The sequence below is a fragment of the Amblyomma americanum genome, chromosome 1 (genome assembly GCF_052857255.1).
Source record: "Amblyomma americanum isolate KBUSLIRL-KWMA chromosome 1, ASM5285725v1, whole genome shotgun sequence".
NCBI lineage: Eukaryota > Metazoa > Arthropoda > Arachnida > Ixodida > Ixodidae > Amblyomma > Amblyomma americanum.
This window is the reverse complement of record NC_135497.1, coordinates 513,519,202-513,591,079: the sequence shown is the minus strand read 5'-3', so window position 1 is coordinate 513,591,079 and position 71,878 is coordinate 513,519,202. Positions and strand designations below refer to the sequence as shown.

Here is a 71,878-nt window from a genome sequence, read left to right as displayed (position 1 = left end):
CCGTCATGGAGTCCTGCGTCTGGTGAGCAAGCGCCATGGCGTCCCCCAAGGCTAGAACGCGTGGGCCCGCCGGCGACACGTCCGAGGTCCCGATGACGGACTCGAGGTTCTCCGAGGTAGTGATGAGCGCCGCCGTCAGGCACCTCACCGTGTCCCGCAGATCAGCGATCTCGGCCTGCATCCGCCGAATGCTGCTGGACGATCTAGCCCTGGATGACGCTCGTCTCCGTGAGTGTAGCGTGAGCGGCTTGCCGTTGCTCATCGTCACCGCAGAACGCAAGCCGTCGCTCGTTCACGGTGTCTGTGGCCTCCATGGGGAGATGCCGCAGCGCCGCGAAGCCTTAGGCCCAGCGTCCGAAGGAGCGGAGAGCTAAAAAACACGTCCGCTCGCTTCGAGCGCCCGCCGAAGAAGCCGAAAATGAAATGAAAATTGGTTTTAAGGAAAGGAAATTAAGCCTGTCGCACTTAACTCGGCAGACAACCGAATCGCACCGTAAGGGAAGGAAAAATAAACATGGTTTTAAGGAATGGAAATGACGCCGGTCTCACAGGTGGTCGAAATTATTCCGGAGCCCTCCACTACGGCACCTCCCTCTTCCTTTCTTCTTTCACTCCCTCCTTTATCCCTTCCCTTGCGGCGCGGTTCAGGTGTCCAACGATATGTGAGACAGATACTGCGCCATTTCCTTTCCCCCAAAACCAATGATTATTATTAGGCGTCCTTTAAATTCCTTTCCTTAAAACCAGATTTCATTTCATTTTTCTTTTCTCACGGCCCGGTGCGGGTGTCCACCGATATATGTGATGCAGGCGTCCTTTCCTTTCCTTAAAGGGAAGGTTAAGTGATTTTAAAAATTATTTCCGAGCGGTATTCTATAGATTTGTGCCCTGTGAATTCAAATATGATATTTAAATCGCCATAAAGCAATGAAATGGACATTTGTATTCAAGAAATAAGCAGCAATCGCAGCAGGCTATTTCAAACGGGCAGTCTCCGCTCGTGATTGGTCGAAAGCTTACTGCATCGTTGCCATCTCCGCTGTTGTCGTTTCACGTACTGAGAGAGGCGGCTGGTTTTCGCGGCTGTACAGTTTATATATCGACAGATAGTCGTGGTTATGGAATCTCTGTGCTCTCCGAAAGATCTTTACGCTTCTCCGTATATGTTCGAGCCCCCAACTTCCACGCAGAAGCGTCAAACGCTGGAAAATGACAGCTCGGACTCGACTGCAGCCGCATTGAGGTGGCAACTTTTTCTCGCGTGGGAAGCACTGACTGGTACGTATTTCTTTCTGGTAAGCGTACACGGGCGTGTAAATGAACAAACGAAAGCAAAATAATATATTACGCATTGTTGAATAGCTTGGAGTGCGTCATTGTCACCACGGGCGTAGCCAGGGGAGGGGGGCTTATGAGACTTCAGCCCCCCCCCCCCCCACCCCGAAATTTTTTCGAACTGTCACGCACCGCTGGTCAAAAGAACCACCGGCGCCGGAAGTCATTCTGGATTTTGTCACCTGCAGTGTCTTTTTCAGAGTAGAAAAGACATTTTGGCGCGAACATTGCTAACTCGGGTTGGATTTCGTGGCAACGCCCATGCACCTGGAGTCATGTAACGCAATGGGCCCTATACTAGCACAAACTTTCAAGGGCCTATCGATGGCTCACTGTTGCGACTAAAATTTCGGTGCAATTACTCGCAATACATGACCGGTGACAGCTGCTGCGTAGTACACTGGAACCAATGACAGCGACATTGATTTTTTTCTCTGGCCGTTGCATATGTACAAAAATGTAAAGGTTCTTGAACGACAAACATTCATTAAAATATTTGTCCTCTACTTGCTAATTTCATGGCCTTTACGTTTTTCATATCAGCGGCATAACTGCTTTGCTGGTTCCGGACAGATATAGTTCTAGACTTCGTGTGATATTTTGTTTACTTATTGAATACGCAAAAACATGGAAGCATTGGTATATGTTATGTCTGCCACGAGTGAACCATAAGGGGATAGTTGGTATGACATGATTACAAGACATAAAACTGAGCAGGGGACAAGACACAGAAGAGAAGGAAACAGGACGCTCTCGTCCTGTTTCCTTCTCTCCTGTGTCTTGTCCCCTGCTAAGTTTTATGTTTTGTAATCATGTCTGCCACATTTTTTAAGCGATACAAATACATTCCTTTATTTTAAAAATACTTATTTCACTTGTCTATACAGTGTGTAGCGTTATCTAATACACAATGGCATTGTCAGTGGCAATGGAAATGCAGTTATTATTGTTGCGTTTGATCCTTCCACAAATTCTGAGGAGGCCGCGCTGCAACATGACCCCCCCCCCAACCAAAATTTCTGGCTACGCCACTGATTGTCACGGATCCCCGGAGAACGCTCGGGCCGAAAGATTGAACTAGGCGACAGGTGCACCTACACAGACGCACATTTAATACACCCTACGTGACACAAACACTAGCACACAAAACTAACAAAACTAGCACAAAGACCATCAATACACACGACCCGGAGACACTGCTACCAGGGTCTGCTACTAGCGTTCTACTGTTAGCGGTCGGCGTTCGTGCTCACGGTTCGGTGCTGATGCAGCGTTGCATGGGTCCAGTGGCCGGCGTCGAGGTGGCGTTCGAAGTGCTCAGGCTGGCGTCGTTGGCGGCGTCGTACGAGCTCCCGATCCAAGCTCTCGTGGAGGTGATTCGTTTGCGCCCTCTCCTCTTGCTTTCTTCTTTTGACGAAAGCTGCTCTTGGAGGCAGCGACGCGCGTCTGTGCACGAACGTCGAAGGAACGACGCCAGACTTGAGCCAAGCAGATTTCACTGTGATGCCCATTGCCCGTGTCAGTGACAGGTTCCGGTGGTAATCCGTGTCATGAAAGTGATCTGAGCAAAGCATACTGTTCCTTGAGGGCAAGAAGTTCTTCCTTTTGACAGCTGCAATCCACCGTTTAGCAAGCGCCTTGTCTTTAGGGAAGTGGTGATATGCAACATCGTCACGGCCACTTATATTCCTGCAGCCATACGCCACGCAGAAAAACGGCATGCTGAGCGCTAAGCTTTCCTACCCTGCTTCGGCCACATGTAAGCAAACTTATCAAATACACTCGAATACACATGCAAAAAACATGCGGGCGATGTCTTCTCAGCGGCGCTGGTCGGCTGGTCGCACCGTAAGCACAGGGAGGAAATGGGCTGGGCTCACCGCAAGGCAACGATGCCGTGGTTTCCGGTCGCTTCCACTTGGCTCTCCCGACTAAACTTTACTGGGAACTTTTGACCTGCCCTGTACACCTGTCGTCAGTATATCTCAGGCCAGAGGGTTTATTTTAGACGTGTAGTGGATGGATCATTCGAGACAAATAAATAAGAAATGTGCAAATAAACGAAACAGTGAGGCCAGTCTGAAGGCTCAGATTCTAGACTGCTACTGTCCATTGCGGAAGAGAAGAAAGACAGTTGTAACAGAGGAAAGGGAATAGCATATACAACCACATACCGAAAGCGGGTAATCCAACTAGCGAGGCCCGCGATGCACAAGAAATTCAGAAGTGTCCGCGTTACTTGGAGAGTTTTCTATCTCTCCGTCCAAGCGCCAAGTACAAGGTGCTCCGAAAGATCCCTGTTTTCGGAACTCTCCATGGAAGTGGCCAACGTGTGTCGCGCGCTTGGCTTGCCGGCTTTAACAATCTGTTTCGCGCTCTTCTTGGTTCTAGGGTACTGAAAGCAGAAAGTGTGGAAAGCCTTTATATTGACGATGCCTTTGTGTTTTTAGTCAATGATCCTTAGTCATAGGGCATACAGTGCAAGAGAAATTACACTCTAGAGAGCGCCACGATCGGGGTAATGCGGGGATGGCAAGTAATGACCCTCATTGCCTCTCGATTAACAGCTTCTAGACGATCCCATTGAGCCCTCGTCAAATGCTGGAATTGGGCTTGGTAAACGAGGCGCGGTTGCACAACCGCCCGCACCAACTGTCGTGCAACATGAGAGCGGGCTCCACCTGTTTTAGGAGCAATGCGTCTATTCAGACCCAACGCCTGAATTGCGTGCTTTTTAGCTCGAGAAAGCCAAGCAATACCTGTTCCTGACTCGTGTATTGTCAAGCCCAATATTTTTACGGTCGAACTTTCTTGAATTGGAGTTCCGGATAGATGGAGACGAATTGGTGTTGCAGGCAGTTTACGGCGCCTCCAGCGGTTGGCGACTGACACGAACGTGGTTTTGCTCACTGAAAGCTGCACACCATTTGAAGAAGCAAAAGTCGGCGTAATATCTGTGGCTGATTTCAGGCCTGTTGCTTGAGTCATCAGGTCGTTGTGAGTACTCTACACCGTTATGTCATCAGCATACAATAAGAACTTAATCTCAGAGACATCATGTAAGGGCCAAGCAAGGGGTATAAAAGCAATATTAAATAACCTTGGCGATAACACCGATCCCTGGGGAAAGCAGCGAAGAGCCACAAATGATCCGACGGCCTCACCATTGAGGCGTATGGCAAAGTGTCGGCCTTCAAGGAAGGATTTAACGTAATTGCGCACTATAACAGGGAAATGCAGCATGTCAAGCGATTCCAGGATGGCAGCATGACTGATATTATCGCACGCCTTTTCAACGTCCATGGCCAGTACAGTACGTATACATTGTGGCAGCGAGTTGAGGCCAGAACCGCTGACGCCAAGACAGTCAGTTCATCTTCTGTACCTATGGACGTACGAAAGCCAATTTGGGCGGGATGGTAGAAACCATGGTGCTCAAGCCACCACGACAGTCATGTGGCAAGCATTTTTTCGGTAAGCTTGCATAATGTTGGCGTAAGCGATATAGGCCGGAAATTTCCGAGGTCTGTCGGCGGCTTTCACGGCTTTGGTATGGGGATCACAATAGCCGATTTCCAGGTTTCTGGCACGACGCCTTCTATCCATACCTTGTTAATGGTGGCGAGGAGTTCAGGTAGTACGGCGGAACTTCAGTTCTTGCAAACCTCGTACGGAATGGAGTCCGGACCGGGCGCAGTCTTCCGACGGGCCTCGTATATTGCTGCAAGCAACTCGGGCATTGAAAATGGGCTTGCAATTCCCTCGGCGTCGGCTGTAAATGGGAGCTTATCGACACATGCTGGAATGGCAGCCAAGGGGGCTCCTATGACCCTTGGAGGCAACCGATCATACTTGGGGAAAAACTTCACCGCTGCCTCTCCTGGTGAAATCTTCCGGAGCTAAGTTAGCTGCGAAGCATGCTGTGGCCGCTGCATCAGGACGACGGGAGTCATGTTCCACTGCACGGAACGTTCGTCAGAGAGCAGCATTCGATGACTTTGTCGAGAACTGCTCACACCACGCATGCCACTGCCGTCGCGAGAGATCGCGTTCATCTTTTGTAAAACAGCGAGAACAACGTCGGACAAGAAAAGGAAGGACACGGGACGAGCGCTGACTCTGAACTAAGGTTTTATTAGCACCACCCGGTGCTTATAAAAGATGAAAAATACACAGAGTACATCACGTGTTACGCTATAAGAGATAAAACATGAGGCAGAGAAGCACGCGACGCTCAAAGGCCACAAAGAAAAGCTATCTCTTTGTCATTGAGAGTGACTGACGGTTTGCTAACACACTTTGGCTCTTGACTGATATAGAATGCTTCCATTACTTCTCGCGTGGTCTGATCACAGTACGTGCACAGCCCCTTTGTGCTACGCCACATGGCTGTGCATTTTTTCTTCTTTTTTCATTACTTCACACTTTTTACGGTGGCTCACCAAGTGTGAAAGTTCCTTGTTATTGTCGAGATTATTTCTGTGCTCTTGCAACCTTTTATTTGAGCACTGTCCTGTCTGCCCAATGTACCGGGCTCCGCAGGAGAGTGGAATCTGGTACACAACCCCTTTGCGACAAGCGACGATCTTGTCTCTGTGCGCGGTGCCACAACATTTCGTTTTTTCCATACGGTCCCTTCTCCCTTTCTATTGCCGGACATAACTGTTTTAGTTTGATGGGAGCTGATACAGCTACATTAACTTCATAACGACTTGCCACATTTTTCAGCCCATGGGTGATGCGATGTCGGTAAGGAAGAACAGCAACTGATAGCACTGGGCCGCGGTCTGCGGCGTCCTGTATTACTCCATTGGCCAATCACAGCAGTAAACGATACCAACATTTTTAATGTTTGAATATACATTACTTGCACTGACGTCATATCCGGTGACTGTGGGATGCCAGTCGGCCATGCTGCTGAACCACCGACAAACCGCCTCTAGCTTACCGCCGCCTCTGTCAGCTCGCATCGTGTTGGTTCTCGTCCATCCGTAGCTGCAGCATGGTTTTGTGTGCCACCCTTGGTTGTTCCTTGGACCCTGGAGGGACGCGGCTTCGGGTGTGCGCGGGACGAAAGCATTTTTAGTGTTATTAAGAGACACGGGTATGGTGGACATTATTTGACAAGTGTGTGAGTTCGTGAGTGTGCTTGATTTCACCGTTCACCCTTTCTTTTTCTCTTTCCCTTATTTTTTCACCATCCTCTTCTCTGACCTTCTCCTCTTCTTTCACCCTCATATGGAGTAGCATGCTAAGCCGACAACCAGGAAGACCTCTCCTGTTTCATTAAAGTTCTCCTCCTCCTCCTCGGCTGTTCCAACCGTAGCGACAGCTCCAGGCGAAAGAAGCCGATTAACACGAACTTCTTCCGCATTCGTAAGATAATCGTAGGCATGCAAATGTGAGCGCTCCAAAACTCTCAGTACGAATCGGCGCGGGCTGTGGCTGGCTCTTCAAGCGCGACGATTTGGACCCCAACAACCCTAGTTTACTTGTGTGTGGAGCGCAATTTGTGACAGGTAAGGGGCTTGTACTGTGAGCAAAATGTTTGCGAAAACGTGAGAAGGAAGAAATACACCCTGAAGTGAATGTTGCTGTTTTGATTGACGCCATCCGATTTGTTTGACAACACAAAAACAGACTGGGTCCCGCGTCGCTGCATCTTGGCTACAGCACGAGGCGTGGAAGCCGGTTCGGATCCCCACGACCGCAGCGGGCAACGACGACAGAGAAAAAGGCGTGCCGAGTCCGAGCTTTTCGTCTCGCAGGAACATCGCAGACAGGCTTCTCACTCACCTGCTGGAGGAATCCTTGTGTGCCTTGAAGGCTGTGTGATTTTAAGGCTCTCATTTCTTCCGACTTCGCAATGCTGGAAGAGTGCACGATATCCCCGTGGGTCACTTCAGGGAACACACCAACGCCCATCACCATGTCGACTCCCGGTTGCAGCGTGTACGGGCCCATATCGTCGCAAACTTTCACTTAGTCTGCGTAGCGTACGCGCGCCGATCGAATAATTTCATAGTAGTAGCCTGCACTGAATGGCTCATTCCTCTGTGGAGTAGGCATCACGCTCGAAAGGATAAGAAAATAATCCAAAGCGTTCTAGGAGCGGTCAGGCACCACAGGGAGGACGGGCGGGGACGGCCGCATGGCAGCATGGCCGCCAGCGCTTGATGGGGTCGGAAGCGACGCCACGTGCAAGCCAATATTAACAAGCCAGGTATCAAAATTCTAGAGCTTGTAATTGTTTTCTTGTGATCAGCTTCTTGTTTAGGTAGCAAGAAAATAACCAAAAACGCACTACTTTCTATCGTGGCGCGGCGGTACTGAATATGGGCGTTGCTTCTCTGCAGACTCGAAGGGAAGCTGAAATGCTTTTTGAGAATTCGATGAGATTTAAGGGCTCGAATGTATGAAGTTTGTAGGTAAAAGCAAGCTAAGATTTTCTGCGCTAGCATTTAAACGGTGACGTAATCGCCGATTAGTGTCGCGACGATCGAGGTTTTTCTCACCACACCAGAGCAGTGCGGAGAAGTTAGACAATGACGTCATTTTTTGGGAGGTTTCACATTTCCGCTGCGGCGCTGCCTTCGCCCACATCCTACCGTTCTTCGTCCGATGTCGCCGAATAGTGCTTTGTGGGCTTTGCCTTCGGTGGCACTCGTTTTCTTCCTAAAAGCAGACTTTACTGCGTAGGGAATGTGCCCTCGCTGTAGAATATGTCATCATCGGGCCCCTACTCGCCACTGTGTGTTGCGGGGAAGCCTGAACGCCGCCGCGGCATTATTCGTCTATTACGAGTGCATTTCAAATGCTAGCACAAAAAGACTTCGCATGCTTTACCACTTAATTTCACACGTTCGATACCTTTAAACTCGTGGAATGCTAAAACCTCTTCAGTTGCCCTTTAAGTTGAATCCGACTGTAGAACCCCTAGACGTCTTGCTCCTTCGCGGATTCGGAGATCTGCTCCGGATCGCCGACTGGAGTATACCGTTTGTGGTTAGCGTGCTCTGCTGAGGTTCAGAAGGTCAGTGTTCGAATCATGAAGCAGAAGTTTCTTTTTTACTCGTCTTAAATATATATATTTTTAATATACCCTTAAAGCTCAGCTTTTTTTTTTCAAGCCCCCTTTTTCTCTCCCAGCAACATATAGGGCCGCCCAGTAAGACAGGGCCACCCTGTATAACAAGGACCATTCTATTAACACAGGACCATACTCTTTCATACATGTCGTCTTTTTCGGTATGCCCAATCTTGTATAAATGAAAATTTAAAACTGGTTTTGTGGAAAGAAAATGGCGCAGTAATTGTCTCACACCTCGGTGGACATGCGAACGCGCCGTAAGGGAGGGAGGAAGGCAGGAGTGAAAGAAGAGAGAGAGAAAGGGATGCCATAGTGGAGGGCTCCGGAATAATTTCTACCACCTGGGGATCTTTAACGTGCACTGACATCGCACAGCACACGGGCGCCTTAGCGTTTGGCCTCCATCGTAAAAGCGCACGTGTGCTGTGCGATGTGAGAGCACGTTAAGGATCCCCAGGTGGTCGATATTATTCCGGATCCCTCCACTACGGCACCTAATACTAGATTTTTCACTAACGGTTGCGTGCCGTAACTGAAAGTGCCCCTTTTCCCTGCAGCAGCTTAAAAACTCTGTAAACTCCGCACAATTCCGTAAACAATCCCTTTACGAGAAATTTTACCTCTAAAATTCCCTAAAGCAGAAATTCCCCGAATGGAAACACCACAGACTCTGCGAAACTGGCGAAAGGAACTGAGCCGGCGTCTGTGTAGATGATCAATCAGTGATTTTATATAGAATTCAAAAATTCTAACGTGGCCTGTTTTCGGTAGATGTGCAAGATTTGTTTTACTTTGTACCTCAAGACCAGCTTTTGTTGGCTGTAAAGCAATGCACAGAAGCAAACGGCGAAGTGTGTTTTCAGAATTCTTCAGGACTGTCGGTTGAAAATTTTATCACTCTATTGCAGTTTTACCTAAGTGCTACTCTTATACATTTTGACAACCTGCCTTTTTTGCAGCGCAATTAATGGTCTGTGCATGGCCCCTATCCTTTGCAATATAATTTTAACAAAGGTTGATCAATCTTTCGATAAGTTTTTTATGGGGGAGGGGTGGTTTTAAAGGTTTTTAGGTATGTGGACGATTGTTTAATGATTTTAAAAAAGCAGACGTCCTTCACCTCCACCTCTACAGTAGGTGAAGTTTTAAATGCTTTTGATAAACATAGACTTGGGCTCACTTTTACGCATGAACTAGCCGACACTGATGTTTTACAGTTTTTAGATTTAAAACTAACCTTCCTTGGAAGACACGTTTGCGGGGGCCATTACCCGCGTGCAAAAAAAAAAAGATATTTTGGCTTACGATTCTATGCACTCCAAGCAAAAAGAGCGATAGCGTCGCATTGCCTGCAGTCTTCTCTCATGAAATCGTGCCCGCATCAGTTGCAACATAGCTTTCAGAATCATCTGAGCCGACTTTTGGTGGCTGGGTTCCCCTGCTGTGTTTGTTGCTGTTTCCGAGACCCTCCTTCAAAAACTTAAACACGGAACACGAAGAAATACCGGAGAAGATCGTTTCAGGACACAGAAGCCGCTAGTTGTGCCTTAGGTACACAATACCTCGCACAACTTGAAGAAAGTGGCCAATAGGTATGAAATGAGTGTCATTTTTTCGGCTCCTAACAAGCTGGAAAAGTTGTGCCCCCGAATCAGCAACTCAAGGAAGCGGGGTTGCCAGATAAAGCACGATACTCCGTTTACGAAGTGTTCCGTAGGAGTGGTCTACGCTATCGCCTTAACTTGTGGGAAGTTTTATGTCGACCAGACTGGCGTTTGGGGGACCATGCCCGAAATTTATCAGACTTGAAAGATAAGTACGCACATTTGGTTGCGCACGTAATGAGCTGCGACGGGTGCAATGCACGGTTGAATGAGACGAAGATTCTTGGCAAGAGCACAGATAAGATTGCACGTGTTAGTCTGGAGGCTTTCCACATAAAGAAATTTGTCTGTAGGTGTGTCAGTAGTCCTTCTTTATCTCGTTTTGCCTCCGAGTTTAAATTTTTAGATTCAGTTATCATGTAACTGTTATTTTTCTGCTGTGATTTTTGTCTGCCTGCCTGTTTCTGCGAAACGATTTTGCCTTTGTTCACCTTATCCTCCTTGTCACCCTTCTCTCCCATTGAAGCTTCACCATATATAAGCTGCATCCTGGCTTCAATAAAATTCCGTTGTGAGTTAGCGCTTGTGTCTCGTCTCCGTTCTTGCCTTGTGGTTCGCATGGTTTTGGCGCTAGTTTTTCTGTGTAAAGCATCCCGGCTTTCTTCGTGATAACCAGTATGGAAAGGAGCACCCGAGGTTGACGCAGTCTCCGTAAGGGAGAAAACGATCTCTGGACTGCGGTAAACTGCGTAGGCAGAAAAGCGCGATGGGCATCATCAGGGACATTGGCGAACGTAGTACGTACGTACATATGTGGTCTATTAAAAGGAAGGGTCAAGATGGCGATAGCTAAGGGACCCGTGTGAGGTGTCGAATATACGCGCGCGGATGATGACGCCGATATTACAGAGCCACGAAGGCGAAGCACGAGATCTCCCCCGCTGCCAGGAATATGATGAAGGCGATGCCGAGTAGGCCGATGCCGATCGGCTGCAATGAACGCTTCAGCTGCGTTTAGTTATGTCGGCTCCCTAAAGCACATTGTTGGCGCAGAAGTCACGGCTTGGAGCACATGAGTGTGCTGGAGGTTTTGTAAGCGCCGCGTTAGGCTCTACTTTGACACCCATAACGCACTTTTTAAAGAGACAAACGCCATGCACTCTTGTCTGCAGTTGAATTTTTGGATGTATGTTTTTAGCTGGTGTATATTTTTGGCTGTTTGTATACACCCCGAGCCGACGAACTCGGGGTGTATACAAAGAACGCAATCCGCCTGACCGTTTAAGTCTGTTCGAAGCGGGCTCGACTGTGTGTCTTCCCTTTTTCTTTACTTCGTTCGGTTAACCGCCACCATCGCCACACTCACCACACGGCGCATGGAAGCCACGCGGCGGCGCCTGCCCAGGGCGCCGCGCGGGGCTTCTCGGCACACGCGGACTCGGCCGCTCGGGCCACGCGCCGCACGCCTCTGCGCGGGCCTTCAGTCACGCAGGCACGCCGCTTTTTACTCGTCCCGCATATAGACGGCCCGAGGAGCGCCTCGAGTTTCCGCGCGTGGCGGTGCCAGAATGAACGAAGAGGCTGACAGTGATACACGTTACCGCCCGATAGGCACCAAATTAAATTTACTGAAAGAGCGCCCGCCCTGTCGCCTTTATGTGGCTTCTGTGATGAGCCGCTTTTAAAACACGTCGGTTATGGAACAACTCGTCCGAACCAAGATATTGCTGCTTGGGAACGAAGGCCTCGCAAGAATTTTCGAGACAACTACTGTGCACGCTGTCAGAGAGAATACGGGCACCCAACGCCAAAGTGCATGGCTTCCGTGTGGAACACCATTTGTTCAGGAGTACTGCAGAATATTTTAGCGCGCAAGCAGCAGAGTGGCCGCCACCGTTACCTCCCGCGCTATTCGCCTGGTCCATGTTGAATCGTGATAGGCTGGTTACTGTTAGTTTGCTTCTCTGCATCAGGCATTCAGGAGCACTTGTGATTAAGTGAAGGCCCCTTCGTTCAGTCACAGAACACATCTGCTATCCCACCTACCATCAAAAGCCCCTTAGGAAGTTTTCTTGATGGCACCGCGCTCTGTGGCGCCGGGCCCACGAGTAACTGAATCTCTTTCTACTCGTGTTGTCGCTGAAACTGCTTTCGGCGATGGTTCATATGTGCGACGAGTGCTATTCTCGGATGAATCGGGCGCCTCTGTCCAAATGCAGGGCTTCTTCTATACGCGCGTCTTCACGAAGCGGCCGAATACAGCCGCCGTGTCCGACGCGTACTTGACTGCGGGCGGCACCGGCTTGAAGAACTGGATGGAACTGAGGTCTTCCACACGCTCTCGCCGCATGATTCAAAAACCACACGCCTCGAGAGTCATGCAAAGGTCCGACGAAAGAAAATGCGTTTTTTTTTAAACTTCTGCCCAAAGTTTGACAAAAAGCGCTGACGTTGACGCACAGAGAGGTGGGAATGGCCAAGCACATTTTGGAGCAGGCTTTGTAGCAGGCGAAAATACGGTTTCGAGCGGCTTCTCCATGCTTTCTAGCAGGAGCTCGACACTGAAAAATAAGGTAAAAATGCGAATATATAGGGTATGTCAACTAACTTGCGCCAAGATTTAAGATGACAACGCGCTGCATGCATGTCTGAATAGCGCAGGGTTGTAGGCAGTCGTCCTGACCGTGTCAGCACATCTTTACGCGCCTGATTTGTCACTTGTTTACCAAAGACAAATTTGCAAAGTTTTGTACTGTTAACTTTGGCGCATTTTTTTTTTGTGAAAGCTGTAGAGAACATTGAGAAATACCCATTTCAATTGTCTCGGTTCAACTTTAGCGTTGATTCTTTTTTAAAACTTAAAATAAACCTTGCGAGATTTAAAAATTGTCGCGCGATTGTTCGCTGCAGCGTCTCGGTGTGAAGTGGCACCCTCAAACACGCTCTGATTGAAGAAGGCCGCATTGAATAAACAGGCCGTCCCGGGATGAGCGCAGGCACATTCATTCATTCATTCATTCATTCATTCATTCATTCATTCATTCATTCATTCATTCATTCATTCATTCATTCATTCGTAGACACCTGCAGCGTCACGGAGGCATTATTGGAGGGGGGACGTATAAAGCAATAAAACAGGACAAGCGCCATAGTCACATGACGAGATCTTCAAACAACACATTGTAACAGCCCAATACACAAGGGGAAAAATAAACACACACACTCGCGTTCATTGGATGAGACTATATTAAGAAAAAACCGTTTAAGCAAAAATGAATGAAACGCTTCCATAGATGAGCAGTCGACCCCGTTTTTGGTAGTTTGTTCCGACACAGATATGACATGAAGAAAGAAAGAGTTCGGATAAGCGTTAGTTCGACATCTGATTTCACACACCTTAAAATCGCGAGCATAACGTGTGGATATGAAATGTGGCAGCTGACCATACAGAGCTTTCTCAGTCCCGGTTTTGGTGAAATAGATGCAACGGCACAAGCCCGAGGTCACGCGTGCACACTGCAGTGCGCGGTGCGCGCGTGATCGCCGTAAGTGGTTCGCTGTCCCATAACTGTAAGTGGTTCAATTTAAGTAGAACTCCTATTTGGACGAGCTGATATCTACCCTGAAGGCTGTAATTAGCGTGGTTTTGCTTTAAAATCAAACTCGAAGTTCGGATCTGATGGCGCTGTTGCAGCGAGCGCGAATTAGGTCCGTGAAATAGAGCTACCAGCTGTCACGCGTACGAAACCTTACTCGCGGTCGTACATTTACCTTTTTGGATGTGTGATACTGCTGCGCAAAAGCCTGATCAATCTAAAAGCGATAAATTTAACCCTATAGATGCCTCTTTAAAAACACCTTTTTCTTTTTTTTTTCACGGGCATTCGCCGCGTACGTTTCAGACAATGTTGGCAGCGTAGTTGAGGCAGATTGCAAAACGCGCGCACGCCGTGTACAACAGTAGGCGGTAAAAGGCTAGCAAGTAAACGGGGCAGATTAGATTCCGTAGGTAGTATTTCTTGTCGCACATTGAAAGAAGAAAACAAAGCCATGCCTGTGCTCATTAGCCGGTAGCCTAGGGCCTGTCGTGGCTGCTCAAATGACATATTGGAACAGCATTGGCGCAATTTCATCAAAAACCTCCGATCTGTAGCAGCAAGTAGCAGGTTTCACGCAATGACCCAGGTTGGCGCAATTTTCGCAAAATTCCCACCACTGCGCCCCCTTCGAAAATGTGACATGGATTACATCCGAGCTGAGGCATTGCATCTGATGATGGGATCGCGAATCCAACCTCTGTTATCCAGTGTTGTACACGGCATAGAGACAGGGCATCGCAATTCACAAACGTCATCATTCTCAGGTCCTTCGACGCGTGTCACCGTGCCGAGACGCAGGACTAGCAAGAGCCCCATATGAAGCCCTGCAGCGCGACACCTCACGAGTAGAGACGCTTCGTGACCGCACTGCGGGATGCATGAAGAAGCTCGTCCCGCACCACTCTCTCCGAGAGCCGGGAAAAGAGATGAGTGGGGCTGGTTGGTACGTGGTTTCGCAGGAAGGAATGGCGCTACAAAAACTGGACGTTGGAAGAAGAAAAAATGACGCACGTGGTTAGGTCAAATGCGATTTAGGTGCTCTAGCACTTCGGTTTGGGTTCAAGGCTCGGCTTTCAAGGTCAAGCAGGCTTCGGACAAAGATCGGCGAAATCGGTGAGTGGAGGCCATAGAACTGGCGCACTAACACAACATGCGTTGTGTTCTTCTTCCAATGTCCTGTCTATGTCGCGCCATTCCTTCCTGTGAAAAGTTGGTGCGAGAGAATGCGGCGTCGTCGGAATAAAATCTCGCCCGTGCCATCTGGCTGACATGCTCCGGGTCAGAAGCTTTGCTGCAGGAAAGCGGCTCGTCCAAAAGGCCGAAAAGTTCGCTTGCGCTGACCGTGGAAGGCAATCCTGAGGCGCAGGCGGCGAACACCGCAGCGCGGCAGTCAAACGGCTTTCGTGAGAAATTGGTATTCATCTTTTTCCTTTTTCTTTCTTTTAGCGGCCCAACTTTCGTTGTCCCTTCGCTCTACAGGAGAGGAGGAGAGGAGCTTGTCAACATTTTTTATACACCGTCAAATTCGTTCTTCCTGATACGTCATAGCGTCGGTCGCTATCCTCAAAGTGTCAGAAGGCTACTCGTCCGCAAAACCTTGTGACGTGCGAGTTGACCGAATTCGGTGATCTGTGATTGCCACAGACTATGAATGGCTCTGAATGGCTGTTGAACTGGAAGACAGATGCGATACTTTATAGACGCGAAACAGAGCGTTCCTCTGCAAGCAAGGAACGGTGATGTTCTACATGGGAACTGCTTGGTGGCTTGAGGGGCTAGTGAACGGAATGGCAGTGCGAGGCGTTGTGGATACCCGACAAAGTGGACGACTGAAAGTAATCAGCTTCATGCAGTGGTCGAACGATTGACCTGCATGTGGGAGAAAAGTATCTTGGAGGGCTTCGACTTGAAAATTTTGAAAACGTGTGCGGCGGCTCAAGGTTAGGGCTGTATGTGGGGTGGTGAGGGAACCAGTCGTCGCGTTGTTCGAGTTTCGGTATTGACAGGTGGCAGCTGAATCCAAGCCAGTCTGCCATCATGGCACGCCGCCGGGAGGAAGGTTCGGCTTTCTCTACAGACGTCGGAGAAAGGAACAACGTTTCCTGCCCTTTGACACGGCACAATAAATCTGGGACTCACCTCCTTCACTATGGTTACGCAGCTCGTGCCGCGGGCAGAAGTTCGGTGCAGCTTCAATTGCCCTGCATGCACGTAGAGAGCAGCAGCGCAGCTGCTCATCTCCCGTCGCGACTGCTATTTGCGGCAGATGTGTTTAATGCCTTAATTTATTTCGACACATGGCAGGATCGTGCAGGAAGGACGCGCGACATTTCTCTGACTCCAGAAGTCCCCAGCGCTGCGCCTAATTTCTTCCCCCCCCCCCCCCCCCCCCCAAAGGTAAGGTAAGGTAATCAAACTTTATTGGATCTTTTAAGGAATTCGCGGCTGCAGGACCCGCGTCGTCCTCGTCTCAGGCGGTCCCGGGTCCTGTCCTCGCAAGGTCGGGCCCCTATTCGAGGGCTCCGCTGAGCCGCGCTGCCTCACAAGCGTGCTGCACCAGGGTCCTTTGGACTGTGAGCTCGCTGCTGACGAGCCGGCTCTCCCATTGCTCCGCACTCGGGTGTTCGTGTTGGTGGAATGTTCTGTTTCGCTCACACTCCCACGTGATGTGGTAGAGTGTCGGCACCGCCCCGCACCAAGGGCATGTGGCTCTGTACTGTGTTGGAAACATCTTGTTCAGTAGGTGTAGGTTAGGAAAAACACCCGTCTGCAGCCTGCGCCACCCGGTCGCCTCCTCCTTTGTTAGCGCCCTGTGTGGCGGTGGGTACCTACATCTCATGCCCCTGTATAGGCCCAGGTGCTCCGCGTACCCCCCGTCGCAGGCCTGGGTGTAGAAGTCGTCCGGTTGCCCCGCTCGGAAACTCAACTCGCGAGCGAGGCCGTCCGCCTTCTCATTCCCCTTAATGCCTGCGTGCCCGGGTATCCATATCAGGTTGTGTATGTGTTTTCTATCCAAGCATTTTACCTTTCTGAGTATGTTTAGGGCCACGCTACCTATTCTCCCTCAAATGTAGTTTCTGCATGCCTCCTTCGAGTCAGTAAGTATATTTAGGGATTTGTTTTCCCTGGACCCATTAGCTACCGCCAAGGCTATGGCGATCTCCTCAGCCTCTGTTGCGTCCGCAACCCCGGCTGCTGTGCATGTAACCAGGTGTCCCTTGTGATTGACCACCACCGCTGCGGCCGTGCGTTTCCTCCTGGTTAGGTACAGTGACGCATCCGTATAGACTGTGCTTTCCAGTTGGGCCAGTCCGCGTTCCACACACTCGGCTCTCGCTTTCCGTCTGCCCTCGTGCAGGTTCGGATCCATATTCCTAGGCAGGGGGGCTACCCTAAGTATTCCCTTGATTCCGTCTGGGGCGTCCTGGTACCTGTCCATGTGGCCTTGTGTATCCACCCTTATCCTTTTCAGTAGCGCCCGGCCTGTTGGCGTGCCTCGGAGTCTCATAGTTTGCGCTCTGAGCAGGGCTTCTCCCAGTTCGTAAAAGGTGTTGCTGATTCCTAGTTGGAGCAATTTTTCGTTTGATGTATTCCTGGGTAGATGGAGAGCGATCTTGTATGCCTTCCTCAGGATTACATCTATCTGCTCCCTGTCTGTCTTCGTTGTCACTTGGTAGGGCAAGGAGTATGTGACATGGCTGACTATTAGACTGTTAACGAGTCTGAGTGTGTCCTCTTCTTTCATGCCATATCTCCTGTGTGAGACCCTGCTGATCATTCGTCCTACTTGCTCTGCTGCTTTACTTATTAGGCTAATGGTGTGGCTGCACTTCCCACTCCTTTGCAGCCACATACCCAGCACCCTTATCATGTCCTTTTCTGGGATTTTCTGCCCCTCTAGACGGACTTCTATACCATTCAGGCCGACATAAGCTATGCTGCCTGCGAAGCATTATGACCTCATTTCGTGGTAGTTCTGGCTTCTTAATCCAAGGTTATACAAACAGATCGCCATGGACGCATCATAACTGACGAAAGCCGAACGTCTTCATACCGGCAGCACGCTCATTCTCTTTCCTCAAAAGAACAAAACGTTATTGGTCTTCAATTGGAGGATTTTTTCAGGATGACGTAATGCAGCCGTTAGCGGTCACATAGTCATATTCTGCTGTCCTGGCCTGAAATCAATACTCAACCCTAAGCCCCGCTCGGTTGCAGGCGTCTATACGTAAGTAACCTGACAAAATCTGGACGGACGAACAGACAACCTGATGCGAGCGACGTGCGCAAGCAGTGGTAATTTTGCCTTAATGCTGTTATGATGAAGGCTCTTCCAAATGATGCTTCACGCTGGCGCTGGCGACGAACACGTTGTTCTTTCACTAGCCCAGCTCGCTTTGCTGCATCAACTGGGGTGGTCCTTCGACCTCTCTAGCCTCACGCTGTCGTTCCCTGCATTGCCTGTGCTGCTCGACGCGTTGACCACGCAGAACCACCCCTGGGTCCTCGCTGAGGCCCGACATCCTTCCTCGCTGGAATCCTCGGCCCGTAGAGCGGGAGCTATGAAGGCGTATAAACAGGGGCTACAGCAAAGGGCGCGGAGTGCCCGGGAGCGAAGACACACACACACTTCCGCAATAAAGCAAAGTTCGAGCAGCAGATGGACCTGGCGCGACAAAATTTGGCTACATCGTGGCAAAATACACGCTGGCAAAGCATGCTGGCAAAGCAACCCCTACAATGCGCGTAACTAGTCGAAATAGGCAAATTTTGTCGAGTCATAGCGCCGAGGGTAATCGCATTTTCGAAATTCTAAAAACTCATATTTCTATTGCTAGAGCTGCGGGCTACAGATCTCTAATTGAAATCAGGTGTTCATCGGTAATGGTGAAAAGGTAAATTATTAAAGCTTTGTTATTGAGTTTAATAGATAACATGATTCACCTGTTTTTTGACGTCCGCCAAGACTGGTATTCTCACGCACTCAGAAGGCGACAAAGTGGGCAGTGGCGCGGCACGGAGCGCTCGCGCTAGGCTCACCGCCATTCAATCATTCCACCGCCGCGGCCATCTGTCATGTAGTCTTGTCTTGACCGGCTTGCCGTCACATAACAGCATTACAAAGCTGCAAAAAGCTTATCTTTGCCTCAGAAACCCTGTTTTAAATAATTTAAAAAGATAAAATAACCTTCCCTGAAACAGCTCGTATATATTGGGGGAGAGAGAAGCTGAGATAAAAAAAAACTTTAACGAATGATTAGCGAATGCGATATCAAATGAAGAGCGTTAGCAAAGTTGTTTTCACCTATGCTTTTGACGAAGTTTGATACCAAAGTGTACATCACGAAACGGCCTATCTTCGCTCATGAGTGGCGTGGACGGAAGTTGTCTGCGTCAACTGTCATTCATCAGTTGTGTGGTAAATAAAGAAAATTGGCTGTGGTTTAGCTCTGGTTAAACCTGGCTGAAATGCGAAAACTCGCTTAGCTGCTTCGGCTTCTCGTCGTTTTCGCAATGATTCTTCTGATTCTTCTCGTTGTGCCTCTGTTTCCTGGGCACGTTGCAACCTCTTTCTCTCATTCTTCCTAGCTTGTTTAACTTTCGCCTTAGAATTTAACTGTTGCGAAGCAGTAGCGCAACCAGATTCAGATATAGACTTTTCGTCGGTAACTTCCATGGCGAGACTGATCGACCAACGCGTAGCGCACCGCTATACATCCCAGTGAAGCTGCCACGGAGCGAGCGCAAGGCGAGAGGGCCGTCATATCAACGGAGAGACCACCTGTTAGGCGCGGCACCGGCTCGAGGGCCACGGCACACGCGACGAGCGGTTAGACCTGTCTTAATATTGCTTTCGCAATAAAACAAAAATGCAAGTTCATTAAGAAACAGTTCATAAGAAATATATATTTAATAAAAAAAACAAAATATTAAAAATAAAAATACAAATATATATTAACAATATATAAATAAAAATTTAAAAGGCAAAAAAATTGAAGGACGCTTCAGCTTCGATTTAACAGTGGGACGCGACAGCATGTCGCAGCGTTGCCAAGGCGTCCACGGAACGCCATCACCCGCGCTCGGCGCGGCGCCTTTTCGTTGGACAATTTGAGGAAAGGAAAGGACGCCTGCCTCATATATCCCGGTGGACACCCGAACCGCGCCGTAAGGGATTGTTGGTTGGTTGTGAAACTTTATTTCCAGCGGATATAGAGGAGCGACACGAAGTCGCCCCCCGCTTAAACGACGGCCGCTATCCCTTGGGCAGCGGCGGCGTCTTCAGCCAGCTGGAGGAGCTTGATCTGTATCCCCGGGTCGGGGCTGAGCAATAGAGCCTCCCAATGAGCCGAGTCGGTAATGAAGTGACTCGCGGGTAGGGACTGCGGGCAGTTCCAGATCATATGATTTAGATCGGCTTTCGCATCACAATTTTTGCATTTGTTTGAGTAGAGTCCTTCCGAATAGAAGCTACACAATTGGGGATTTGGATAAGTGTTAGTTTGAAGTTTACGCCAGGCTTTGGCCTGTTGCTTGGAGAACGTTTTATCTGCTGGGGGGAATCTGAGTCTTGCAAGCCTGTAGTGCTGCAGGATTTCTCTGTAAGAAAACAACCTGTCCTTGCCAGAGTATAGGGCGGGTGGGCTGCACGACCCAGCTCGGCGGGACAGTTCTCGAGCTAGGTTATGAGCCGCCTCATTACCAGCAAGGGAAGCATGAGCAGGCGTCCAGATTAGGCGAAAGGAATATTTCCAACGAGCGGTCCCGACAACTACAGCTACTACGACTATGACGCCGACGGCTTTTCGACCGAACGAGCTGTATATATACGCGGTCGTGTAAAAAGCAAAAAGAAACACAACATTGCAGAAAAAAAGAAAAATGGAGGGAGAAAGAGGAGAGGAAAAGGTTCTCGCATTTCCGCTCATAAGCAGACTTAAATAATAATAATAATAATAATAATAATAATAATAATAATAATAATAATAATAATAATAATAATAATAATAATAATAATAATAATAATAATAATAATAATTATTATTATTATTATTATTATTATAAAATAGGTTTTTGGGGAAGGAAATGGCGCAGTATCTGTCTCATATTGGCGGACACCTGATCCGCGCCGTAAGGGAAGGGATAAAGGAGGAAGTGAAAGAAGAAAGAAAGAAAGACGTGCCGTAGTGGAGGGCTCCGGAATAATTTCGACCACCTCGGGATCTTTAACGTGCACTGACATCGCACAGCACAAGGGCGCCTTAGCGTTTTGCCTCCATAAAAACGCAGCCGCCAGACTGAAGTGCAATCCTGTAATTTCTTGAGCGTTAACACATCTAACATACGTCGTCGGTTCGAATTCCTGCCGCGACCTAGACTCTAACTTAATAGTAAGCTAGCGCTGCACGATATGCGCAATCGTATGCTACCACCCGGAACACACTGCGACATACGGTTGAGCCACAATGTTCATATGAATATTCGTAAAGACCTAAAACGGGGGTACAGCATGTGCCGATGGTTGAATCGCTGCCGCGAGCAATGTTTTAACTTAATTACGAAGACCACCTCTCAAGCTAAGACCGCTCCCTAAGCCTCTGATAAGATTCGGTGGAACAGGCTCATTTTCTCTGTGTGTGCTTGGTGTTCTGGAACATGGTGAGGAGTTACTTTTTTCCGCAGGACGTGAAATCCTTGTGCCGAACATTTTTCCTTTCTCCGAATAACCTTTGCTTTGTGAGTAAAACTTGTGTGTTCCTTCTTCAGTCGTTCTGTGGTGTTAATTTAATAAAGCCGCCTCACTACAGAAGTGCGTCCATGACGCAGCTTCGTCCTATCTGCCAGCTGCTGCGTACAAAGCGGCCTCCTCAAGAAAGCTCGCATCTGACGCCGCCAGAAATCACTGAGGGTCTCTGAGGCTAAAAAACTTCCTTTTTCAGGACTGCAACGCATTACGCGACGGACGTCAGACAACAAGTAGGTACGGAACATTTGACTAGTGAACAGTAGTCACCTATCGCATTTTGTCACCTTATTGTAATTAATAGGCCGCCGTTAAATTTTAGAATGTTGTATCAGGAAAAAACGAAAAATATTGATTCTCCACCGCGGCGGCTGCGTTTTTATGGAGGAAAAACGCTAAGGCGCCCGTGTGCTGTGCGATGTTAGTGCACGTTAAAGATCCCCAGGTGGTCGAAATTATTCCGGAGCCCTCCACTACGGCACCCCTTTCTTTCTTTCTTCTTTCACTCCCTCCCTTATCCCTTCCCTTACGGTGCGGTTCAGGTGTCCAAAGATATATGAGACATATATTGCGCCATTTCCTTTCCCCCAAAAAACCAATTATCAAGGCGAAGGGAAATTGTTTTCGCTCCCTTCGTGCGTCGAGCCGAAAATGGGCTCTCGACGAGCGCATCGAGCAGCACCCATACGCACTTTCAACTGTGAGTCGATGGTCCGGCCGTCGCAAAAGAAACAAGCGCTGATGTAGCACCTAGTTTTGCGAAACAGTGACGTCGTCACTGTCAGCTACAGATCCTATGCAGTAGATGACTGTGCCCAAAAAGAATGGGTTGCGACCGCCCTTTCCTGGGTGAAGGTCAGCAGCTGTGGGCTCCACATTTAAGTGGGCTCCAACACCGTGACCTAAGATATGACCGTTTACGCTGCCAGAGGTTCCGAGAGGCAGGCGCACGCATCATTTCCTTCGCGGAATTATAACCCCAAAGTGATGTTGATATATAATCGTTGCAATTCACAACGGCGAACTGCGCCATCTTGTCTGTAGATAGTATCAGCACCGCACATCACTAAGTTTACAACGACTGCAGCATGAATGTCAGGGACAGATGGCGCAGCGGTGGCGTAGAGCTAGAGCATCCGCCTCGAGAGAAAGAGGACCGGGGGTTCGAATCCAGGTGCCACGCAATTCTCCACCCGGTTAAAAAACAAACTACGCGTGTCGATGGAATCGCATAACTATAGCCTGGTGTGCGGCCTGATCTCGGGGACCAGAACCGACAGCGCATTCCCTCACCAGAGCAGGATTTGGCCACCGTGGTGAAGTACTTGGCCACAGCCTTTATGAACAAACGAATTAGCCCTCGGCCCTCAGTACCAAGTGGCTGCGTAGCAACTCGCCAAGGAAGCGCAAGGACCTATGACACAGCGGAGGGTGCACGAATATCTGTCTCTAGACAGGTCGCCATTGCAACCTGAACCAGGCTACCTTTCACGTTAAAACCTTATCCAGTGAGGTTAGCCTGCGAGTGCTGTTCGAGGAAATAGCAGTTATTAAATGGGATGTATCAGGGCTTATTTAATGAGGTTAGGAGGACAGATGCGACGCATACAGTACTTTGGGGCGGGCATGCACAGCAGGACAAACTTTTAGCTGGTGTGCGTGACGGCCGCGTTTTTTCTGCCCTTGAAGGTTATGATGGAGCAAACTTGTAAAATTATCAAAGCTATGCACAGGCTCACTAAACTCGTGCTTTCCGCCAGTTTGCTTCGTCGCAACACGCAGGAGCGCGAAAAAGCGGCCATCGCGAACGCCACTTAAAGATTTGGCCGGCTTTACTGTGCTATCGTGGATTAGCGGATAGACCAGAACTTGGTGTGGGATTCCTCGTCAATCAGGGTATAGCTGGCAACAAAGGAATTCTACAGTACTAACGAGAGGGTGGCAGCAATTATATATAGACTTGTAGAGGCATCAGCTGAAGGTGGTGAGGGCCTGCGCGCCTAGATGCAGCTATGATGACCAAACCGTTGAAAGCTTCGATGCAGGCGTGGAATCGGCAATGTAAAACGTAAAATCACAGTACTCTCTACTAATGGGCGCCTTCAATGCGAAGGCAGGCAAGGAGGAGGCCGGATACCAGGCGATAGGCGACTATGGCGCAGGCTCCGGGAAAAGCAGGGGTTGTTAACAGTGGATTACACAGAGAGAAAGAATTTACGGATCATGAATACATTCTACCGCAAACGAAAGAACAGGAAGTGGACGTGGAAGAACCCCAATGGTGAGGCTGAAAATGAGACACCTTTCACAATGTTCGCTCACACTGGTACTTTGTGAGATGTGGAGGTCCTCAGAAAGGTGCGTTGTAGCGACCACAGAATGGTAAGGTCTCGAATTAGCCTAGACCTGATGAGGGAACGTGAAAAACTAGTGAAGCGGGAGCCCATTAACGAGTTAGCGGCAAGAGGGAAAGTAGAGGAATTCAGGATGTCACTGCAGAACCGCTATTAGGCTCTAACTGAGGAATACGATATTAATGTTCAAAAAATAAACGCTAGCTATCATTACGGAGAGCACAGTAAAAATAGGAAGTAGGACTGTTCGCAAGGATACCGGCAAGTTAACTCAGGAGACGAAAAATCTGATTAAGAAACGCCAAAGCACGAAGGCGTCTAATCCTCGGTACAGAATGGAACTAGCACAGCTATCAAAGTTTATAAACAAGCGCAAGGTATCCGACATAAGCAACTTTAAATGGACAAAATGGAGCATGCTTTAAGGAACAGAGGTCGCAAAAAAACAATGAACAGTGGTAGTATAAAAGCAATGAAGAAGAAACTAGGCACAGGTAAAACCAGATGTGCCCGCGAAAAGACAAAAAGGGCAATGTCTTTAGCAATATGGGTAAGACAGTTACAGTATCCGCAGAGTTTTTCACAAATCTATACACTATCCAATGTAATCTCAACTTTAATGACACAGGCAGCAGTGCAGAACAATCGGGCATACCGCCAGTAACGAAAGAGGAAGTTAAAAAAGCATTAGAAGCAGCGCAATCTATCAGCCTATACACTATTGCTACTCGTTTTCCCGTCAAAACGTTCCTGTTTGCACCGATTAAACGCCAGTGTCTTGGACATCCCCCCCCCCCCCCCCCTAGTGAGTATGTGCCAGCGTTATTTGAGGCCAACCAACCAATCAAAACGGGAAAGCAGCTGGCGGAATTTACTTGGAGATCCCCCTTGCTCGCCTTGGGCTTCCTCAGTCTATTCCGATTATCGTCTTCTTAGGGGCATGCGCCAAGAGATTTTCACTGAAAACAGTTTGCGATTTTATTCGCGATTATGAATTACGTCAGCTAGATTCTTCTGCTAGAATGAGAATTCACTGCTTTTTCTTTTCCGTTTTTTTTTCAATTCTTGTTTAAATTCCAGTGTAGGACGTCAAATTATCCGTTTACTCCACTCGTTCCCATGAGTGCGTTTACATCCGCAGTGCACCCTGCACAATCCTCCGCCGTAGGTATGTGGCATAAAGGCTGAGGTCATCATCATCATCAGCAGCAGCAGCACCTTGTGAGGATCATGTAACAGCAGATCTGTTGAAGGATGGAGGGGAGATTGCGACACCCGGTAAACGCATTGGCTTATGACCTCTATCGTACCACTAGCTAGGAAGAGCGCTAACATTACCGTAACTGCCAGAAAATTCACAGCTAAAAGAAAAAAGCTCACCGCCTTAGCAAATCAATCAGCAAAAGCTGACAGGCATTACCGGACGAGAGGTCTGGAGTGGCAGGCCCGTTGTGACATTTCACAGGCAACTGCGTGGTTAAGCATCTCACAGGCCTGCCTTAGCGTCTCATGGCTCATGTGCATACTCAGCCTTCTTCCGGTTGCGGTCTTCGGTTCGATCGCATTCCTGGTACACTTGAAGAGCTCGGCTAACCGCTTGCAAGAAATGAAATTAATTTATTTCCCACCATTGTCTTATTCACAATCTAAAGCCTACGTTGGGTTTAGGGAAATGAATTTCGTATAAGTCTCTCAGCAAGTCACAGGACACCTCCATCGCATTTTGAGGGGGCGGTGGTGTCCAACTAAATAATGCGTAACGGATTACACGGTTGCCATTCTACCCACTAAATGGCTTGTACTAAACGTTTTATACAAAGCAGTTGGTTGCCTAAAAGCAGAGTACGTGTGGCGCGTGCACTCGCGGATTCGTGCAACTGCGGCTGTGAAGTGCGCTTTGGGACGTTAAAACCCCATAAACCAAACCAAACATCTTAATTGAGAATGAAACCGCTTTACCGGCCACCTAGGAAGCACAGCAGAGAGTGAATGCCGTTGAGAGATTAAGGCTGTGAACTTGCCCAGTGCGACGGCCAAACGCAGCCTGTGTGCATAGAATGCGGGGGGGATTTGGCGCTTCTGCTTTCGTCTAGCCCTTTCCTACGTCGTCTATATTTTTCGCGCTTTTTAATTGTGTGACTCTTCGCAATCTTGGAAACGCTCCCCACGCAGCTTTGTTCGTATTTCGACGGCAATTTACCACTGACGGCGAAATGGCGTCAAGCAATCAAACGTATAAATAGGTCACTTTCTGAAAATTTAGAAAATCGCAAGTGGTGGTGACAGGTGTACTTCGGTTTGATGCATTTTTCTGGCTTATAAAAGCCCCCTTTCCGGTAAAAGCGACGTTTGCTATCATGTAACGCCAACCTATGAGCCTAGCCTGGCTTAGTATTCCCCTTTAACATCCCCTTAACATTTTCCTCAGCTCCATTGCCAATGATAGCAAAGACAGCATTTAAATCTAGGTGGGCGACATCGCGTTTTTGCAGCTGCGAGTGCCATAATTCTATTTATGTTTGCTGGGAATCCTATCTGAATTCCCACCAGCAGTGCCTACATGCCATCAACCTTGTGCTAAATGTAATCGAGTCGGCTGAGCTCTTTCCGGAGCATGATATCATTTTCCTCTGACTTAAGAACTTACCGCTTTCAGCCTCAAGATTAATCCACCCCCTCCCCCCAAAAAAGGCGTCACACACAAAAAAAAACCTGGCGACGCACGTTGGCGACACAATGCAAGGGAAAACTGCGGACGGTTCCTGGACGCACTCTGTAGAAAGCGTGAATCAAGTGGTGACCCCATTGATGTACCCAGTTCCGGCCAGAGTGCGGAACCTTCTGTGAAATCTAGCTGCGTGCCTTTCTACAAGGAATGCATCATTGTCATTAGAAATTCCGGCTAACACCTGAATTTATTGAGGCAGAGATCATAGATTGTTTATTGGAAAACTGCGTGTCCAAGCTGTGGATTGCTTTCTCCCCTAAGGAATTACAGTGCTTGCGTCGCCATTGATTTGTTGCGGACTGCGCATGTGTGATGACCGGCCGCGATTAGTCTTTATATGCTGCTTCGCGGTTCACAATAAACTGTTGAAAGTTAGCTCTCAGCCGCCGCGGTGGCTGACTGGTTATGGCGCTCGGCTGCTGGCCCGACAGACGCGGGTTTGATTCCGGCCGCGGAGGTCTAATTTCGGTCGACGTGAAACTTTAGAGGCCCCTGTACTGTACGTGTGATGTCAGTGCACTTTAAAAAACCCCAGGTCGTCGAAATTTAAGGAGCCCTTCACTGCGGCGCCCCTCATAGCCTGAGTCGCTTTGGGATGTTAAACCCCCATAAATCAAACCGTAAGTTAGCGCTCGTGTGTCTCTCGTTTCCTTCATCGTCCTCGTCTGGCGTTCCGCCTCAAGTTTATAACACATCAATAATGTCACGGGGAAAAGGGCTCGTGCAGTGGGTAGGTATCGCAGCAATAAAAGTGTGCAGTCAGAAGGCAAAGAGATGCGCTTGTAATGGTTTAAGTTGGTACAGAGTTGATCAAAATCTTCCAGGCCACAGGGTTCGCTTTTTAGGTATCGCAGGAATAAACAGTGGCAGTCAGAAGGCAAAGAGATGCGCTTGTAATGGTTTAAGTTGGTACAGGTTTGATCAAAAGCTTCCAGGCCACAGGGTTCGCTTTTTAGGTATCGCAGGAATAAACAGTGGCAGTCAGAAGGCAAAGAGATGCGCTTGTAATGGTTTAAGTTAGTACAGGGTTGATCAAAATCTTCCAGGCCACAGGGTTCGCTTTTTAGGTATCGCAGGAATAAACAGTGGCAGTCAGAAGGCAAATAGATGCGCTTGTAATGGTTTAAGTTAGTACAGGGTTGATCAAAATCTTCCAGGCCACAGGGTTCGCTTTTTAGGTATCGCAGGAATAAACAGTGGCAGTCAGAAGGCAAAGAGATGCGCTTGTAATGGTTTAAGTTAGTACAGGGTTGATCAAAATCTTCCAGGCCACAGGGTTCGCTTTTTAGGTATCGCAGGAATAAACAGTGGCAGTCAGAAGGCAAATAGATGCGCTTGTAATGGTTTAAGTTAGTACAGGGTTGATCAAAATCTTCCAGGCCACAGGGTTCGTTTTTTAGGTATCGCAGGAATAAACAGTGGCAGTCAGAAGGCAAAGAGATGCGCTTGTAATGGTTTAAGTTGGTACAGTGTTGATCAAAAGCTTCCAGGCCACAGGGTTAGCTTTTTAGGTATCGCAGGAATAAACAGTGGCAGTCAGAAGGCAAAGAGATGCGCTTGTAATGGTTTAAGTTGGTACAGGGTTGATCAAAAGCTTCCAGGCCACAGGGTTCGCTTTTTAGGTATCGCAGGAATAAACAGTGGCAGTCAGAAGGCAAAGGGATGCGCTTGTAATGGTTTAAGTTGGTACAGGGTTGATCAAAAGCTTCCAGGCCACAGGGTTCGCTTTTTAGGTATCGCAGGAATAAACAGTGTGAAGTCAGAAGGCAAAGAGATGCGCTTGTAATGGTTTAAGTTGGTACATGGTTGATCAAAAGCTTCCAGGCCACAGGGTTCGCTTTTTAGCAGTATAGCCTGGCAATTAGGAAACTTCCCAAGCTCAAAATCTCTATAGAGAGTAGCATAAGTCTTGTTGTCACCTCTGAGAACATGCATAGCTTTATTGGCATCTTAAGGACGTAGCATTGAAAAGAAAACCCTGTGGCCAGGGAAATTTTGACCAGCCCTGTACACCTGTCGTCAGTACATCTCAGGCCAGAGGGTTTATTTTAGACCTGTAGTGGATGGATCATTCGAGACAAATAAATAAGAAATATGCAAATAAATAAGACAGTGAGGTCAGTCTTAAGGCTCAGATTCTAGACTGCGACTCTCCATTGGGGAAGAGAAGAAAGACGGTTGTGATGGGTGACAATGTGGACAGAATAGGAAAGGGAATAGCATATAAAACCACATCACGAAAGCGGCTAATCCAACTAGCGAGGCCCGCGATGCACAAGAAATCCAGAAGTGTCCGCGTCACCTGGAGAGTTTTCTATCTCTCCGCCCAAGCGCCAAGTACAAGGTGCTCCGAGAGATCCCTGCTTTCGGAACTCTCCATGGAAGCAGCCAACGTGTGTCGCGCGCTTGGCTTGCCGGCTTTAACAATCTGTTTCGCGCTCTTCTTGGTTCTAGGGTACTGAAAGCAGAAAGTGTGGAAAGCCTTTATATTGACGATGCCTTTCAGTTTTTAGTCAATGATCCTTAGAGCCATAGGGCATATAGTGCAAGAGAAATTCCAAAATCTATAGCCCCTAAGCAGACATCACCGAAGCTTGAAAGTTGGGACAATAACCATACGTGATTCTTCTTCTTACTAATCGGCTATCTTTAAAACATTTACCCCCTTAATCTTCTACCGATGGACACTACGAATTCTAAAAAAAAATTCTTGATGATCTTTGATTCGGGTGACTGTTGGCTTCCGTCAAGTAGTTGCCACAGCCCACCGATAGGAAACTGTGCGCCAATTGCTGTGGCTGTGCATATATTGCCAACAATTTGTGAAGAACATTTGGAGGATCGCTGGACCCTTGGGGCAGCTAACGTAGTCGGGTGTGCTATTCAAGTGCGCAACTCCGCAATGAGAAGCATTCCGAAACGTAAGCTAGACTACAGGCACCGCCCGTGCTTCGACACTCGACGAGAATGCCGAAATCCAAAATCCGACCATACATGACGGCAAGCATTTCAGAGTTGTATAACTAATCATCACGCTCTGAGATAGCAGGACAACGTAAAATGCATATCTGGGCGCCTCGCTGGATGGAGCTTATGACTCCAAGTTTCACGTCACGGTCGTTTACAAGTCCTGACGAAAGCACACTGACGCCGATTGCCTGGCACAATCCCGTGTAGATGCACCACCGCAGGACGACGATGGCGATGCCTTCCTAGGGGCCATCAGCTCCAGCACTTTTGCACAGCAGGGACTCTTGGACCCCGACCTCAAACGTCTCACCGAGTACTTGGAAGGCAAAGCTTTTTCTCTCCACCGCCTCGTCGAAGCGGATTGTCTTCGTTCTGCGTGCCGCATGGTGCCCTCGTAAATAACTTAGCACCGAACAAAGCCGCTCACCTCCTTCCTCTTCCGGCAAGCCTTCACGAAGACATTCTACAGGCATCAAACACCAGCCATCAGTTGGGGATCGAGGGTTTTCTCGCACTTTCTCTCCCATGCAAGACAAGTATTTCTGGCATTGACTCTCTGCCGATGTCCCTTGTTATGTGAAAGCCTGCCGAGATTGTAAGCGACGAAACAACCCTCCCAGCCCAGCAGCAGGATTCCTGAACCTCACAGAACCCTCATATAGTCCATTTCAGCGGATCGGCATGGACCTGCTTGGCCCTTTCTCGAAGTGAGCATCTGGAAACAAGTGGATCATCGTAATGACTGATCGCATCGCGCCCTACTACGAGGAAAAAGACCTGCCAAACGAACAGCCGCAGAAGTCGCCCAATATTTCGTGGAATGCAACCTGGTCATAACGGACAGACGCAAGCCACCCTGCGCTAAAGTAAAACAAGCCACCGGTGGACGACTGTGTGTCATCCGCAGACCAATGGTCCAAAAGAGGGCTTGAACAAGACCAAAGCAAACATGGCTGCTACTCGAGTTTTCCATCCAATTAGCCCGATTGAATGTGCTTGCAGCGTGTTTCGGAATGGACAAGCTTTTGCTTCTTTTGTATGCCATTTTGCTCTGAAGTGTGTTTCGCTATATTCATATTCGTGACGTCTGGAGTGCATCGTTCTGGTTGTACATGTAACATGAACACAAGGTAATAACGCTATGTGATTCTGACTGTGCAGATTTTCTTTCCAAATGTTGTATAAAAATGTATAATAAAACATTTTATGTCGGCACTATAGCCTTTGTCATTTCCTTTTTGCGGCGAAGTTATAACCCTTTCCGCATCATCTATCGGATAGTGTGACAAGTGCAAGTTTGTTGACAGCGACGCCATTAAAATAGACCTATTGCATTTGTTCGATTTCCTCCTCGAAGGGGCAAAGGAAGAAAAAAATATAATCTCCAGTGCTTCGAATATTACTGTAAACGGAACAGATCACTTCACGTGAGTGTCATCGTTACGAAGGCTCCCCTTTCATCCATGATAATTTGCTGACATTGTGCTTTCCGCTACGTGCTGTCTGCCTATTTCTCATTAACTTTGTAACGTGGAATATAATCCGTGACTGCTTTTATTGGTATACATTCCTTTTTAGCGTCTACTTCTTTTCGTTGCGCTCTACCTCTCTATTACTATAGTCCTTGCTTTGATTTAACAAACGCTGCTGCTGTCAAAGTATGCGATAGTATTGTTCAGTGCAGTGTAATTAGTTTTTCACGCGACCACATAGATCAAAGCAGCTGCAGGCAGAGCAACTTGGGAACTAGGAAAAGCTACAATAAAAAATACAAATTCGTTTGATTACGGGCTATGAGGGACAGCGCACTGGAGCGCTTCGAACTAATTCGACACCCTGGGGTAAATAGCCGGGGCGTTGTTGCGGCCCCTTGCGATACCACTCTGGGAGGTTCGGGAGAATTAACTGCGATATCATGACAATCGGCCGAAGCAGCAGCATAGCAGCGACTGACAGCGTAGCGACTGGCAGCGTCGCAAAATGCGACAGCCACCATATTTACCAATTATATATATGCAGTTATGAACTGCATCCTTGATGACGTGCACGTAAAAGCGCTTTTTTGTAGGACAGAAGTGGACAAAATTGAATTCACCAATTTATTTGCAAAAATAGAAAAACGTTGGTGGTATCTTGTGGTATCTTTAAAAGCAAAGTTTCGCACCTCAAAAGCGAAGCCTCATTTTTACAGCCGTGTTCCACAGGTAGGATCCCGGCAATACATCATACATGCATATTACAGAAGCCTGAATGAAAGGACAGGAAAAAAAGACGTCGCCAGTAGCTGTAGCAATGAAAGAATGAATAGTGATGATGCGTTAAATATTTCATTCACACATTCATACTAATATATTTTCTATTGAAACGAGCACTTTTATTAAAATCAGTTGACAAAAACAAAAGGTTCTGAACCCAGGTTAGAACACCAAGTGCAAACTACAGTCACCATATTCAGACAACGCTAGAGTCACTAATTTGAAAGCATTACAGGTGAACGTGACAGTAACAACCTGAATGTCTATATTAAGGTACCAAAAACCGGGAAGCATTTTCGATATCTATCCGTGTTACGGCGCTATACAGTTTCCAAGTCTGGAAAAATGGCAAAATTCGGCCCCATCCTGCAGGCAGCATAGTATAATATTCAAACGCGCTGGGAAGCTCGTGTATTAATAGCACAGAACTGAAACTTCGGCACATTCCTCAGCTAAGTGCATAGTATACAATTCCCGGAGGCATTTTTTGTAGGTGCTTTGATTCACGTTTTACGATTTTTTTGTACCCCATCCCATTCAATTAGTTAGGCGCCCTGTCGCCGCCACTGCCGGTAGATGGCGCAAGTAGTTGATGTCCCGGAAAGCTGGGCATGTTTCTTTTTTGTAATTGTCGAGTTTAACGTCTCGAACCGACACATGGGGTATGAGGAACACCGTAGTGGAGGGCTGCAGAATAATTTAGCCCAAATGGGGATCTTTAACATGCGCCACTTGTCGCTGCAGCACACGGGTATTTTTGTATTACGCCTCCATCGAAATATGGCCGCCGCGGCAGGAATCGAACTGGCGAACTAGGTATCAGCAGACGACCGCCAAAGGCACTGCGGCGTCTCCGAAATGGGGTTCATCGTGTAAACAGACCTTAACATAACGTAAGAGGAACAAAATTGGAGCCTTCCTCAATAGCCATGGATATCCGCATACCTAGTGTGCAAAATTAAGCGAAAAATGGTTGCATTTGCGCCTTCCCCGTGCTGTGCATCAAAACAGGTGTTTAAAATAACTTCCTGTGAATTAAACATCAAGCCACAGCAGCAAAACAGACAATTCCTTACCAATATTTGTAACGGTGGCAAGCTGAGTGCGATTTGGTACGGGCCTCCTTACGCTCGAAATTGTTCATTAACTAGATTAAATATGCTGACGATTTTTTTTTGAGAACGTGACTCTGACCCCTATCTCGCGAAATTCAGTACATACAATTTTAACAGCTTTCCAGAGTATGTTGCACAGCTTGCGCACTGCTTCCCGCGTTAAGGCTTCCAAGATGCCCACAGCATCGAGCAGGCGTTTCCATTACGCTCGTCCAACCAGGATCAGTTGTAACGATACTCACGCATTGTAAAAACGAAGTGAGTACACAAAAAGAGACGCGACTACAGTGAGGAGAGCAATGGATTTGTCGTAATGTCGTCCCTTCTGCCGTAACATGGGCTTACGTTTTGCGCTGGTACATTTACAATTGCGACACCTACCCCAAACCCGATCTGCGCTGAATAATAATAATAATTGGTTTTTTTGGGGAAAGGAAATGGCGCAGTATCTGTCTCATATATCGTTGGACACCTGAACCGCGCCGTAAGGGAAGGAATAAAGGAGGGAGTGAAAGAAGAAATGAATAGGTGTCGTAGTGGAGGGCTCCGGAATAATTTCGACCACCTGGGGATCTTTAACGTGCACTGAAATCGCACAGCACACGGGCGCCTTAGCGTTTTTCCTTCATAAAAACGCAGCCGCCGCGGTCCGGTTCGAACCCGGGAACTCCGGATCAGTAGTCGAGCGCCCTAACCACTGAGCCACCGCGGCGGGCATCTGTACTGAAGGAGTAGGTGATTTGTAGTCAACCGTCTTTGGTTGTCGTTGGTCTCGCAAGGTTAATGACTCACTCCCATAAAGAGGGATCAGCTCAGAATCCGGCGAAGGCCAAGAAGTGCGTAAAAAGTGTACCTTATATTATTTAAAGGAAATTTGAGTTTTTAGAGATGAACACATCGCGGAACGTCACAAACCTCGTCTTCCTCATCTTTGGGTGAATCATGAGCTTGCCGTTAAAAAATATAAACACTGATCGAACTGTTTGTTTATGCGGTTGAATGTAAGTAAATAAATGTTATTTGACTCATTCATTCGTTGTGTTTACTCAAATGAAGCTTTAGAATTTGAATACGCTCGGAGTGCCTTGTGCTTGTCAGTGAATGGAACGAGCAAAACGCTACGGACGAGGATGATGAGCGCAGTGTAGGTCGTGATTTCTAATCTGTAGCATATTTCCTTGCCATGAGATGCCTAACATTTCCTCTATACTGAGAAAGAATTTGATATATATATATATATATATATATATATATATGTTGTAATGGGACCGACAGGCGCAGCGCAGCGAAGAAGCGGACGAGTTCAAGCGGGACAACGAAGAAGCAGACGAAGTGCAGTTGGGTTTTTCGAACGACGCCTGTGAGTGTGCCCGTCGTGTCGCCGGTCAACCAAGACCAACCGACCTGTGCTTCAAATAAACGCCTTGACACTTGGTGGAGGTGCCTCGGTTCCCGTCCCGGTCCTCATCCTGGAACTTCGAAGTGGAGCGCTCCTCGTCTCCGCCACCATGCCGGAAGGTCCGAGTGAACCATCGCAGCCCATCCCTGCCACCGTACTCTGTCACGGGGTGCAGCGCCAGCGTGACCCTTCTCCATTCAGTGGCACCGATGACCAAGACGTCGACGATTGGCTGGCCTCCTATGAGCGCATCAGCACTTACAATCGGTGGGACGATTCCGTGAAACTTAGCAACGTCCTCTTCTACCTAACGGACGTTGCCAACCTATGGTTTCGCAACCATGAGGCCGATCTTCCCACCTGGTCGTCCTTTAAAACGAGCTTCGCCGACGTTTTCGGCCGCCCCGCCGTCCGGAAGCTTCGCGCCGAGCAACGTCTTCGTGCTCGATCTCAGCTCCCTTCCGAGACGTTCACAAGCTACATCGAGGACATCGTTGACCTGTGCAAGCGTGTCAACCCCTCCATGTCCGAAGGGGATAAAGTCAACCACATACTTAAAGGCATAGCCGATGACGCTTTCCAGATGCTGCTGGCGAAGAACCCCACCTCCGTCGCTACCGTCATCCAGCTGTGCCAAAGCTTCGACGAACTCCGAAAGCAACGCGCATCTACGCGGCAGTCCGGCGCGCCTGCGGGGGGTCTTGCTGGCTTGGCCCTTGGTGGCTCGCCTGCTGAGCAGTCCCTGTTCATGCAGCAGGTTAAAGACTTCATCCGCGAAGAGATCGCTCGCCAGCTTTCTCTGCTGCATCACATTCCCGACCCCGTCTGCCCTCCGCACGACCAGGTGCCATCTCTCACGCCCACTATCCGTCGTGCTATTCAGGAGCAGGTCGCTGCAGTTCTGCCATCCAGTCCCCCACCTCCTCCTGTGGCAGCGCCGCTCACCTATGCTGAAGCAGTCACCGGTACACGGCGCTCGCCCACCTCTGCCGCCTACCCTAGCAGCCCGGCCTTTTATGCTCCACCGCCGTCTATACCCCCGCCGCAGGTCCCGGTTCGTCGACCCCGCCGAAACCCTACGAACCCCTGGCGTACCGAGGACAATCGACCGATATGCTATTCCTGCGGTCTTCCGGGCCATGTCGCACGCTTTTGCCGTCAGCGATCTCCTCGTTCTGGCGATTTCATGCGCAATTTACGCTACGATTCCGGGCCGCCCTTGCCTAATGTCTCTTCTGCCTCCTCTACACATCGCTCCCAGTACCCTACTCGCCGCTCGCCTTCCCCTCGTCGACGTTCCATTTCTCCGATGCTCCGCCGCCCGGACCCTCTCCCAGAGGAAAACTGACTGCCGCAGTTCAGGAGGCAAGAACTGCGTGTTTTGCCAACTTTTTAAGTCCTCCGTGTTCTCCTGCTAACGTGATTGAGGTGTCTGTTGAAGGCGTCCCCGTTCTCGCGCTCGTCGACACGGGTGCTGCAGTGTCAGTAATTAATGATGCTCTTCGCCGCAAACTTCGTAAGGTGACAACGCCGCTGTCTGACTTTTCACTACGTACGGCCACCTCTCAGCGCATCCACCCCATCGCAGCCTGCACGGTCCGCGTTTCTATCAACGACGTCGCCTATACCATCGAGTTTGTTGTGCTGACCGCCTGCTCTCACGATGTCATCCTCGGCTGCGATTTCCTCTCGACCCACCGTGCAGTGATTGATTGTGCCCGTGCGGAACTTGAGCTTTCTCCCCTGTGTGATGTTTCGTTGTGTGACCTACCTGTGCGCTCCGCTAAGCTTCTTGTAGCTGCCGACACCGACATACCTCCCTCCTCTTCAGCCCTCGTTCCGCTCCGCCCCGACTCTTTCCTCAGCGGCCCTGTTCTTTTCACACCTACCGCAGCAGCCACTCGCCATCAGCGCCTCCTCATTCCATTCGCCGTTGTCTCGATTTCCGATGGCCACTGCTCCATCTATGTCACCAACCCATTTTCTTGCCCGTCGTATGTTCTTCGCGGTGAATGCCTCGGCTCTATTCTCCGATACCCGTGCCTGCTCCCCAGTTACTGCCTTAGCCTGTTGTGCGACAGCGCCCGATCCGATTTCCACGACGTCTTTCGTCGTAACATCGCTCCCGACCTTCCGTCCGCTTACCGTGACCAAATCTTGGAACTTCTCTGCCGCTTCCGCAACTCTTTCGACCTTTCCCAGCCCTCCTTGGGGCGTGCATTGGCCGTCTCTCACACAATTGACACTGGTACCCACGCTCCCTTGCGTCAGCGACCGTACCGAGTCTCACCGAGCGAGCGCCGCGTCATCCGTGACAATGTTGACGACATGCTTCGGCGCGGCATAATACAGCCTTCTCACAGCCCTTGGGCCTCTCCTGTTGTCTTGGTGACGAAAAAAGATGGCTCCATCAGGTTCTGTGTGGACTACCGCCGTCTCAACAAGATCACACGCAAGGATGTTTATCCTCTACCCCGAATCGACGACGCACTGGATTGCTTGCAGGGAGCGGAGTATTTTTCATCCCTCGACTTACGCTCCGGCTACTGGCAGGTCCCGATGGTAGCGAACGACAGGCCGAAAACCGCTTTCGTCACCCCAGACGGCTTGTATGAGTTCAATGTGATGCCATTCGGCTTCTGCAATGCTCCAGCCACATTCGAAAGGATGATGGACACTATTCTCAGTGGCCTCAAATGGGAAACTTGTCTGTGTTACTTAGATGACATTGTCGTTTTTTCCAAAGATTTTCCTTCCCATCTGCACCGCCTTCAGCGCGTACTCACTAGCCTTACTGACGCCGGCCTCCAACTAAACTTGAAAAAATGTTACTTCGGTGCAACGAAGCTCACAATATTAGGCCATGTCGTCTCCAAAGACGGCGTTCTTCCTGACCCTGCCAAACTTCGCGCCGTCGCTGACTTCCCCAAACCAACCACCTTAAAAGAACTTCGCAGTTTTATAGGCTTATGCTCATATTTTCGCCGCTTCATCCGAAATTTCGCCAGTATCATCGCCCCTTTAACGCAGCTTCTTGCCGGCAGCCCGAACCTTTCGTCTTGGTCCCCCGCCTGCGATACTGCGTTCAGCACTTTACGCCGCCTGCTGGTCTCTCCCCCCATCCTTCGCCATTTTGATCCCGCCTGTCCGACAGAAGTTCACACTGACCCGAGCGGTGTGGGCTTGGGCGCAGTTCTTGCCCAGCGAAAGCCTGGGTATCCGGAATACGTCGTCGCTTACGCCAGCCGCGCCCTCACCAAGGCGGAATCAAACTATTCTGTCACAGAAAAAGAATGTCTCGCCATCATTTGGGCAATTGCCAAGTTCCGCCCTTGCATTTACGGCCGGCCCTTCTATGTCGTCACAGACCACCACGCCCTATGCTGGCTATCCTCCCTCAAAGATCCTTCTGGCCGACTCGCCCGCTGGGCTTTACGTCTCCAGGAGTTTGATATACACGTCATTTATCCCTCCGGCCGCAAGCACTCGGACGCCGACGCCCTTTCTCGTTCACCACTCCCATGCGAGTCAACCTCTGCCCTCGTCTGTGCCTACGAATTCTCTTCGTTCAACATCCCTGATATGCTCTCCGAACAACTGAATGATCCTTGGATCACCTCGCTGCTAAACTTCCTGAACACTCCCTCGCCGCATCATTCGACCCGGACCCTTCGCCGCCAAGCCCACCACTTCGCCGTTCGTGATGGCCTCTTATACCGCCGTAATTACCTCCCCGACGGCCGGAAGTGGCTGTTGGTCATCCTTCGACACCTCCGTGCTACAATCTGTGCCTCTTTTCACGCCGCCCCACAATGCGGCCACGCCGGTGTACTGAAAACATATGCTCGCCTTCGTCAGCGATTCTACTGGCGAGGTATGTACCGCTACATACGTCAGGACATTCGGTCATGCACCGCCTGCCAACGTCGCAAGAAACCTCCCCACTCCGCCGCCGCTCCTTTGCAGCCGTTACCTTGCCCTGGCCGTCCCTTTGACCGCGTCGGCATTGATCTTTATGGCCCGCTTCCAACTACTTCGGCTAATAATCGGTGGATCATCGTTGCCGTTGACCATCTCACTCGTTACGTCGAAACGGCGGCTCTCAAATCTGCTACCGCGAACGATGTCGCACACTTCATTCTACACAGTCTTGTTCTTCGTCACGGCGCCCCAAAAGAACTTCTAAGTGACCGCGGCCGTGTTTTTCTCTCGGACGCCGTCGAGGCCCTGCTCAAGCAATGCCAAATCGTTCATCGCTACACCAGCGCCTATCACCCCCAGACCAACGGCATGACTGAGCGGTTCAACCGCACTCTGAGTGACATGCTCGCCATGTACGTTGACACCGCCCACTCCAACTGGGATCAAGTGCTCCCGTTCGTCACGTACGCGTATAACACAGCTACTCAGACAACAACGGGGTTTCCTCCTTTCTTCCTCTTATATGGCCGGGAGCCTACATCCACCATGGACACCATCCTTCCTTATCACCCTGACCCTTCCGAGACCACATTACTCTCCGAAGCTCACCTGTATGCCGAAGAATGCCGGCAACTTGCCCGCTCTTTCACCACACAGCAACAATGGGATCAGAAGCACCGTCGGGATTCCCCGGACCCTCCAGCGTCATACCCATCTGGCGCCTTCGTTTGGCTCTGGGTGCCTTCCTCCACTCCCGGCCTCGCCACGAAACTACTGTCTCGCTTTCACGGACCTTACCGGGTTGTCCACCAAACTTCTCCGGTGACTTATATCGTTGAGCCGCTCGTTCCCTCTTCGGACCACCGTCGCCGGGGGCGCGAAACTGTGCACGTTGAGCGCCTCAAGCCTTACTATGACCCGCCCATCCTCTCATCTCCGTAAGTCGCCAGGATGGCTCCTTTTTTCGGAGGGAGAGTAATTGTAATGGGACCGACAGGCGCAGCGCCGCGAAGAAGCGGACGAGTTCAAGCGGGACAACGAAGAAGCAGACGAAGTGCAGTTGGGTTTTTCGAACGACGCCTGTGAGTGTGCCCGTCGTGTCGCCGGTCAACCAAGACCAACCGACCTGTGCTTCAAATAAACGCCTTGACAATATATATATATATATATATATATATATATATATATATATATATATATATATATATATATATATATATATATATATATATATATATGCCTAGCATTTCCTGTATACTGAGAAAGAATTTATATATATATATATATATATATATATATATATATATATATATATATATATATATATATCTCAAATTCTTTCTCAGTATACAGGAAATGCTAGGCATCTCATGGCAAGGAAATATGCTACAGATTAGAAATTACGACCTACACTGCGCTCATCATCCTCGTCCGTAGCGTGTGTATATATATATATATATATATATATATATATATATATATATATATATATATATATATATATATATATAGCAAGCGGCTCTTTTAGGGGGAGGGCCATACAGTCTGCGAGTTATACATGCTAAAAAATTTATATTTTGCGCTTTGCGGTCCATCTGTATATATGCACTGCACGGCATTTTTTTCTTTTTCAGCATCGCTGAATGTGGCACAAAGTTCGCGAAGCTTACTCTATTGCCACGTTTTGTGATGCTTGAACTGCGCCAAATATAATTTTATGTGCTGTTCGCACTCCTGATTCTGATAGTGTATGTAACGAGTGCGGAAAGTCTAGTTTTTTTTTCTTGGCAGCCGTCTCCAGACTCATACATTCCAGAACCCAGTTATGTGTAGTCTTGATTATCCGTCACAATATTCAAATGTGTGCAAGCTATGTCACCACAACGCGGATCTCAACCATATATATTGGAAATGCCCTTTTGCCCCCCTGGAGGGAAAAAAATTCTGTCGCTTGACCAATGGGAGGCTCTCCTATTCACCACCGATCTGATGATTCAGACAAAGGTCGTACAACTGGCCGAAGACGCCGCCACAAGCCAGGACATTCTGGCTGTCGTTTAGGCGAGGGGCCTAAAGCCTCTCAAACTGTTGGAAATAAAAGTTTTACAATCCATATGCAGCCAAAATTGTGCGTTGCGGACTATACACTGCGTGCGGACTGTATACCGGATATTACGGTAAGGCGATAAAAATGCAACGAGTTCCAATCCAGTAGTGCACGAGCTGTCGCCGAATTTCGCGTGACACTGCCGCGACCTGGATGCTATTTGACCACGAAAATCCTCGCAGTCGCCGACGGCAACAGATGGCACAGATCCTTGACAGTAACCTCGACTCGCAGACAATCAGTCGTAATTACACCAGCGGTAGCCCCATCGAGAAGGCTTCCCAAATATTCCGCCATGGGGGTACCAGCTGAGAACCACTTACCATGACATGGGCTCTACACGCCGGGAATCAAATCACGAACGCCACAGCTCGCGGTCATAAAACCAAGCGGTAGTCGACGAAGTGGGAACCTATCCTGTAATGCAAACGTACTACGGAGACATACTTGAGCCCCTCAGGGACATCAGGAAGCGCTTTCCTACCTGCCATGCAAAACTTGGAAGGATCACTTAAGCTTCGCCCTAAGGGTATAATGCGGTAGCGCGATCGGGTAATTGGTTAATTACCATATATGCAAACGGTCATTCTCTACTTTGAATCCAAAAATACTTGGGCATTCAATACCTGGGCAATCAAGAGCTTGCGATTTTTCACTCACAACACCGAAAACACGAACATCGGCACTGGATTTTCGGGTGAACGGGGCCTTTACAGCTATCACGTTAAGAGCTGGTGATGCTGACGCTAAACTGCTATAGAGACAAAGAGCTGTTTACCCCAGGCCCTCGCCGGAAATAACGCTCCCGCCTCCAACCATAGGGCTTTCAGATCACGAAAGCTCGCGTGGCTTCCAAAGCACCTACCCTCCGTTTCTGTGAACACCACGCTAAGGAATTCTGAATCAATAGCGCAGAATTCAACGCGGGCAATGTTCGTTGAGTATTAAGGGTTGAGGGCTCCTCACAGTGGCGAATCGCCAAAGCCTTTGGCGACGAACCTTTCTGCGCTGCGTCCCGGGTTAGGGCTATGCCGCTCACAGAAGGACGAGATATGGGCCTTGTGGTTCGATCGCTACAGGTTCAGCAGCCCCGAGGAGTTCGACTATCGCTGAACAACGAACTGGTCAAGCAGCCTCAAATGCTACTTGATGTCCTGTGGGCGTCTTCTCAACGTGTTTTCCTGCCCTCAAGTAGAAGAGCCTCTCAAGGAAAGTGATTCGATCGTCCTAGTATTGACGAAGATCCCGTCACTGAAATTGTTAAAAATCGTAAAAATATGAGACAAAAGATGATGGCTAGATAATACGCCAAAAAAACTCAGTCAAGTAACACTGAGAATAATAAGCAAAATGTATTCTCCGTAGCGATGTTCTAAAAACCGGCTCGTCTCATATCAGTTTCGACAGCACAGAGAATTTGCCACATCATCAGACAGGAAGTATCCGAGACCAATAATAGCTCATGGTGGTAGTGGTTTTATTAAAAATAATAGTAAAAAGGAAGGAAAAGATTTTTGCTAGCCCCGGCATCTGCCATCGATACTGAAGCACCTGAGCTGGGGCAGCGGAAATAAAGGACAGCAGGCAGAATGGAGAAATGAAATGAAAGAGGTGAGGGGACAGGAGTAGAGGACAGGGGGAGAAGTAATATGTACAAACTATTTACACAATAAGTAATGTGTCCAGGTTGTGCGCGTGATTAGTTCAGTTTAGAGAAATTAAATCACACACGCGCACAGCACTGTGTAGGTTACAACTGGAGTGGGGCGTCCAGTTATTAATCGTTCAAGGTAGAACTCGCGGAGCGTTCGGTCACTGCGTGTAACTACCTGACGGAGAACAGACGGGACGTCAAGCCCGTGTGTTCGAGGAATGCACAGAGGCTCACCAAAGTTCGCTCACGAGTGCGCGCACTGCCCTGCGGCCACAATAGCGTCTTGATGGAGTCTGGTAGTATGCCATCAAAACTTGTTTTCCTTAAGATCACCTTGCGTTCACTCTAAAAGTGGTTCGATGAGAAGATTTTAACAGATTTTAGAGTTTCGTCAAAATGCCGAAAACGCCGGTCACACGGCTATTTACAGATGTGCGCACATTGCAATACAGTAAGGTTTAGCTGCTTTGCGTGACCATCCTTGTGACGCAGTCCGGGCCTACGAGATACTAAAGTGCACAAGCACCTGGCTCAAAAAGAAGGATCCATGACAAACAAACACTTTATTGTAAAGCGAAAGAAAAAAAGCACTGCACACAAAAAACTAGGCCTCTGCCTGGGTCTCCTCGAATTCACCCCCCGTCCTCAGCTGTGGCTTCGTGGTACTGCTGGTATTCTGACACCAGGTCGTTCAAGTTGGACTCTGCCTCGGTGAACTCCAACTCGTCCATGCCCTCTACGGTGTACCAGTGCAGAAAGGCCTTGCGGCGGAACATAGCTGCAAAAAAAATAATAATATATCAAGCAGGCGGGGTCACACTCCTATAACTTTCCCCGAAAATGCGCTGTTCCAGAAAATCGACAGCAATGGGTACCTACAATGAAAGCATGTGCTTTTAAGAAGCACTTTCAAATCAAACACGATGGTCACCTGTAAACTGCTCGGAGATCCGCCTGAAAAGCTCTCGAACGGCTGTGCTGTTCCCAATGAAAGTAGCAGACATCTTCAGACCTCGAGGCGGTATGTCACAGACAGCTGTCTTTACTTTGTTCGGGATCCATTCAACGAAGTAACTCGAGTGCTTGTTCTGGATGTTGAGCATCTGGTCATCGACTTCCCGCATGCTCATTCGGCCTCTGAAGACTGCAGCAACTGTCAGGTAACGACCGTGGCGGGGGTCGCAAGCAGCCATCAGGTTTTGGCATCGAACATCTGTTGCGTCAGCTCCGGCACAGTCAGAGCCCGGTACTGCTGGCAGCCGCGGGACGAGTGGAGCAAAGCCAGTCATGAAGAAGTGGAGGCGAGGGAAAGGCACCATGTTAACGACCAGCTTGCGAAGATCACCATTCAGCTGCCCAGGAAATCTGTGAGAAATGGGACGGTGCTTGATTAGAAGCCCGCTTAATTCACAAGGGGAGAGAGAATTTACAGAGGTATGTTGGGCGCTCTTGTTTGGGAGCAGTCAGAACAAGATTGTGGTAAGATTATGGAGCAGCTACAACGATCAGTGGAGGCATCTTGTAGAATGTCGTGATTGTTGCCGCTGCTCATTCAAAGCTTTTGAATATCGGGTCATCAAATTTGAAATTCAGTTCTCTTCACGCCAGTGCAGACAACGAAGCCCAATGAAAGAACGAACTCATGGAAATTTCAGAAGTGACATAGTTTACACTTTGCCAGTCTGTTCTAGAGAACATTAAAACTGCATGCCTGTTATTTGCCTCAGCCAAATTACAACGGCGGAGAAACAAACCAGCTCCAATAAGATAACATGATTTCTTCTGTTGCTGGTTTCGATTCATTGACAAAATCACAAAAAATAAAAATGGATTCTTCACGTGGTCACTGCTTCGTATCCAGCTTCAAAGGTTATACAAATTACTACATTAGGAGAACATCGATGGGTATTAACTTCACCGGTCTGCCGGTTGTCGTGGCACTTTGAAATTATGTGATCGTTCTCCAGGCCCTAAAACACCATCCCCCAACAATGGCAACCAGTATTTATTCCATACTGACTGCTCAGCAGGCCAATGTGGTACTCTGCTCCCAACTTCCTCAGAAAGTGCCACTATTTATCGAAGAAAAACTTCCATACCAAAACGTGGGAATTTGTATTCCCTTTTCCCGAAGAGAAAACGGGGATAACTGATTTCACTGTACGTGAGGCTTTATATGGAGGTCCTGTACGCTAGGATTAAGGAGCTGAACGAGATAAATGTGAGCTTTATAAAGGAGAAACAGTTCAAAAAGCATTCTCCACTGACACACACCTAAATTATTTCCAAGAGATTTGAGATGTTTGCTTTTTGAACAGAGTAGTCTTTCATCATTTACAGCGCGAGGCCTTAATTTACATTTTCGCCTCATGAGTTTTCTGAGGTACAGTGGTTAAACACGGCCATTTTATTCCCAATGTGTGCAATCGCATGCCGTAGATTAGGCGCCGCTCCATTATTCCCGACGACAGCCGCCTTCTCGTTATTGCTCGCGCTGCCGAATTCACTTTCCTTGAGGTGCTTTTCAAAGCTTCCTTGAGCAGCTGCTTGGCTGGCTATAGAAGGTGCGGTGTTTGATAGTTTTTATGCGGACGGTGAGGGTGCTTTTATTTGTTTTCTAGCTCGTCATTGTATTTTCTGAAAATATTGCCACCACATGCACTTTATACATGGTGATTAGCTGTAGTGTATTACTCTAAATATTTTGTAAAAGACCTTGGCGACCGCAGTCTTTGCAGTGCTTGTTCCATAATGAACCGATCACTGCCGTCGGAACTAGCAATTCGGCGGATGGTGTCGACCTCTTTGGGCTCTTTATGAACATGCATGAGGCGCTTAAGTGACCCCTTGAACGAAGCTGCGAAATACTTACCTCAGGCATGTGGTCACACCCGACATCGTTGCAGAAACCAAGTGGTTAAGGTCTCCGTAGGTGGGAGTCGTGAGCTTCAGCGTCCGGAAGCAGATGTCGTAGAGTGCTTCGTTGTCGATGCAGTAGGTCTCGTCGGTGTTCTCCACAAGCTTATGCACTGACAAAGTAGCATTGTAGGGCTCGACGACAGTGTCCGAAACCTAGAGGTAGCCGCAGGAAGAGAATGAGAACTTTGTGCATAACGACTAATCAAAATTCAAGGAAGACGCCTTATAAAGCAAGGCCGAAATGTCATGTTTGATTTGTTTCAAAGATACTGAAATTGGGTCCTGCAGATAATGTCACACACCTTTGGAGAGGGCACTACACTGTAGGTGTTCATGACGCGATCGGGGTACTCTTCACGGATCTTCGAGATGAGCAGTGTGCCCATGCCAGATCCAGTACCACCGCCCAGGGAGTGGGTCAGCTGGAATCCCTGCAGGCAGTCGCAGGATTCCGCCTCCTTGCGCACAACGTCGAGCACCGAGTCCACCAGTTCAGCACCCTCGGTGTAGTGGCCCTTGGCCCAGTTGTTGCCAGCACCACTCTGACCTGAAGGGGCTGGTTGTGAAAGGCGTATACTTGCACAAACTGTATCCTGAAGAAAATCAGTACTGGAATATGCAATAAAGGAAAGCCACTATCCAAACACACTTCACACAGCAGCCAGAAAGGCAACAAAAATTGACTTAAGTGGCCTGATGGCCGTAGCCAATAGGGGGATAAACACCGCATTTCTTAGGTAAAGATAAGTTTGAATAATATTAGGATGCTGTTACGTGTGAATTAATTTAATGCTGTGACGTGTGAATTAATACTTCTGTTCCCATGCCCACGGGTGTGCTTTGATGTTGTTTGTGAATGTGTTTCAGTGATTTTCCTGCTTTTGCGCTCTGGCGACATTGAATCTAACCCGGGTCCTACGACTCGCTCCCTTGACATAGACAACCTGCCAGACAATCCGTCTGAACAAATGAAAGTTCTGTTTAAGCTGCTCAAGGATGTACATTCTAGTACGTTGCTAAGCTCAAAAGATCAGGTCGAATTAGCAGCTGATATAAAAGACATTAGGAGTAGTTAGAAGAACATTGAATCAAAGTTAGCTGGCATGTGCAAGAGGCTTGATGAGGTCGAGGAAAAGGCAAAGAAATTTAGCGAAATGGGTCAATAACTTTCATCTTTTAAAAAATCTAGAAGACCAACGCATTCGAAATGATTTGCTGCACTCTCGCCTTGATGAAGCAGAAGCTAGATCGCGACGTGAAAATTTAATATTTAGGGGTATACCATGCGGAAGAGACTTGGGCAGATACTGAATCTAAACTCCTGGAAGCCATGTCTATATGGTTGTCGAAGTATGTTCCTCGAGTCCAATTCAACGTGCACATCGCCTCGGCGTTTTTTCAGAAAAGAAGTGTCGACCAATCATAGCTAAATTTTTGGACACTAAATTGAAAGACAAGATATTAACCCTTCGTAACCAGACAAGATATTAACCCTTCGTAACCAATTCAAAACAGATAACATCACTATCAGTGAAGATTTCTCACCTGCTAAGCGACAGGCTCGAAAAAAACTTTTTGAATTCGGATCTAATCACGCTGGCCCTCGCTCTTTAAGATACGATATAACAAGCTGCACATCAATAAAAAATGCTTCATGTATAACCCTACCACGGACACTGTTGAAGAAATCGTGGCACGTGGCGAATCCTCTGCATTGGAATCGTCTGCATTGGATTCCGTAGCTGGATCTTCCGCTTCACCGTAGGGAATCGCGAGGGGTAGTGGACAGTTGTCATCATCGATATCAGTTCTTTATACTAACGTCAGAAGCCTACTTAACAAGCATACTTCTTTATCTTGTGCCATAGACACATGCTCAGCTGACATTATAGCGCTAACGGAAACCTGGCTCCCAACGCATGTGTCAGATTCCGAAATCTTACATAACGCTCATGCTATTCGGTATATCGTTGCGATAGAACAGCCAAGCGTGGCGGTGGTGCTTTACTTGCCATTTCCAAAGACATTCCATCTTCATGTATCCAAGTCTTCAGCGAACTAGAACAAATTTTTGCGTCAATAGTGATAGGTCATCTCAAATTGGTTATTGGCGTCTGTTACCGTTCTCCTTCTTATTCGTCTACATTCACTAACGAACTTCACGACGCTATAAATCTTGTTCGAGCACGATTTCCTTCATCACCGCTTTTTCTACTGGGGCAGTTTAATTTCCCAACTATTTTATGGACTGCTCAGCCGCCTTCTTCATCTCCCCCTTGGCATCAAGCTAAAGAATTCTTAGAAGTATGCGCCACATTTTCGCTAACTCAGTTACAAAAGCCACTAGGACGGTAAATAACGCTTCGAACATTCTCGATCTAGTTCTAGCAACTAATCCAGAGTTAGCCACTGACATAACATATCTTCCAGGCATAAGCGATCACGTTCTGCTCGATTTTCGCATTAGTATACCACGTACAAAAGCGAGTAAAATAAAAAAAAAAATCATTCTAGATTACAAACGCGCCAACTTTACCTCTATTAACAATGAGCTGGGCACTTTTGTTGATTACTTTATTGCAAACTCAGACTACTGCTCTGTCGAGGATAACTGGATATCTTTCAAAACAAAGGTTCACGAACTAACTGATAAGTATATCCCAAAGCGCATCGTCACCTCTAATCCACAAGCACCATGACACAACTCTCACATCAGACGATTATCTAACAAAAAGGAACGTCTATGCCGCCGCGCGAAGCTTTCACCATCTAATGCGCAATGGGCGAGGTACAAGTCTGCTTCCGACGCTTACATCGACGCGATTAAACTTACAAAGAATAACTTTTTGTCTGCCACATTACCAACAATTTTGAAAACGAGTGTTAAAAAATTTTGGCGCGTTATACATCCTGCGAACGACCCATTAATTAGACTACAAGACGCCTCCGGTAAACTTATCCCCAATGATCTTTGTGCTTCCATGTTGACACATTCGTTGAAAGCTTTTCCTCCATTTCAAGCGTTAATCTTCCATTCATACCGCACCACAGGTTCCCGACAATGCCACCCAGATCTGTCGATCCACCTGGTGTAGCCAAATTAATCGAATCTTTAAAAAATGATTCTTCACCTGGTTCTGATGCGATTAGCGCTAAATTCCTAAAAAAATACTTGCGCTTATAGTTCAGTTATACTAACGAAACTTTTTCAACAGTCACTCGACACAGCAAGCCTTCCTATCCACTGGAAAATTGGGAAGGTGGTTCCACTTCACAAGTCCAGTGGTAAGCACTGCCCTCAAAACTTTCGTCCCATTTCGCTCACCAGCACATGCTGCAAATTACTAGAACATATCATTTTCAAGAATGTCGTTACCTTTCTCGATGAGAATTCATTTTTCACACCTGCGCAACATGGTTTTCGTCAAACATACTCCTGTGAAACTCAATTACTTGCCTTTACTGATAAGCTATACCATATACTTGACAACTCATCTTGCGCTGACTGCATTTTTTTGGACTTTTCCAAAGCATTTGATAAAGTATGCCATAAATTGCTACTACATAAACTGAACCATCTTAATCTCGATCCTAACGTCTTACAATGGATTAATTCTTTCCTTCTAAACCGTTGGCAATTTGTGCATGCTAATAACACTAATTCACCGATTGCTAACGTGCTATCTGGTGTTCCACAGGGATCGGTCCTTGGGCCACTCCTATTTTTAATCTATATTAATGACCTTCCTTCTGCCATATCTTCTAACATTCACCTTTTTGCTGACGATTGTGTAATATTTCGGGAAATAAATAACGTCAACGATACTGACACTCTCCAGTCAGACCCTAATTTGGTGTCACACTGGTGCACTACTTGGAATATGAAATTAAACACTAATAAATGTAAAGCATTGCGTGTTTCCCGGACATCTAACGCTCTTCCTTCATATTATCTTGATGGCACTCCTCTTGATTGGGTAAAAACATATAAGTACTTAGGAATTCATATCACTCAAAACTTAACTTGGTCTATTCATATTGACTACGTGATTAATAACGCTATCCGCATGTTAGGATACTTACGTCGCAAAATCTCTACCGCTCCCTCATCCCTTAAACTTCTACTCTATAAAACACTCATACGTCCTAAACTAGAATACGCAGCATCAATATGGGACCCTACGCATGAAAACCTCACATATTCCTTGGAATTAGTCCAAAATAATTCCGTTCGCTTCATTCTTTCAAATTACAACCGTACGGCAAGCATCACAGCCATGAAATCTTACGTCTCACTCCCACCGTTACAATCTCGCCGCAAAATTGGTCGCCTAACGCTATTTCACAAGCTATATCATCACGTTGCGCTTCACAACTATTTTATGTCACCCCCCAATACATTTCACGTCGCATCGATCACCGCCACAAGGTTGGCATCCCAACATGCCACACCAAATCTTCTTTTCAGTCTTATCTTCCCCGCACATCTGTGGAATGGAACCGCCTTCCCCCCGATATTGCAGCCATTCCTGATAATAAAATCTTTCATGACGCTATAGCTAATATTGTTTATTCTGAAGAAAGTTGATTGTGTTTTATCTGCTTCCACTGTATTGTATACATTGTTTCTATACTATATACGTTTTCTAGATGTTATTTGTTTTATTCTGGAGGAAATTTATTTTGTAATACCTATTTTCACTGTATTCTATTTCATTGTTGTTTATCCTAAACCCACTCCCCTCTGTAATGCCTTTGGCCCTGAGGGTACAATAAATAAATAAATAAATAAATAAATAAATAAATAAATAAATAAATAAATAAATAAATAAGTTTTCAGGCACATAAAGACTATAACAAGTGATGGCTATGTTTCACTCGGCCTTCAGGACTCAATCTCGGCACTAAGTCACTCTGGTAAAAGAGCTATGTGGCAGACAAGACGAGGACAGAAGGAGGCTCTCTGCAGGACCCATCTTTTATCGCTGTCCTAATTTTTTTTTGCACTCTGCCATATTTCTCCCGCTGAGGACTACATCAAGTCATTAATTAATATGTCACGTACCCGTTTTGCTGGAGTGATGTGGGGCGTTGTGTTCTGCGGTGTACCAACTGCGGATAGAATCTCAATTTGGAAAAAGCACATATATTGCCACTCTCGTACTTACGCCCGTTTCGCTGCACATTAAAGTCGTGTTGAACCTTCAAGCTTACGCGTGAGTCTTGGGGACCCTTCTAACGGAACTTATAAAAGTGACTTCATATTCAGAAGTACTTGTATTTGGGCGTGTTGGTTCATATCTTTTCAGGTGGACACAGGGGCGCAACAAAAACACACGGACATAGAAGTAGACAGGGACAGGGTTGCGCCCCTGTGTCCACCTGAAAAGATATGAACCAACACGCCCAAATACAAGTACTTCTGAGGTATATTTCTTCTGCATCGGGCTCTTTGCTTTGTGTTCAGCCTTCACCTACCCATGCTCCCCTGCTCATCGCAAGCATTGTGGCCACGACCTGCCGAGCCAGGCTTCTTGGGTTCTTCCAGCGAAAAGGCCTCATTCCAAGTGAGGTCACTGGCCTGTTCGGTCTTTTCAAACCGTCCTTCGGTCATGCCAAAAGAGTATGCAAGATCCTCCGGTCCGAACTATGGAACCAAGTGAGGTTACTTCAAGACCTTCTACGTGCGGCATGCTATGCCCAAAACCAGGAGTGGCTCGCGGGCATCAGACACCGCCAGTTCATGAAGCTCGCAGTCCAGACAACGGAAGTTTGGTGGAAGTGCTCCATCAACCAGGCGATAAGACGCATGGAAGAACTGAGGAAAGTCAAGATGAAGGCACCGGAACGCCAAGATGTGCTAGTCTTGGGAGGAGCCGAAGTACCGGAAAAGTTTGCGTCCGTCCTAAAGGAGGGGCCGAAATTCAGCGTCCCAGCCATTCTCAAGCCTCACGAATGGCTGTCCCTGAACCGACGACTTGCCAACAGAACGGAGCAAGAAAACCAGGAAAGGTGCCTCCTGGACGGCATCGACACCATCACGAGGTCAGTCAGTAATAGGAGTACTCCAAACCACCGATCCGATCCCACCGCAAGGGTTGTTGCTTTTTTCAAAGCCAATTCGCTCGAGCTTATGGAGGCAGACAAAGAAAGCGGTTTCGTCATTATTCCGTCAGGCCTTTTCAACGAAAAGGCAGTTGAAGCCGTCACCAAGTCTTTTAAGACAGTGGAAGTGAAAAAATCTTCAGTGAAGAAATGTGCCATGTCACTCTGCGAGGAACTTCAACTGCACAGACTAGCCGGCGCCATTGGGAAGGCTGAAGGGAGTTGTTTATCGGTTTTTTTCACCGCAAAAACCCACAAGAGCGGCATTCCTTTTCGGACCATAGTTAGCGAAAAGGGCACATGGCAAAAGGAAGTCAGCCAGTTCCTGCTCAAGCACCTCAGGACACTGCAAGATGCGGACCCTTATGCCACTAAGAACTCTGATGAAGTGATAGCCTTTGTTCAGTCTGCGATGGATAGTAAGCGCTCGTCCCTGTCTACTTCTATGTCCGTGTGTTTTTGTTGCGCCCCTGTGTCCACCTGAAAAAATGACTTCATATTCAACTCAAAGGCACTTGATTTCGAGGCTGCATGAAACTGACTGGCACTTGGACTGGATTGAACCCAACAAAGGTACGCAGTGCGTACAGAGATATGGGCACAAAGTTTAGCCAGTTCTGCGCATTAAAGTTTAGTCTATATCGTGCGCTCTTGTGAGTGTGCTGATTTAGTGTGCTTTAAGATGAAATGGTGCAAAATTAAATATGTTGCTTCAGGAAATGACGAGCAACCCCTTACCGAACACGAAGTTTTCCGGCCGGAAGAGTTGTCCGAAGGGTCCCGAGCGGACGGCTTCCATGGTTCCCGGCTCCAGGTCAACCAGGATGGCCCGAGGCACGTATTTACCTCCTCAAACAAAATATAAATATCACTTAAGTGCAACAAAAGTACGTTTGTGTGGTTACAAGCCATGCGTGCATCACAAAGAAATAAGCAAAAGATGCAAAGAAAAGAGATCCTGCTAACAATAAAGATGTGACAGCTGATAAAAGCAGCACTATAATAGCCCTAGACCCCCTCCCCCCCTCCAATCCTTAAACAGCAGCTTCAACAATATTTATTAAATTTGGTTGGAGTAGCAAAACCACTTACAATGTGATTAGGACAATTTAAATGCATTAAAATATAGTTACTGCAATTAACGTTGCTTTAAGCCATTCTGTTCTCTATTACTAAACGTTTAATGCGGTACATGGTATTATAATTGGGAAGGCGCTACTGGGTTATCAGAGGGGCAGTAATGCAGGCGTACGGACTACTTTGGTCCACTTGGGGCTGTTTCACGTGCGATAACATCACCGAGCACATGTCTTAACATTTAGCCTACATCGAAATGCGGCCGCTGCCGCAAGATTAGATCCCACGATGACGCTAAAGCCGAACGCCATAGCCACTGAAGCACAACAACGTTACTGTTGCCAAACATGGCGTTAAAACTTTTATCCCACCCACGACAACACGGGGAAACTTTGTCGAGGTCAGACTAACGGTATGTCATCGTCAAACCTGACCAGGTTGATTCATGACTCCGTCAGCGGCATTGTGAACAATCCTGATTTGTGAGAAAAAAAATCGTTTTTGATGAAGAACGTTCGAAGTGAACCTAGGTGTGCTGAAAAAAATGTGGCCTGAACAACTGCACTGGCATAACATGCCGCAAGCAGAAGAGGCCATGACGCGTTCAGTGCGACTAATCAAAATCATCCGCGATCGGTTTTACGGTGTAAAACTCGCCAGGGCGTGCCGCTCAAGATGCTCCGCTGAGAGGCCAGGGGTCAGTTTAACAGCGTTAAAGAGCAAAGCGCGCTCTACGGTACGAGAAAGTTCCAAAGTGAAATTATCAACCGAAATACAGGAAGACGTGTACCGGGGGCCTCGTTGTAGTTGACATTGATGCGCTCCAACTGGAGGTTCGAATCACCATAGTACGCTCCGCATGGATCGATGCCGTGCTCATCGGAAATGACCTCCCAAAACTGCAAACGTGTAATGACATCGGTACTCACCATGGTGTCACAGTGAGCAGCGACCACTATCAAAGCACATTTAGAGGCATGAATTCGCTTCTAACACGAAATAACTCCAAAGACCTTAAACACCATAGCTGAAACCGGTTCAGGTGGCATTCTGGGGCTCATTATCATCAGTCTTCCTGATGGCGAAAAACTGGCAGAGCCTAAAGCACTTCAGTCCATTGAATAGCGTCAGGCGCGAAACCTAGACGATACGGGAAAAAATCCCATTAAAGAATCCCCGGCATCCGCCTGATCCCTTTTGAGGCAGTCAGTGGGCCTAAGACTGCTACATGTCTCCTCTCCGCCAAGAACGACGGTAAAGGCTCAGGTAGGTGACATAAACCAACAAGAAACTGAAATAGCGAGCGGCAAGTAAAATGTCAACTGGAAAACAAAGGTCAAGAACCAGAGATTCCACTTGCGCCGGGGCGCAACGTGCTACGCACAGAAGGCACGACTAAGTAAAAAAGCAGTGCGGCTACTACCAGCCATGACTTTTTTACAAGTTAAGTACTTAAACCCGTAGCCTGAAACTACATCCTAGAGCACGGTGTTAAGGCCGCAACGCAATCGCTAGCGTAAAACGCTTCGGAACAGGCACTGAGGCCGTAAGAAAGTCGCGACAGCTCCAGCCACGAAATATCCCGCGGCGAAAGAGGCGGCTTACCTTCGCTCCAATCTGGTTTCCGCATTGGCCTGTCTGGATGTGGACTATCTCGCGCATGTTGGATGCCACTCCGCGACTCAGCTGCCTAGGTGCCGACTGCCAGCCTGGGTCAGGGGTCCACGTATCTGTAGCCTTGTTGTTGTTGTTGTTGTTGTTAGCCTATCAAAAGATGGCACATAACCACACTGGTGGATCGGCCAAGAATCGGGTGGCTATTCACCTGAACGCAATTTACAAAAAGGAAAAGCACGTGGGAGTGCAACACCGGTGAATTTTTCGTCATGAACAGAAAAGGGATGAGTGTTTTGATTTTAAAATTTTAAGAATAATAATAAAGAGAGTGATTAAATATTAATGATTTAGTCAAAATGTAATAATTGATAGAAAAGAAAAGGTTGGAACACTTAGCAAGGCAGTCGGTGAGATTCTATCAGGAAATTTTGAACAGCGGTACAAACAGATGTGTGGCTGAACCCAAATGTGGTGGCGCCAAATGATAGCAAGAGCGGGCTGCTCAAACTAAGGCCAAGATGCTGCAAGGGCTCCTCCAGCAACCTTTTTCTCAGTGAGTTGAATCGGCGACAATACAGTCAAAAATGTTCAATAGATTCAATAGATTGCACCGCAACGTCGCTAACTTCTTCCTCAACTGTTTTCCTATGTTTACACGTGGCAACTTGATAGCACCTAAGAAAGCGCTACAGGCTGTTTCTCAAGGTAAATGTGCCTTTGAGCCCGTATGTAAGACTTTCAGTTCACGTAATAGATGCCGTGTAGAGCATATGCGCAGTACAATACAAACTTTTTCTCATTGCGGATATCATCCGGCCAGACGGGGTGCTCCCACCTGGCTGCAGGGGCGAACGGGCTGGCACGCGTCATGGCCAGCTTTTACTTTCTTTTCTCAGTGCTCGAGAGGTAGAAAAGAAGAGAAAGAGGCTGGCCTGAAAAATAAATATCTGGCCTGCTAATCTGCACTGGGGAACGGGAAGAGGAGAAAAAAGAGGGTCACGACGGGACATGATGATGATGGGAGGAGGCAGATGGAAAAATACAAGGGAAAGAAGAAACTTTATTAGGATCGTATGGCGGGACTTCCCTTAAGCTCGGTGGGTGGTTTGCTCATTTCAGGATTCGACTGGCCTTGGCCGCCCGGCGAACTTGTTGGATGAGTTCCTGCTGGCCCTCCAGGATATACAGGGTAGCTGTTGTTGTTGTTGCCCTTACAAAAGTTGGCCCGTACCCCCACTAGAGGATCGGCTAAAAATAGGAAGACAAAGATATAAGTTGTTGTTGGCCTGATAAAAATCGTGCATACTCACAAGAGGCATTGGCTATGACCAGGCGGTGACTACCACTTTTGTAGATTGCATGTGGCAGAAATGAGACGATATTCGAAATTTCAGCAACTCAGTTTCTCTCAGAGATGGTTGAGGGTGGTAAGAAAAGAAAAACAGCAATAGGAATATAATAAAATGAGAAGACCGAAATCAATGGATAAAAGGTGTAAAACTACAGATCATGATGGCAGTCGTTTAAATAATAATAATTTGTTTTGGGGGAAAGGAAATGGCGGAGTATCTGTCTCATATATCGTTGGACACCTGAACCGCGCCGCAAGGGAAGGGATAAAGGAGGGAGTGAAAGATTAAAGGAAGAGAGAGGCGCCGTAGTGGAGGGCTCCGGAATAATTTCGACCACCTGGGGATCTTTAACGTGCACTGACATCGCACAGCACACGGGCGCCTTAGCGTTTTTCCTCCATAAAAACGCAGCCGCCGTGGTCGGGTTCGAACCCGGGAACTCCGGATCAGTAGCCGAGCGCCCTAGTCACTGAGCCACCGCGGCGGGTTTTGAGTATAGAAAATTTTGAATGGCGAAGCAACAATAGCTAAAATTCAGGCGAGCTAGCTCTCATACCCTAATATATCGTGATCACACGCCCCAATAAAGTTTTTAGATAATAGCAAAGGGATGACAATTTGTAAAGTTGCTCCACGACAAGCATATGTATGAACAGCCGCGTGTACTTTATGTAGCTGCGTTAATGCATGGTCATCGTAACAACCTTCTTTTTTTAAAGCTTCGGTCGAGACACTGGGTTCGAGCTCTGACATGTGTTCTTTTCTGCAAGGCAAAAGTCACCCGATAAAAAAGTAAGCGTGGAAATGGACGCAACTACAGCAGTCCGAACCATTTCTGCAGCGTAGCTCGCTACCGGGCGCCATCTTTCATATTTTAGGCAATATCAGGTTTCAATTAAAAGGCCTCCGGAAGCTTCTTGATCAAAGCTATGCCAGATCGTTGCACACCATTTTAAACACCATATATTTGGGTACCTAAAACCGGGAAGCATTTTCGATATCTATCCGTGTTACGGTGCTATACAGTTTCAAAGTCTGGAAAAATGCCAAAACTTTGGCCCCCTCCCGTAGGCAGCATTGTATAATATTCGAAAGCGCTGGGAAGCTCGTGTATTAATAGCACAGGACTGAAACTTCGGCACATTAATCAGCTAAGTGTATATTACACAAATCCCCGAAGCATTTTTTGTAGGTGCTTTTGTTCACGTTTTACGATTTTTTTGTACCCCTTCCCTTTCAGTTACGTTCCCTGTCGCCGCCACTACCGGTAGATGGCGCAAGTAGTAGATGTCCCAGAAAGCTGGGCATGCAGGCAGTGCTCACCAAGAATGTGGGAAGACAGGGGCGATCCATAATCTGGTTTCCCGGAGCGGCAGACAAACCCCTTCATGCTTATTAGGTGTGTCCCGCCGTCGGTAGCGCGGCAGCATCACTGGCCCTTTCGCCCCCTCCTCTGTTGCTGACGGGCGACGCGGACCGATGATGGGTGGCGGTATTCCTGGTGCAAGGATTAGCTCCGAAGGGAGAGAGTGTGGATACTCTCACTTGAGAGAGAGTGGTGGCGTATTTGTTTTTTATTTAGTTTGTGTTGTTAACAAGACTCTGGGTTCGAGGCTAAGCCCAACCCAAGGGGTTGTCCCCATCTCTCATGTTATTTTTGATTGGAGAATTGATGCTTAGGGCGGACCACTGAAAAAGATCGCCCTTAGTCCTTTGTTAATGAAGTGCTTAAAAGAGCATGTGAACGGATGCAGTCCAGTCTGAGCTGGGGCTCCATGCTTAGCATGTAACATGATGCCACTTAGGCTCTAACCTGCCGGGTCGATGAGTAAAGTAGCGCAAAGTTTGTTCTTTTGTAAATTCTGTTCTGCTTTTTACAGTTTAACTCTCTGCATATGTATGTTGTAAATACATGCTCTGCTGTCATAATCTACAAGCTCGCCTCCTGTTCATCTTCCAAGCCGAACGACACTAGAGGAAGGGTTTGTGAACCATCCTCGAAGAAACGAACGACCTTTGAAATTCTACTAGCACTGTATCACATGATATGCACATTGACAGAATCCTTCAACAAGGCTAGTATATGTTTACGATGACCAATGAGATGTTGAAAACGAAATAGGGAGAAACCCATGATGAAGAGGAAAGGCAGGGATGTTAAACAGAAGGGTGTTCCGGTTGGCTACCCTGCACTGGAGAGGAGGGATGAGGGGATTGAAAAGAATGGAGAAGGGGTGCAAAGGCATTGTCGTAGCGAATATACCCTTTGTCAAAAGGTACAGGCCATTTATTTGGCACATGGGCTTTACTTAGAAACACTGCACCATGACTTTGAAGACTGGTGGAGGAACTTTCATTCTCACTACTATACATAACTCAGGAGGAAAAAAAGTCTAATTGTGGAGTGAATAGTCAAAACCAAGCTTATTTGTACTTGAATTTTAGCTCAAGAATAATACCTATTTTTTGACAGCTTGATTTTGAGAAAGTAGCAACAGAGTTTCTGTGCAAAAAAGGAATATATGCTTTCACAACTAATGGTTACAGAGCTGCTTGGGCCGCACACTAATGTGAGAATGTATTATTAAGGCAGAAGAACACAGCTGAACTACCAAAATTTCCTTGCTTGTTATGCATATGAACATACCTCAAAATCTGGAAACAGTTCAATCCGCTTCAGGCTCAAGGTCGCATGGCACCCTTTCTTTTTGGTGCCTTTGACATTCAGCTTCTTTTTTTTTCAAAGTTCTCCTGCGACCAGTCAGTTGCAGTAGCTGGAGCCTAAATATAAGAATAATTTACTGAAATCAGTATTGGGTCCCCAACGGCCTTTGTCAAAATTATACAGCCCAAGGCTTCTGAGCCCTGCAGTGCGGCTCCTCTTGTACGCTCAGGGACCGTAATCTCACAGAGGCGGGAGGAACTTAAAACCTCGACCCTCCCAAGCTTACAACAGTCGGATATGCTTAGCAGCCGCGCTACATGGTTTGGAAGCAAACCCCTGGTGCTGTACATTTTTTGGAAAAGACTGTGCAGTACATGCACCTAGAGGAGACCAGTGCCACATATCATGTAAATGTATAACTTTTCCTGAAAGAAAGCAGAGATATTGTGTGTCCTTGACTGTTTCAGCACTGTTGTGAGCTGCCAAGTGATTAACAGCAATTAAAAAATTAGACTTAGAAATTAGCTTGAATGGTGCAGCCAAGACTGACAGAAAATAGTGATTAGAGGTTTGTGATTGGCCTTCACCCGGCGATGAACTGAGATTGACTGTTCCAAATGATGACCAACAAAACACACTTTAGGAAGCACTGGTTCATTCACCATACTCTCACAATTGTCGTATGTAGACAAAATGATTAAGATAATTAACAATAAAACACAGGTGCATGCAAGCTGCATGAGATAGATGTCACTGTGCTGGCTCATTTTAAACACCTTTTCATCAGTTACATGGCTGCACCCTTCCGCATGCAGCCATATTAATTACCAAAGGGCTATGGCAGAAGCACATTTGCTTGGTGGATATTTTACAAAGTGCAGGTTACTGTAATATATGACATGAATGGCACAGTCCAAAATGTACATGCGCTCAATCAAGTTTTAAACAGTGGAAAGTTATATTTGTTTTATTATCTTAAAGACCGGGCTCCTTTGGCATATTACACAAGGGGAATTAAATTTCGTATACTAGGATCAATGGGGCCGAATGATATCAAAAGCAGCCTGCAAATTACAGAAGTTCATACTTGATATTTTTAATGTGTCGTTTTGTATTGCACTCTCTATATATATGATGCAATTAAGGGGGTTTTCCCTTAAAACAGATGTGTTCATATTGCCCTTCTTTGCTTTCCCTGCTCGATGCCTACGCCTTCTTAATAGTCGTACATCGTGCTTTCCATCTGTCACCACCCTGCGTAGCTTTGCTGCAAGTACATCATGGAAAAAAATGGTTTTTGGGGAAAGGAAATGGCGCAGTAATTGTCTCACTTATCTCGGGGGACATCTGAACCGCGCCCTAAGGGTAGGGATAAAGGAGGGACTGACAGAAGAAAGGAAGAAAGAGGTGCCGTAGTGGAGGGCTCCAGAATAATTTCCACCACTCCCGGGGGTCTTTAATGTACATTGACATCGCACAGCACACGGGCGCCTTTGCGTTTCAGTTCCATTGAAACGCGGCCGCCACGGTCGGGTTCGAATGCGGGTACTCCGGATCAGTAGCCGAGCGCCCGGCCTAACCACTGAGCCACCGTGGCCACTAAGGCAATTGTTTAAGGTTTGGCTTCTCATGGTGGCTTAAAAGCCTAATGGCGAAGGTCACCTTAACTACCTTCTAACAGCTAACATTTACAGGCAGCTAACAAAGATAGCACGAGATGCATTTTGAAGTATTCTTTAATATTTCCTGCAGAATACTGCATATTTTTTGTTCTCAGTTCGCGGAATTGAAAATTTTTCCCCGCAGAAAGTAATCGCATGATGGGACCAGTCCGGCCTGTCTTACGTCCGCATACGTGTGAAATAAAATTAAGCGGCACATATATATGTTTCACTAGGCAGCAGTGGGGGCCAGTTGGTTGTACATGTTTGATATCAAAAATATATATATGACCAACTGGCCCTCATAACGCGCGAAGCGAAGGGGCGCACGGAAGTGACAACTGCTGATGATCGAGTTTGCTTGAATGCACGTAATAACTGAACATGCATGGAATGCATGCACCCCTTTCGCAATAAACGCAGTTGTCAGTGCTGTGTATACACCGTTTTGTCTCGCCAACTACGAGTGTAGCGCGTTAATTTGATAAAAAAATATCACACTGAGTGTAAAGATAGGAGTATTCGGTCTGATGTACGTATACATACAACACTGCTGTTCAGCGATGGAGCCACATTAACAAGTTCTCGGAGTACGTTGGCCTTTTCAAATTTTTCAGCGCCGTTTTTTTTGGCCCTGTGAAGCTTCCCTTGTAGCAATACTATACAGCACATATCTTAGAAAGAGTAATGCAGTATATCGCGTATTTTCATGCGCCACAGCATATACTTTAACCCGGGTTTTGTGGCTTCGCCAAAAAGCAAGACTGCCATGCGGCGAATGAGCACATCAGGACGAAGACGCACCATCAGTGAACCACTTCATGCACTACGAGTATATTTCTAACATGCTAGTACAATAATAATACAGGCAATACCAAAATAAAAAGTTAGTACGTACTATGTTGTCACTTTTCCAGAATTATTCTCCAAACATGCAGACTTTTACCGTTTCTTTGGTCACTCTAAACTGTAGGTCAAGACCAATTTTGTGCCCGCAGTGAATCATTGAAGAGACGAATCGTGCTGAAAAAAAGAGAAAAAGGAAATACATTATTTGTATTAAATAACCCGCAACAATAAGAACCGCGAAATAATCATCAGGGCGCGCGAACGTCGCGCAATTGGTTAACGGATATATGATTTAAAGGCTGCGGCAGCACTTTGTTCTGCGTTAATCTGCATTACAGAGTCTTCGAGCGATTGCAGTAGTTGAGCAATGTACTATATATAGATATCAAGAAGCATTGTCACCTTTTGGCGCCGCATCGAACTCCCTTGACGTCCGCACAGAGTATTTCTCGTGGCGAGCAGCCAGAGACCTCTCAAATCGGAGCAAATCATTTTCACATTTTAGATATCCGTACCAGTAGCCGCCTTCAGTGTGCAAATTGCTGAGGTAGCATCGCAGAATGAGCTCCTGCCGTTGAGGATCGTCGCTCATCGCTACGCGAAAAGTTGGCAGAACGGCGCGAAAAGTTGCAGACGACAAGGCGCGTTGCTTTCTGTTTCTTTTTTTTTAGAAAAACCGTGACGCCATGATCAGGGTTGCTGATGTTTAGTGGTAGCGGCGAGGCTAAATGACGTCCTGAATGGTGACGCCGCACAAGTAGAGGAAAGATTAGCGGAGGCAGTTAACGATATAAGGGCGATAGCACAGCAAGTGCAGATCGGGGTGTTCACAGTGCCGGGGGTGCAAGGGCGGAACACAGAGGTTGCCATGGGCGTGGTGACGTTTAATCGAGAGATAGGGAAGTTAAGCCTGGAGAAAGGCTTTGAAGTGGCATGCATAAACAGGGAAGTGCATAGGGCAGGCTTTGGAAGAAGCTTTACGCGAGATGGCATCCATATTAGTGGAAGGGTAGCAGCAGAGATCGACTGGCGCCTGGCAGGCCGGGCAGTATCGTTTTAGGAGGTCCACGGCGGCTCAGGGCGTAGGGGTAGGTAGAAGCGAAGTAGAAAGTGTAACAATGGCGGCTGAGCCCAACAAAATGTCGAGCCCAACAAAATGCCGGATGTCGATGCAGGCACAGTCACCCTTCCTGATGCCCTAAGGTTTAGGGATAACGATGGTCATGTAAATAAATCTGTGGTGGAAGTTAGCAAAAAGCGACTGGAAGATTGGTGGCCCAAAAGCAGAGAGGTGGTATAAAGAAAAAAAAAGCCGAGTACGGTGGCAACTGCCACCGCTCCGTCCGTCCGTCCGTCCATCCATCCATCCATCCATCCATCCATCCATCCATCCATCCATCCATCCATCCATCCATCCATCCATCCATCCATCCATCCATCCATCCATCCATCCATCCATCCATCCATCCATCCATCCATCCATCCATCCATCCATCCATCCATCCATCCATCCATCCATCCATCCATCCATCCATCATCCATCCATCCATCCGGAACGGAACGAAAAAAAAAAGACTAAGGCTCATACATACCACTACTGTAGATTGTGCAGTGCACAGCGGTGCGAGCGGAAACGCTTACCGTTAGTCCGTGTATTGCATAACGTCTGGGTCCTACTGTTGAACTTCTCTCAAAGAAGGTAAGAGTGTTGTCGCGCAGCTTCCGCCCTCACCGTTTGATTACGTTCCTAAGTGGCTCCCGCACCGCTTAATACAGGACGTGCTACGTTCGCCGCTATGGACGAGGGTGGCGCTGGTGAACACTCTCAAGGTTCGCTTACTCCCAACAAACATAAATACCCATGAAAGCAGCAGACTGGACAGCCGTCGCCGTAGCTCAGTTGGTAGAGCACCAGGCACGAAATTCCGAGGTCGTGGCTTCGGATCCGACCGGCGGCATGTGGTTTTGTCTTCTGATTTCTTATCAATTATCTATGAGCCATAAAATAGTTACACTATTCATTTTCAACTGATTAGCACAACAAATTGAAAAAAAAATCCCTATATGCTCCTTGGTTTCGGTGACTGTTGGCTTCCGCCATGAAAACTAAACACAATACACCGAACAGCGTCAAGGGAACGCTACACCTACCACCACCAAACTGCTACAGCTCGGATTGCATATCAACGCAGAGGAAATAATTGGAGCCCACCTGTGCAATAAGCAACACAGACAAACACCCACTGGGCTCCACTTACTCAGAACGCTGGGCCAAATACCGACACCCTCAACTGTCACTCCTCACCTACAATGCATTCTGCAGCTGCAACCACTCCCTAGAAACATGCACCCAGACCACCACAAAGGCCGTAGGAGAGCACGCGCGTCCCATTTCGCAAAACTATACAACACAAGGCAAGACATCCTATATACCGACGCAACACCGCACTATAGAGTCCTTCAATGCCCTTGAAGGACACTGGCTGTGAACACCTCTGGACTCTATACAATATTCGCTACGACGAACCGGACAATGTGAGAATAAACCCTTCCTTTCTTTTAATTTCATTGCCGCAAGCCTGTGCGTGGTTGCTCTCACGCATATGTGGAGACCTCATAATTCGTCACATTGTTCTATCGAGTGCTCTCCATACCGTGCTGACACATAGTCCCGTATTTCCTACGTACCCTTCACAGACAGTTCTCGCTACCGCGTAAAGGTGGCGCCACTAGGAGAGCCGCCATTTCCCGCCTTCTGAGCCCCGTTTCCATGAGTCCGTCGCAGCTTGTGTACGTATGCCCAGTGTGCCATTCATGCGAACGGCGGGGTGGACTGTAAACGTTTGGAAAAGACTGTACGTGCGGATGTGGAGTGTGTTAATGAAAGAATGCACAGCGAAGAAGCACGTAACGTTGGCAAGGTTACGGGGTGCTTACATATGGGGAACGATCGTTCATGGCACAATCCATCGTTTTGTGACGGCTGTTGCACGTGTGCAGGCGTCTGAGTCTTACCATGGAGAATGACAGGAATTATCTGTGATCGACCCGCCGACTTGATTCAGCACCTGCAGTAGCTGCGGGAACGAGTTGGAATTTCAGTCATGTTTATGTATTTTGGGAGTTTAATGTTTATGTGTTGTGTATACTGAATTTTTTTTTCAACCATGCATTGCTGGTAGAACTGTATAATTAATCTTGTTCGTATTTTATGGCTGTAGAGACATTTGATCTGTGAAAAAAAAACGGGTTTGTTTTCTTTTCCTTAGGGAGTGGTCTGTAAAACATGTTTATTTTGTTTGTGATCCGTTTCCAAACATTGTCTTTTTTTTTCCTTTATCTGTACATGAGCGTCAACTGCTGCTTGCCACAGGATGGCGTGACAGCGTCTGGCAGTTTCCTGCCTTTAGTCACGTCCCCAAAGACAATGATGTATTATTGTCTTGAATTAATAATAATAATAAATAATAATAATAATCATGAGTCTGACTACACCAACTGCAAAGCAAAGGCCTCTCCCATGTCTCTCCAATTAACCCTGTCCTTTGCCAGTCGCGTCCACCCTAAAGTCACTGGAACTCTGAAAGTACCGCAATCAGCGGGCGGCGCGCGGGCAACATTGGGTTGTTGCCAGAAATGGTCCACCGCGGCGAGCGCGTCGTCTGCTAGGCGAAGGAAGTCTCCTTTTTGTTCAAAAATAACCAATGAAAGTATTCATGATTGAGAGCTTGTATGAGATGAGAGTTTAAGCCTTGAAAGCGTCATGCGAACGCTGCGCAGCCTCTCGTTTTCTTGAATGCCCAGGTGTGCGCCGACAACGCATGAAGCAGGCTTGTTCTAACGCTTTCGTGAGGCTCGGAAACGGAGGTTTTCGGGACCCGGAAAACTTTAAAGCGCTCAGGCTGCGCACATAACGTTGAGTAAATTGGTTCACTCGGAAGTGTGAGTAGAGAACGTTCCCTTGACGCTTTAGCTTTACGCGAAGCGTGGGCCAACGCGCTATGCACCCCCCCCCCCCTTCAATAAAATCCTTTCGCGACTGCTCACAGACGGTGTAGGAGATGGTGAGCGATGCAGCCTGCCGACAAAAGCAACGCAAAGTAGAGGAGAGCTTCAGTAGAGTTAGTTCTTGGGCTATTTGGCATTGATTTAAGCTGAGTCGGAGTGCATTTAAGCTGTGTGTGCGTCCCTAAATAAGCCACAGTCAGTCGGCGTTGCGCTCATCCCACCTCTCTTCCTTCTCTTATTTGGCCGTGTGCCGCTGCACTCATAAACTATGAGCTTAAACATAGAGGCGAGCGTTTGGGGAATAAGCGTGCGTCGTAACGTGCGGACGCGTTGTGGCCGCATTTCGATGGAGACGAAATACAGAAACGCCCATGTGCAGTGCGATGTAAGTGCGCGTTAAATAACCCCAGGTGGTTAAAGTTCACTCAAACCCCTCCTTATCGGCGTCCCTCATATATCTATAACCTGTCTCTTCGGGATGTAAAACTCCACAATTTATTTTTTTTATTCACGCCTCATTACCCAATATCGATGACCAGCAACGTCTCCAAAAACATATAGCTGTCACGCACACACGCGCACGCACATGCACACACAGACACAGAGACACACGTGCGCGCACGAACACAAACACATACGCGCGCGCGCACAGACACACACATGCGCACACACTCGCGCGCGCACACGCACACAGACACGCGCACGTGCACACACACACTCGCGCACGCAGACACAGACACATTCGCGCGCACGCACATACACACAGACACGCGCGCACACACACGCACGCATGTACATACATAGACGCGATACTGAACGAACTACTTCATAAAAAACTCAGGCCAACCACCTCGGAAGCACTGCGCCCCGTCGGCTCTTAGAGCGAGCGGGCCACCACGGCAGCGCCTAATCACGTGATCGCAGCTGGCCAATAGGCGGCGCGGCGGCAAAGAGAAAACAGCTGCGGTACTTTTACAGTTCCAGTGACTTCAGCCCATCTTATATGCCTGCAAACTTCGTAATCTCATCCGCCCACCTAACCTTCTGTCGTCCCCTGTACGCTTGCCTTCTATTGGAATCCACTCCGCTACCCTTAAGGACCACCGGTTATCTTGCATTCGTATTACATGCCCTGCCAAAGCCCATTTCTTCCTCTTGATTTCGACTAGGATGTCATTAATCCGCGTTTGTTCCCTCACCCACTCGGCCCGCTTCCGGTCTCTTAACGTTACACATATTGTCACGGGTGGTACAGCTCGGTTGGATACGTCAAAGTAGGTGACTGCAGCGGACGTCAGTAGCAGTCCCAAAAGCGGAGCATTCGCAGCCAAACACTCCGGCTTCTTTTTCTAAGGCCAGCTCGCGCGCGCATTCCGCGCTCTCGTGGTTCTAGTAGAACGACGACGATGAATGGGCGGTGTCATTACTCCCCGGCAAAAAGAAGCATCGTCCCGATGCTGGGAGTGAGTTGAGAGGTCGGAAGGACTGAACGGGGTTAGTGGGCGATGCTACCGATCGTGATAAGGCTTCAGGCGGACCACGTGAACCACTTCAGGGCACGGGGACCGTCGGGACTTTTGAAATACATCGGGAATGACCTCGTAGTTGAGGTCGCCCAATGACCTGACCACGCGGTATGGTCCGAAGTAGCGATGGAGGAGTTTTTCGCTCAGTCCTCGTCGCCGAATGGGGAACCACACCCACACACGGTCGCCAGGCGCATAATGGACGTCGTGACGGCGCCGATTGTAGCGATCTGCATCTCGAAGTTGTTGGTCCTGAATTCGAACTTTGGCCAGTTGGCGAGCAGCTTCGGCGCGTTCCAGGAACGTGTAGGTATCAGTGTGAAGGCTAGAGTCGTCCAGATGTGGTAACATTGCGTCGAGCATCGTCGTCACTGCACGGCCGTAGACGAGTTGGAATGGGGACATCTGCGTTGTTTCTTGCATGGCCGTATTGTAGGCGAAGGTGACATAAGGAAGCACTTCGTCCCACGTTTTGTGTTCAATATCGACGTACATGAAAATCATGTCAGAAAGGGTTCGGTTCAGTCTTTCAGTCAACTCGTTCGTTTGAGGGTGGTACGACGTTGTTCGGCGGTGGTCGGTATGACTGTAAACCAAGATCTCCTGCAGCAGCTCAGCCATGAACGCAGGGCCTCTGTCAGTGATCAGCACTTCAGGTGCCCCATGGCGGAGTACGATCTGATGCACGAAGAACTTAGCGACTTCTAAAGCGGCGCCGCTGGGTAGAGCTGACGTTTCTGCATAGCGGGTAAGGTAGTCCGTCGCGACAATTATCCATTTGTTGCCAGAGTTCGAACGTGGGAACGGACCCAGCATGTCCATTCCTATTCGTTGGAAGGGCCTTGTGGGTGGTCTAATGGGCATCAAGAACCCAGCTTGTTTGGTTGACGGTACCTTGCGGCGCTGACAGGCTCGGCACGTTTTGACGTAGTGAGTGACATCAGCACGGAGACGAGGCCAGTAGTAATTCTCTTGGATTCGGGCTAGCGTACGGGCTATGCCCAAATGTCCAGAAGTGGGTTCGTCATGGGAGGCTTGGAGGATTTCATTGCGCAGGCTAGGCGGTACGACGATTAGGTATTGCGTATTGTTTGGAGCGAAATTTTTCTTGACCAGAAGACCATTGCGGATGCATAAAGATGGCAACACGCGCCTGAAAGCGCGTGGGGCGGTCGTGTTGCTGCCGTTGAGAAAATCAATTACGTCTCGAAGTTCGAGGTCGGCACATTGTTGGTCAGCGAGGCAGGAGGCGCTGAGAGCAGTCAGTAAGATGTCGTCATCATTACAGGCGTCGGTAGAAGGATCTACTGGGGCGCGGGACAGACAATCGGCGTCAGAGTGCTTGCGCCCGGATTTGTACACGACAGTCATGTCGTATTCCTGGAGCCGCAGACTCCATCGGACGAGGCGAGCGGACGGGTCTTTAAGGCTTGCGAGCCAGCATAAGGCATGATGATCGGTCACTACCTTAAAATTTTTGCCGTAAAGGTACGGTCGGAACTTCGAAGTGGCCCATACAATGGCAAGGCATTCTTTCTCGGTAGCGGAATAGTTTGATTCGGCTGGTGACAAACATCGACTTGCGTAAGCGATGACCCGTTCTTGACCTGCTTGGATCTGGACCAGGACAGCACCTAAGCCGATGTTGCTGGCATCAGTATGGAGCTCCGTGTCGACGTTTACGTCGAAGTGAGCCAGAACGGGAGGCGCCTGCAGGAGGCTTTGAAGGCTGCGGAATGCATTTTCTTGCGCTGCTTCCCATGTGAAAGGTGTGTCAGACCTTGTTAGGCGCGTCAGCGGCTCGGCAATGCGAGCAAAATCTTTCACGAAGCGACGGTAATACGCGCACAATCCAAGAAAACGGCGGACAGCTTTCAGGTCTTGCGGCGGCGGAAAATGGGCAATAGCTGTTGTTTTTTCAGGATCAGGCTGGACACCGGCTTGATTCACAACGTGCCCTAAGAACTTCAGCTCTGTATACGCAAAGTGGCATTTCTCATTTTTGAGCGTGAGTCCAGAAGACCTTATTGCTTGTAGGACCAATTCGAGGCGGCGAAGATGCTCCTGGAAAGTCGGGGCGAAGACGACAACATCGTCAAGATAGACGAGACACGTCTGCCATTTTAAATCGGCAAGGACGGTATCCATGAGGCGTTGGAAAGTTGCCGATGCAGAGCACAGTCCAAAGGGCATGGCCGTAAATTCATACAGGCCATCTGGAGTAATAAAAGCTGTTTTTTCACGGTCCCGCTCATCGACCTCAATTTGCCAGTAACCTGACTTGAGGTCCATCGAAGAAAAGTATTTAGCGCTACAAAGGCGATCCAGAGCGTCGTCGATCCGGGGGAGAGGATAGACATCCTTTTTGGTGATTTTGTTTAAGCGACGGTAGTCTACACAGAACCGCAATGTTCCGTCTTTCTTCTTCACAAGGACTACTGGCGCTGCCCAGGGACTCCGGGAAGGACGAATTACGTCGTCGCGGAGCATTTCCTTGACTTGGCGGCCAATAGCGTCGCGTTCAGCGGGAGACACTCGGTAGGGGGACTGTCGGAGAGGGTGCACGTTATCGTCCGTAATAATGCGATGCTTCGCTAGGTGAGTTCGTCCAACACGCGATGATACCGAGATGTCACCGTAGCGCAGAAGAAGATCTTTAACTTGTTGTTGCTGCGTCGGGGAGTGTGCTGGATTGACGTCGAACGTGAAACCAGTGACTGGGCTCTGCTCTTGCGACAACGACATTGTGGAAATACTGGGTGTGCTGCTGACATGGGCGATGGCATCAACGTGAGCCACAACGGTTCCCACGTTCAGATGTTGGTGTGCACCACCGAAATTGGTTATCAGCACTTCTGTTTCTCCGTCGACGAGATTAACGACTCCTCTGGCGACAGCAAGGCTCCTGGCAAAAAGCAAGATCTGGTTGCCTTCCGCGACGCCTTCGAAATTCCGCACAGTCTTGGCGCCGACAGAAACCATAATACTCGAACGAGGTGGGATGGTGACGTGGTCATCTAGGATGCAAAGTGCGGTCGGATGGCCTGGATCTCTGTGTATTGCGTTCTCTGTGGAGAAACACACGGCCTTTGACTGGAGGTCGATGACCGCTTTATTCTCGGTCAAGAAATCCATCCCGAGAATGACGTCACGTGAACAATGTTCGAGTATAACGAACGTTGCCAGGTAGGTTGCGCCTTGAACTGCTACTCTTGATGTGCAAGTCCCGGTCGGTGTAACTAAGTGACCCCCGGCTGTACGAATCTGTGGGCCCATCCACGGAGTGGTGACCTTTTTCAGAGTGGCGGCGAAATTTCCACTGAGGATAGAGTAATCCGCCCCTGTGTCGACGAGTGCAGTGACGTCTGTTCCGTCGAGGGAAATGCTCAGGTTTGCTGTCGTAGACGGCGTGTGAGCGGTACGGCGCGGTGTTCGGTCACGGCTGCGGTGCGGCGCGGGTTCATTTCGATACGTCAGGTGGCATTCCCGTCGAGTCGGCGTTTCACGGTGTTGGACGGCATTCGGTCGTGGCATCGGGTGGCCACCTAGTTGCGGCGTAGGAGGGTCTGTTACATTTCGTCGGTGAGCAACCTCCCCCTCAAAGGTTGCTGCTTTTAGTTTTCCTGGCGGGGGCTTGGCGACCTTCCCCGAGGAAAGTCACCGTAAGACCGACGACGTGGGGATGGCGACCTGCGGGTCCCACCGGCAGATTCGGCCAGATAATCGTTGATTTCTCTGGGTCGCTGCCCAGGCTGCGGACGTGGTGCATCTGCAGGAAACCCCGGCAGGCCCATCTGACTATACCTGCAGTTGCGGTACAGGTGGCCCGGCTCACCGCAGTGATAGCAGAGAGGACGGTAGTTGGGAGTGCGCCAGATGTCACTTTTACGGGGATACGATGGAGCAGGACGAGCAGGTGGTGGCGGCCGAAAAGAGGCCGGGGTTTCCTGAAGACGAGTCGGCGGCGGTTGTGCGCGACGAGCAACAGCGGCGTATGTCATTTGCGGTGGGGCTGTGGACGGCTGAAAGGGAGCTGGTGTTGTAAGCGCCTTTTGCACCTCTTCCCGAATAACCTCGGATAGAGCAGTAACCGTTGGCGCAGGCGGCGTAGCCGGGAACAGCTTCTGGAGCTCCTCGCGAACGATAGCTCGTACGGTTTCGCGAAGCATGTGGGTGTTACTGATGTCCGTGGTTGCCGCAGTCATCGCCAAAGGTTGACGCTCGTATTGCCGCAACCGCATATCGAGTGTCTTTTCCATGGTGGTTGCCTCCGACAGAAACTCTGCGACCGTGCTCGGTGGATTGCGAACCAGTCGGGCAAAGATTTGCTCGTTGACACCTCGCATAAGGTACCGGAGTTTCTTCTGCTCTGTCATGTCCGGGTCAGCTCGACGAAATAACTTTGCCATCTCTTCGAAGTATACCAGTATGCTTTCATTTGGTGGCTGGGTTCGGGACTGAAGGAGCAGATCGGCCCGTTCTCTTCGAATCACCGTGGTGAAATCCTTCAGGAACTGGTCTTTAAATACGTTCCACGTCGTTATGGACGACTCCCGGTTCTCGAACTACGCACGAGCTGCGCCCTCCAGCGAAAAGAACACGTGTTGAAGCTTGGAGTCTTCCGCCCATCTGTTGTACCGGGCCACGCGTTCAAATTTCTCCAGCCAGTCTTCCGGGTCTTCGCCTGGAGAACCTTGGAAGATCGGTGGCTCCCGAGGCTGCTGCAGCACAACAGAAGGTGAACTAATCGTCGTCTGCATGCCTATTTTGGACTGGACGGTCGTCGACGATGGCGCTGAACGAACCGCTTGGGTTGAGCGAGACTCCAGAAGCCCAAACTCGGGTTGAAGGCCTTGGAGCCGGCGGCTGCCGTGGTGTACAGGCGTCACCTCGATGGCAGATGACCCTCGAGGACTTGAATGCCTGCTTGCTGGGGGAGTCCGAGGCATGGAATGCGTTACCCCGCACCTCCACCAGATGTCACGGGTGGTACAGTTCGGTTGGATACGTCAAAGTAGGTGACTGCAGCGGACGTCAGTAGCAGTCCCAAAAGCGGAGCATTCGCAGCCAAACACTTCGGCTTCTTTTCCCAAGGCCAGCTCGCGCGCGCATTCCGCGCTCTCGTGGTTCTAGTAGAACGACGACGATGAATGGGCGGTGTCAATATATCATTTTTCTTTCCATGGCTCGCTGCGTTGTCCTTAACCTTGGCGTCGGTAATTATCCGGCGCTGGTCAGCAGCAGCGGAACTGCGCAAGACAATATCCCAGTATGACTATGACGTGGTTAAGGATGGAGGGTTTGGGAAGACAGGGCATGTGAAGAGGATGAGAAGTCTCCCGGTTTCCCGCAGAGCTTACAGGAGGAGAGGAACTGATCGGGGTAGCGGGCATGAAGGAGAACAGGGTAGGGAGCAGTTCGGGTCTGGAGTCGGCGCCAGTGGGAGGCCTCGATTAGGGTTAGGGAGGGAGCCGGAGCCGCGTGTCTCGGTAGTGGGTAAGGATCTTTGAAGGTAAGCAGACGCTCCAGAGATGGCGGAGTGGTTGAACTCCGGCCTGGAAAGAGAGACCTCGGAGTGGACCTCCTTGTTACCCGGGAGGCCTGCGTGTGCGGGTGTCCAGATAATTGGGTTACGGAGTGCGTGGGATGCCAGAAGCTTAGAAGCCGAGCCGCAGTGCGGGATACCAGGCCTTTGGCGAAATTGCATAGGGCGGATTTTGAGTCGGAGCGAATTTTGCTCACAATGGCCGCTTCCTCTGCAATTTCGGATGAGTCGGTGGTGATGGAGCCTGATGCGATTAATCGGGCCTGATTGTTAGTGACGGCGAGGACCATGCGGCAGCTCGGCGAATACGCTGCCACGTGGCGTGGGCTATCTCGGAACTGCCGTCGTATAGCTTGTGCAGGGCTTTGTAGCGGGCTGCCCTGCGTTCTCCGTCGTGCTCGAGGTGCATGCTCTTAGGGACGTGAAGGATGAAGAGATGGAAGAGTAGGTCTAAAGGTAGGGAAGCCCTCGGTAGGATGGGTGATCGGTGCGATGCCTTGCTGACAGAGTGCGGCCTGCTGCGGTACCCGACAGGTGAGTCAGGTGGCTTCTGCCGGCTCCTCGAACGTGTTGTGGGTGCAGAGGTTGAGCAGAAGGGCAGTAGAGGTGCTGGGGGTAGGCGGAGGGCGACCTTCGTGCCGCTCCTGAGGAGCGCGTTGATGCGGTCCCGCTTTTCCGC

The 71,878-nt window shown here is 48.5% G+C and overlaps 2 protein-coding genes across 2 annotated transcripts; both read right to left on the bottom strand.

Annotated features, from left to right (window-relative positions):
* Positions 1-42,507: 42,507 nt before the first annotated feature.
* On the bottom strand, positions 42,508-50,408 carry LOC144128462 (tubulin beta-4B chain-like). The gene is made up of 5 exons (XM_077661888.1): positions 50,273-50,408; positions 45,097-45,341; positions 44,748-44,947; positions 42,807-43,240; positions 42,508-42,653 (listed from the first exon to the last, which is right to left on the bottom strand). Exons 1-5 carry the CDS (start codon positions 50,406-50,408, stop codon positions 42,508-42,510), a joined length of 1,161 nt encoding a protein of 386 aa, XP_077518014.1.
* Positions 50,409-54,703: 4,295 nt separating this feature from the next.
* LOC144128454 (uncharacterized) lies at positions 54,704-60,712 on the bottom strand. Its single transcript, XM_077661874.1, has 4 exons — positions 60,523-60,712; positions 60,200-60,294; positions 57,593-57,676; positions 54,704-54,829 (listed from the first exon to the last, which is right to left on the bottom strand). The coding sequence occupies exons 1-4, from the start codon at positions 60,710-60,712 to the stop codon at positions 54,704-54,706; spliced, it is 495 nt and encodes a 164-aa protein (XP_077518000.1).
* Between the last annotated feature and the right edge of the window lie 11,166 nt (positions 60,713-71,878).

Coding starts and splice junctions, on each gene's coding strand:
- LOC144128454 (XM_077661874.1), bottom strand. CDS start 60,712: ATGAGCGACGATCCTCAACGGCAGGAGCTCATTCTGCGATGCTACCTC. Junction 60,295..60,522: donor GTTCGATGCGGCGCCAAAAG/GTGACAATGCTT, acceptor TCTTTTTTTCAG/CACGATTCGTCTCTTCAATG. Junction 54,830..57,592: donor AACTGTTTCCAGATTTTGAG/GTATGTTCATAT, acceptor CCGATCCTCTAG/TGGGGGTACGGGCCAACTTT.
- LOC144128462 (XM_077661888.1), bottom strand. CDS start 50,408: ATGACCGAAGGACGGTTTGAAAAGACCGAACAGGCCAGTGACCTCACT. Junction 43,241..44,747: donor GGTGTGACCACATGCCTGAG/GTAAGTATTTCG, acceptor CATTTCTCACAG/ATTTCCTGGGCAGCTGAATG. Junction 42,654..42,806: donor GATCTCCGAGCAGTTTACAG/GTGACCATCGTG, acceptor TTTTTTTTGCAG/CTATGTTCCGCCGCAAGGCC.